This window comes from Triturus cristatus, chromosome 10 (genome assembly GCF_964204655.1).
Source record: "Triturus cristatus chromosome 10, aTriCri1.1, whole genome shotgun sequence".
NCBI classification, from domain to species: domain Eukaryota; kingdom Metazoa; phylum Chordata; class Amphibia; order Caudata; family Salamandridae; genus Triturus; species Triturus cristatus.
This window is the reverse complement of record NC_140593.1, coordinates 827087042-827159130: the sequence shown is the minus strand read 5'-3', so window position 1 is coordinate 827159130 and position 72089 is coordinate 827087042.

Below are 72089 nucleotides of genomic sequence, written 5' to 3'. Positions count from 1 at the left end.
CAAAAAATTAAACTTTAAAAAATTTCCATTTCTGACCATCTGGAGAAATTTCGACAGGTCACGGGTCATCGTTTTTCGTCAGAAAATTGATTTTTGGGACTGTAGAAAAATTGATTCAAAATGTCATTTGGAATGTGCCTCATGTTGAAGAACTACTTTTTAAAGCCAGAATGTGACCAAAATTGCCATTATTACAGACTTTTTCTCCTATTCAGAAGCTTCTATTTCGACCAATTTAAGGCATTAAAGTGACTCTAAACACACTTGTTTTTGTTCCAAAAGTGATACCTTACATGGAATAGTCATTTGCAGTCAAAAAATTAAACATTAAAAAATTTCCATTTCTGACCATCTGGAGAAATTTCGACAGGTCACGGGTCATCGTTTTTCATCAGAAAATTGATTTTTGGGACTGTAGAAAAATTGATTCAAAATGTCATTTGGAATGTGCCTCATGTTGTAGCACTACTTTTTAAAGCCCCAACGTGACCAAAATTGCCATTATTACAGACTTTTTCTCCTATTCAGAAGCTTCTATTTCGACCAATTTAAGGCATTAAAGTGACTCTAAACACACTTGTTTTTGTTCCAAAAGTGATACTTTACATGGAATAGTCATTTGCAGTCAAAAAAGTTAAACATAAAAAAATTTCCATTTCTGACCATCTGGAGTAATTTCGACAGGTCCCGGGTCATCGATTTTCATCAGAAAATTGATTTTTTGGACTGTAGAAAAATTGATTCAAAATGTCATTTGGAATGTGCCTCATGTTGAAGAACTACTTTTTAAAGCCCCAATGTGACCAAAATTGCCATTATTACAGACTTTTTCTCCTATTCAGAAGCTTCTATTTCGACCAATTTAAGGCATTAAAGTGACTCTAAACACACTTGTTTTTGTTCCAAAAGTGATAATTTACATGGAATAGTCATTTGCAGTCAAAAACTTAAACATAAAAAAATTTCCATTTCTGACCATCTGGAGAAATTTCGACAGGTCCCGGGTCTTCCTTTTTCATCAGAAAATTGATTTTTTGGACTGTAGAAAAATTGATTCAAAATGTCATTTGGAATGTGCCTCATGTTGAAGAACTACTTTTTAAAGCCCCAATGTGACCAAAATTGCCATTATTACAGACTTTTTCTCCTATTCAGAAGCTTCTATTTCGACCAATTTAAGGCATTAAAGTGACTCTAAACACACTTGTTTTTGTTCCAAAAGTGATAATTTACATGGAATAGTCATTTGCAGTCAAAAACTTAAACATAAAAAAATTTCCATTTCTGACCATCTGGAGAAATTTCGACAGGTCCCGGGTCATCGTTTTTCATCAGCAAATTGATTTTTTGGACTGTAGAAAAATTGATTCAAAATGTCATTTGGATTGTGCCTCATGTTGAATAACTACTTTTTAAAGCCTCAATGTGACCAAAATTGCCTTATTACAGACATTTTCTCCTATTCAGAAGCTGCTATTTCGGCCTATTTTAGGCATTAAAGTGACTCTAAACACACTTGTTTTTGTTCCAAAAGTGATAATCTACATGGAATAGTCATTTGCAGTCAAAAAAATGAAACATTAAAAAGTTTCCATTTCGGACCGTCTGGAGAAATTTCGACAGGTCACGGTTCATCGTTTTTCATCAGAAAATTGATTTTTTGGACTGTAGAAAAATTGATTCAAAATGTCATTTGGAATGTGCCTCATGTTGAAGAACTACTTTTTAAAGCCTCAATGTGACCAAAATTGCCATTATTACAGACTTTTTCTCCTATTCAGAAGCTTCTATTTCGACCAATTTCAGGCATTACAGTGACTCTAAACACACTTGTTTTTGTTCCAAAAGTGATAATTTACATGGAATAGTCATTTGCAGTCAAAAAATTAAACATTAAAAAATTTCCATTTCTGACCATCTGGAGAAATTTCGACAGGTCCCGGGTCATCGTTTTTCATCAGAAAATTGATTTTTTGTACTGTAGAAAAATTGATTCAAAATGTCATTTGGAATGTGCCTCATGTTGAAGAACTACTTTTTAAAGCCCCACTGTGACCAAAATTGCCATTATTACAGACTTTTTCTCCTATTCAGAAACTTCTATTTCGACCAATTTCAGGCATTAAAGTGACTCTAAACACACTTGTTTTTGTTCCAAAAGTGATCATTTACATGGAATAGTCATTTGCAGTCAAAAAATTAAACTTTAAAAAATTTCCATTTCTGACCATCTGGAGAAATTTCGACAGGTCACGGGTCATCGTTTTTCGTCAGAAAATTGATTTTTGGGACTGTAGAAAAATTGATTCAAAATGTCATTTGGAATGTGCCTCATGTTGAAGAACTACTTTTTAAAGCCAGAATGTGACCAAAATTGCCATTATTACAGACTTTTTCTCCTATTCAGAAGCTTCTATTTCGACCAATTTAAGGCATTAAAGTGACTCTAAACACACTTGTTTTTGTTCCAAAAGTGATACTTTACATGGAATAGTCATTTGCAGTCAAAAAATTAAACATAAAAAAATTTCCATTTCTGACCATCTGGAGAAATTTCGACAGGTCCCGGGTCATCGTTTTTTATCAGAAAATTAATTTTTTGGACTGTAGAAAAATTTATTCAAAATGTCATTTGGAATGTGCCTCATGTTTAAGAACTACTTTTTAAAGCCCCAATGTGACCAAAATTGCCATTATTACAGACTTTTTCTCCTATTCAGAAGATTCTATTTCGACCAATTTCAGGCATTAAGGTGACTCTAAACACACTTGTTTGTGTTCCAAAAGTGATACTTTACATGGAATAGTCATTTGCAGTCAAAAAATTAAACATAAAAAAAATTCCATTTCTGACCATCTGGAGAAATTTCGACAGGTCCCGGGTCATCATTTTTCATCAGAAAATTGATTTTTTGGACTGTAGAAAAATTGATTCAAAATGTCATTTGGAGTGTGCCTCATGTTGAATAACTCTTTTTAAAGCCTCAATGTGACCAAAATTGCCTTATTACAGACATTTTCTCCTATTCAGAAGCTTCTATTTCGGCCTATTTCAGGCATTAAAGTGACTCTAAACACACTTGTTTTTGTTCCAAAAGTGATACTTTACATGGAATAGTCATTTGCAGTCAAAAAATTAAACATTAAAAAATTTCCATTTCTGACCATCTGGAGAAATTTCGACAGGTCACGGGTCATCGTTTTTCATCAGAAAATTGATTTTTTGGACTGTAGAAAAATTGATTCAAAATGTCATTTGGAATGTGCCTCATGTTGAAGAACTACTTTTTAAAGCCCCAATGTGACCAAAATTGCCATTATTACAGACTTTTTCTCCTATTCAGAAGCTTCTATTTCGACCAATTTCAGGCATTAAAGTGACTCTAAACACACTTGTTTTTGTTGCAAAAGTGATAATTTACATGGAATAGTCATTTGCAGTCAAAAAATTAAACATTAAAAAATGTCCATTTCTGACCATCTGGAGAAATTTCGACAGGTCACGGGTCATCGTTTTTCATCAGAAAATTGATTTTTTGGACTGAAGAAAAATTGATTCAAAATGTCATTTGGAATGTGCCTCATGTTGAAGAACTACTTTTTAAAGCCCCAATGTGACCAAAATTGCCATTATTACAGACTTTTTCTCCTATTCAGAAGCTTCTATTTCGACCAATTTAAGGCATTAAAGTGACTCTAAACACACTTGTTTTTGTTCCAAAAGTGATAATTTACATGGAATAGTTATTTGCAGTCAAAAAATTCAACTTAAAAAAAATTCCATTTCTGACCATCTGGAGAAATTTCCACAGGTCACGGGTAATCGTTTTTCAACAGAAAATTGATTTTTTGGACTGTAGAAAAATTTATTCAAAATGTCTTTTTAAATGTGCCTCATGTTGAATAACTACTTTTTAAAGCCTCAATGTGACCAAAATTACCATTATTACAGACTTTTTCTCCTATTCAGAAGCTTCTATTTCGACAATTTCAGGCATTAAAGTTACTCTAAACACACTTGTTTTTGTTCCAAAAGTGATAATTTACATGAAATAGTCATTTGCAGTCAAACAATTAAACTTTAAAAAATTTCCATTTCTGACCATCTGGAGAAATTTCGTCAGGTCACGGGTCATCGTTTTTCATCAGAAAATTGATTTTTTGGACTGTAGAAAAATTGATTCAAAATGTCATTTGGAATGTGCCTCATGTTGAAGAACTATTATTTAAAGCCTCAATGTGACCAAAATTGCCATTATTACAGACTTTTTCTCCTATTCAGAAGCTTCTATTTCGGCCTATTTCAGGCATTAATATGACTCTAAACACACTTGTTTTTGTTCCAAAAGTGATAATTTACATGGAATAGTCATTTGCAGTCAAAAAATTAAACATTAAAAAATTTCCATTTCTGACCATCTGGAGAAATGTCGACAGGTCACGGGTCATCGTTTTTCATCAGAAAATTGATTTTTTGGACTGTAGAAAAATTGATTCAAAATGTCATTTGGAATGTGCCTCATGTTGAAGAACTACTTTTTAAAGCCCCAATGTGACCAAAATTGCCATTATTACAGACTTTTTCTACTATTCAGAAGCTTCTATTTCGACCAATTTAAGGCATTAAAGTGACTCTAAACACACTTGTTTTGTTCCAAAAGTGACACTTTACATGGAATAGTCATTTGCAGTCAAAAAATTAAACATAAACAAATTTCCATTTCTGACCATCTGGAGAAATTTCGACAGGTCCCGGGTCATCGTTTTTCATCAGAAAATTGATTATTTGGACTGTAGAAAAATTGATTCAAAATGTCATTTGGATTGTGCCTCATGTTGAATAACTCCTTTTAAAGCCTCAATGTGACCAAAATTGCCTTATTACAGACATTTTCTCCTATTCAGAAGCTTCTATTTCGGCCTATTTCAGGCATTAAAGTGACTCTAAACACACTTGTTTTTGTTCCAAAAGTGATAATTTACATGGAATAGTCATTTGCAATCAAAAAATTCAACATTAAAAAATTTCCATTTCTGACCATCTGGAGAAATTTCGACAGGTCACGGGTCATCGTTTTTCATCAGAAAATTGATTTTTTGGACGGAGAAAAATTGATTCAAAATGTCATTTGGAGTGTGCCTCATGTTGAATAACTCTTTTTAAAGCCTCAATGTGACCAAAATTGCCTTATTACAGACATTTTCTCCTATTCAGAAGCTTCTTTTTCGGCCTATTTCAGGCATTAAAGTGACTCTAAACACACTTGTTTTTGTTCCAAAAGTGATAATTTACATGGAATAGTCATTTGCAGTCAAAAAATTAAACATTAAAAAATTTCCATTTTTGACCATCTGGAGAAATTTCGACAGGTCACGGGTCATCGTTTTTCATCAGAAAATAGATTTTTTGGACTGTAGAAAAATGTATTCAAAATGTCATTTGGAATGTGCCTCATGTTGAAGAACTACTTTTTAAAGCCCCAATGTGACCAAAATTGCCATTATTACAGACTTTTTCTCCTATTCAGAAGCTTCTATTTCGACCAATTTCAGGCATTAAAGTGACTCTAAACACACTTGTTTTTGTTCCAAAAGTGATACTTTACATGGAATAGTCATTTGCAGTCAAAAAATTAAACATTAAAAAATTTCCATTTCCGACCATCTGGAGAAATTTCGACAGGTCACGGGTCATCGTTTTTCGTCAGAAAATTGATTTTTTGGACTGTGGAAAAATTGATTCAAAATGTCATTTGGAATGTGCCTCATGTTGAAGAACTATTTTTTAAAGCCTCAATATGACCAAAATTGCCAATATTACAGACTTTTTCTCCTATTCAGAAGCTTCTATTTCGACCAATTTAAGGCATTACAGTGACTCTAAACACACTTGTTTTTGTTGCAAAAGTGATAATTTACATGGAATAGTCATTTTTCAGTCAAAAAATTAAACATTAAAAAATGTTTATTTCTGACCATCTGGAGAAATTTCGACAGGTCACGGGTCATCGTTTTTCATCAGAAAATTAATTTTTTGGACTGTAGAAAAATTGATTCAAAATGTCATTTGGAATGTGCCTCATGTTGAAGAACTACTTTTTAAAGCCCCAATGTGACCAAAATTGCCATTATTACAGACTTTTTCTCCTATTCAGAAGCTTCTATTTCGACCAATTTAAGGCATTAAAGTGACTCTAAACACACTTGTTTTTGTTCCAAAAGTGATAATTTACATGGAATAGTTATTTGCAGTCAAAAAATTAAACTTAAAAAAAATTCCATTTCTGACCATCTGGAGAAATTTCCACAGGTCACGGGTCATCGTTTTTCAACAGAAAATTGATTTTTTGGACTGTAGAAAAATGTATTCAAAATGTCTTTTTAAATGTGCCTCATGTTGAATAACTACTTTTTAAAGCCTCAATGTGACCAAAATTACCATTATTACAGACTTTTTCTCCTATTCAGAAGCTTCTATTTCGACCAATTTCAGGCATTAAAGTTACTCTAAACACACTTGTTTTTGTTCCAAAAGTGATAATTTACATGGAATAGTCATTTGCAGTCAAAAAATTAAACTTTAAAAAATTTCCATTTCTGACCATCTGGAGAAATTTCGTCAGGTCACGGGTCATCGTTTTTCATCAGAAAATTGATTTTTTGGACTGTAGAAAAATTGATTCAAAATGTCATTTGGAATGTGCCTCATGTTGAAGAACTATTATTTAAAGCCTCAATGTGACCAAAATTGCCATTATTACAGACTTTTTCTGCTATTCAGAAGCTTCTATTTCGACCAATTTAAGGCATTACAGTGACTCTAAACACACTTGTTTTTGTTCCAAAAGTGATAATTTACATGGAACAGTCATTTGCAGTCAAAAAATTAAACATAAAAAAATTTCCATTTCTGACCATCTGGAGAAATTTCGACAGGTCACGGGTCATCGTTTTTCATCAGAAAATTAATTTTTTGGACTGTAGAAAAATTGATTCAAAATGTCATTTGGAATGTGCCTCATGTTGACGAACTACTTTTTAAAGCCCCAATGTGACCAAAATTGCCATTATTACAGACTTTTTCTCCTATTCAGAAGCTTCTATTTCGGCCTATTTCAGGCATTAATATGACTCTAAACACACTTGTTTTTGTTCCAAAAGTGATAATTTACATGGAATAGTCATTTGCAGTCAAAAAATTAAACATTAAAAAATTTCCATTTCTGACCATCTGGAGAAATTTCGACAGGTCACGGGTCATCGTTTTTCATCAGAAAATTGATTTTTTGGACTGTAGAAAAATTGATTCAAAATGTCATTTGGAATGTGCCTCATGTTGAAGAACTACTTTTTAAAGCCCCAATGTGACCAAAATTGCCATTATTACAGACTTTTTCTACTATTCAGAAGCTTCTATTTCGACCAATTTAAGGCATTAAAGTGACTCTAAACACACTTGTTTTGTTCCAAAAGTGACACTTTACATGGAATAGTCATTTGCAGTCAAAAAATTAAACATAAACAAATTTCCATTTCTGACCATCTGGAGAAATTTCGACAGGTCCCGGGTCATCGTTTTTCATCAGAAAATTGATTATTTGGACTGTAGAAAAATTGATTCAAAATGTCATTTGTTTTGTGCCTCATGTTGAATAACTCCTTTTAAAGCCTCAATGTGACCAAAATTGCCTTATTACAGACATTTTCTCCTATTCAGAAGGTTCTATTTCGGCCTATTTCAGGCATTAAAGTAACTCTAAACACACTTGTTTTTGTTCCAAAAGTGATAATTTACATGGAATAGTCATTTGCAATCAAAAAATTCAACATTAAAAAATTTCCATTTCTGACCATCTGGAGAAACTTCGACAGGTCACGGGTCATCGTTTTTCATCAGAAAATTTATTTTTTGGACGGAGAAAAATTGATTCAAAATGTCATTTGGAATGTGCCTCATGTTGAATAACTACTTTTTAAAGCCTCAATGTGAAATTGCCATTATTACAGACTTTTTCTCCTATTCAGAAGCTTCTATTTCGACCAATTTCAGGCATTAAAGTGACTCTAAACACACTTGTTTTTGTTCCAAAAGTGATAATTTACATGGAATAGTCATTTGCAGTCAAAAAATTAAACATTAAAAAATTTCCATTTCTGATCATCTGGAGAAATTTCGACAGGTCACGGGTCATCGTTTTTCATCAGAAAATTGATTTTTTGGACTGTAGAAAATTTGATTCAAAATGTCATTTGGATTGTGCCTCATTTTGAATAACTACTTTTTAAAGCCTCAATGTGACCAAAATTGCCTTATTACAGACATTTTCTCCTATTCAGAAGCTTCTATTTCGACCAATTTTAGGCATTAAAGTGACTCTAAACACACTTGTTTTTGTTCCAAAAGTGATAATCTACATGGAATAGTCATTTGCAGTCAAAAAAATGAAACATTAAAAAGTTTCCATTTCGGACCATCTGGAGAAATTTCGACAGGTCACGGGTCATCGTTTTTCATCAGAAAATTGATTTTTTGGACTGTAGAAAAATTGATTCAAAATGTCATTTGGAATGTGCCTCATGTTGAAGAACTACTTTTTAAAGCCTCAATGTGACCAAAATTGCCTTATTACAGACTTTTTCTCCTATTCAGAAGCTTCTATTTCGACCAATTTAAGGCATTACAGTGACTCTAAACACACTTGTTTTTGTTCCAAAAGTGATAATTTACATGGAACAGTCATTTGCAGTCAAAAAATTAAACATAAAAAAATTTCCATTTCTGACCATCTGGAGAAATTTTGACAGGTCACGGGTCATCGTTTTTCATCAGAAAATTGATTTTTTGGACTGAAGAAAAATTGATTCAAAATGTCATTTGGAATGTGCCTCATGTTGAAGAACTACTTTTTAAAGCCCCAATGTGACCAAAATTGCCATTATTATAGACTTTTTCTCCTATTCAGAAGCTTCTATTTCGACTAATTTCAGGCATTAAAGTGACTCTAAACACACTTGTTTTTGTTCCAAAAATGATAATTTACATGGAATAGTCATTTGCAGTCAAAAAATTAAACATTAAAAAATTTCCATTTCTGACCATCTGGAGAAATTTCGACAGGTCACGGGTCATCGTTTTTCATCAGAAAATTGATTTTTTGGACTGTAGAAAAATTGATTCAAAATGTCATTTGGATTGTGCCTCATTTTGAATAACTACTTTTTGAAGCCTCAATGTGACCAAAATTGCCTTATTACAGACATTTTCTCCTATTCAGAAGCTTCTATTTCGGCCTATTTTAGGCATTAAAGTGACTCTAAACACACTTGTTTTTGTTCCAAAAGTGATAATCTACATGGAATAGTCATTTGCAGTCAAAAAAATGAAACATTAAAAAGTTTCCATTTCGGACCATCTGGAGAAATTTCGACAGGTCACGGGTCATCGTTTTTCATCAGAAAATTGATTTTTTGGACTGTAGAAAAATTGATTCAAAATGTCATTTGGAATGTGCCTCATGTTGAAGAACTACTTTTTAAAGCCTCAATGTGACCAAAATTGCCTTATTACAGACTTTTTCTCCTATTCAGAAGCTTCTATTTCGACCAATTTAAGGCATTACAGTGACTCTAAACACACTTGTTTTTGTTCCAAAAGTGATAATTTACATGGAACAGTCATTTGCAGTCAAAAAATTAAACATAAAAAAATTTCCATTTCTGACCATCTGGAGAAATTTCGACAGGTCACGGGTCATCGTTTTTCATCAGAAAATTGATTTTTTGGACTGTAGAAAAATTGATTCAAAATGTCATTTGGAGTGTGCCTCATGTTGAATAACTCTTTTTAAAGCCTCAATGTGACCAAAATTGCCTTATTACAGACATTTTCTCCTATTCAGAAGCTTCTATTTCGGCCTATTTCAGGCATTAAAGTGACTCTAAACACACTTGTTTTTGTTCCAAAAGTGATAATTTACATGGAATAGTCATTTGCAGTCAAAAAATTAAACATTAAAAAATTTCCATTTCTGACCATCTGGAGAAATTTCGACAGGTCACGGGTCATCGTTTTTCATCAGAAAATTGATTTTTTGGACTGTTGAAAAATTGATTCAAAATGTCATTTGGAATGTGCCTCATGTTGGAGAACTACTTTTTAAAGCCTCAATGTGACCAAAATTGCCATTATTACAGACTTTTTCTCCTATTCAGAAGCTTCTATTTCGACCAATTTCAGGCATTAAAGTGACTCTAAACACACTTGTTTTTGTTCCAAAAGTGATAATTTACATGGAATAGTCATTTGCAGTCGAAAAATTAAACATTAAAAAATTTCCATTTCTGACCATCTGGAGAAATTTCGACAGGTCACGGGTCATCGTTTTTCATCAGAAAATTGATTTTTTGGACTGTTGAAAAATTGATTCAAAACGTCATTTGGAATGTGCCTCATGTTGAAGAACTACTTTTTAAAGCCTCAATGTGACCAAAATTGCCATTATTACAGACTTTTTCTCCTATTCAGAAGCTTCTATTTTGACCAATTTCAGGCATTAACCCCTTGTGTGCCCATGACGAGCTGGACTCGTCATGGGCCGCGGTTGCGCTGTGCCCATGACGAGTCCAGCTCGTCATGAACCCCGCCCGCTAATGCAACGGCCGGCACAGGGCGGGGAAAGGGCGTGGCACACAAGGGGTTAAAGTGACTCTAAACACACTTGTTTTTGTTCCAAAAGTGATAATTTACATGGAATAGTCATTTGCAGTCGAAAAATTAAACATTAAAAAATTTCCATTTCTGACCATCTGGAGAAATTTCGACAGGTCCCGGGTCATCATTTTTCATCAGAAAATGGATTTTTTGGACTGTAGAAAAATTGATTCAAAATGTCATTTGGAGTGTGCCTCATGTTGAATAACTCTTTTTAAAGCCTCAATGTGACCAAAATTGCCTTATTACAGACATTTTCTCCTATTCAGAAGCTTCTATTTCGGCCTATTTCAGGCATTAAAGTGACTCTAAACACACTTGTTTTTGTTCCAAAAGTGATAATTTACATGGAATAGTCATTTGCAGTCAAAAAATTAAACATTAAAAAATTACCATTTCTGACCATCTGGAGAAATTTCGACAGGTCACGGGTCATCGTTTTTCATCAGAAAATTGATTTTTTGGACTGTAGAAAAATTGATTCAAAATGTCATTTGGAATGTGCCTCATGTTGAATAACTCTTTTTAAAGCCTCAATGTGACCAAAATTGCCTTATTACAGACATTTTCTCCTATTCAGAAGCTTCTATTTCGGCCTATTTCAGGCATTAAAGTGACTCTAAACACAGTTGTTTTTGTTACAAAAGTGATAATTTACATGGAATAGTCATTTGCAATCAAAAAATTCAACATTAAAAAATTTCCATTTCTGACCATCTGGAGAAATTTCGACAGGTCAAAGGTCATCGTTTTTCATCAGAAAATTGATTTTTTGGACGGAGAAAAATTGATTCAAAATGTCATTTGGAATGTGCCTCATGTTGAATAACTACTTTTTAAAGCCTCAATGTGAAATTGCCATTATTACAGACTTTTTCTCCTATTCAGAAGCATCTATTTCGACCAATTTCAGGCATTAAATTGACTCTAAACACACTTGTTTTTGTTCCAAAAGTGATAATTTACATGGAATAGTCATTTGCAGTCAAAAAATTAAACATTAAAAAATTTCCATTTCTGACCATCTGGAGAAATTTCGACAGGTCACGGGTCATCGATTTTCATCAGAAAATCGATTTTTTGGACTGTAGAAAAATTGATTCAAAATGTCATTTGGATTGTGCCTCATTTTGAATAACTACTTTTTAAAGCCTCAATGTGACCAAAATTGCCTTATTACAGACATTTTCTCCTATTCAGAAGCTTCTATTTCGGCCTATTTTAGGCATTAAAGTGACTCTAAACACACTTGTTTTTGTTCCAAAAGTGATAATCTACATGGAATAGTCATTTGCAGTCAAAAAAATGAAACATTAAAAAGTTTCCATTTCGGACCATCTGGAGAAATTTCGACAGGTCACGGGTCATCGTTTTTCATCAGAAAATTGATTTTTTGGACTGTAGAAAAATTGATTCAAAATGTCATTTGGAATGTGCCTCATGTTGTAGCACTACTTTTTAAAGCCCCAACGTGACCAAAATTGCCATTATTACAGACTTTTTCCCCTATTCAGAAGCTTCTATTTCGACCAATTTCAGGCATTAAAGTGACTCTAAACACACTTGTTTTTGTTCCAAAAGTGATACTTTACATGGAATAGTCATTTGCAGTCAAAAAATTAAACATTAAAAAATTTCCATTTCTGACCATCTGGAGAAATTTCGACAGGTCACAGGTCATCGTTTTTCATCAGAAAATTGATTTTTGGGACTGTAGAAAAATTGATTCAAAATGTCATTTGGAATGTGCCTCATGTTGTAGCACTACTTTTTAAAGCCCCAACGTGACCAAAATTGCCATTATTACAGACTTTTTCTCCTATTCAGAAGCTTCTATTTCGACCAATTTAAGGCATTAAACTGACTCTAAACACACTTGTTTTTGTTCCAAAAGTGATACTTTACATGGAATAGTCATTTGCAGTCAAAAAAGTTAAACATAAAAAAAATTCCATTTCTGACCATCTGGAGAAATTTCGACAGGTCCCGGGTCATCGTTTTTCATCAGAAAATTGATTTTTTGGACTGTAGAAAATTGATTCAAAATGTCATTTGGAATGTGCCTCATGTTGAAGAACTACTTTTTAAAGCCCCAATGTGACCAAAATTGCCATTATTACAGACTTTTTCTCCTATTCAGAAGCTTCTATTTCGACCAATTTAAGGCATTAAAGTGACTCTAAACACACTTGTTTTTGTTCCAAAAGTGATAATTTACATGGAATAGTCATTTGTAGTCAAAAACTTAAACATAAAAAAATTTCCATTTCTGACCATCTGGAGAAATTTCGACAGGTCCCGGGTCATCGTTTTTCATCAGAAAATTGATTTTTTGGACTGTAGAAAAATTGATTCAAAATGTCATTTGGAATGTGCCTCATGTTGAAGAACTACTTTTTAAAGCCCCAATGTGACCAAAATTGCCATTATTACAGACTTTTTCTCCTATTCAGAAGCTTCTATTTTGACCAATTTAAGGCATTAAAGTGACTCTAAACACACTTGTTTTTGTTCCAAAAGTGATAATTTACATGGAATAGTCATTTGCAGTCAAAAACTTAAACATAAAAAAATTTCCATTTCTGACCATCTGGAGAAATTTCGACAGGTCCCGGGTCATCGTTTTTCATCAGCAAATTGATTTTTTGGACTGTAGAAAAATTGATTCAAAATGTCATTTGGATTGTGCCTCATGTTGAATAACTACTTTTTAAAGCCTCAATGTGACCAAAATTGCCTTATTACAGACATTTTCTCCTATTCAGAAGCTGCTATTTCGGCCTATTTTAGGCATTAAAGTGACCCTAACACACTTGTTTTTGTTCCAAAAGTGATAATCTACATAGAATAGTCATTTGCAGTCAAAAAAATGAAACATTAAAAAGTTTCCATTTCGGACCGTCTGGAGAAATTTCGACAGGTCACGGGTCATCGTTTTTCATCAGAAAATTGATTTTTTGGACTGTAGAAAAATTGATTCAAAATGTCATTTGGAATGTGCCTCATGTTGAAGAACTACTTTTTAAAGCCTCAATGTGACCAAAATTGCCATTATTACAGACTTTTTCTCCTATTCAGAAGCTTCTATTTCGACCAATTTCAGGCATTAAAGTGACTCTAAACACACTTGTTTTTGTTCCAAAAGTGATACTTTACATGGAATAGTCATTTGCAGTCAAAAAATTAAACATAAAAAAATTTCCATTTCTGACCATCTGGAGAAATTTTGACAGGTCCCGGGTCATCGTTTTTCATCAGAAAATGGATTTTTTGGACTGTAGAAAAATTGATTCAAAATGTCATTTGGAGTGTGCCTCATGTTGAATAACTCTTTTTAAAGCCTCAATGTGACCAAAATTGCCTTATTACAGACATTTTCTCCTATTCAAAAGCTTCTATTTCGACCAATTTAAGGCATTAAAGTGACTCTAAACACACTTGTTTTTGTTCCAAAAGTGATACTTTACATGGAATAGTCATTTGCAGTCAAAAAATTAAACATTAAAAAATTTCCATTTCTGACCATCTGGAGAAATTTCGACAGGTCACGGGTCATCGTTTTTCGTCAGAAAATTGATTTTTTGGACTGTAGAAAAATTGATTCAAAATGTCATTTGGAATGTGCCTCATGTTGAAGAACTATTTTTTAAAGCCTCAATGTGACCAAAAGTGCCATTATTACAGACTTTTTCTCCTATTCAGAAGCTTCTATTTCGACCAATTTAAGGCATTAAAGTGACTCTAAACACACTTGTTTTTGTTCCAAAAGTGATACTTTACATGGAATAGTCATTTGCAGACAAAAAATTAAACATAAAAAAATTTCCATTTCTGACCATCTGGAGAAATTTCGACAGGTCCCGGGTCATCGTTTTTCATCAGAAAATTAATTTTTTGGACTGTAGAAAAATTGATTCAAAATGTCATTTGGAATGTGCCTCATGTTGAAGAACTACTTTTTAAAGCCCCAATGTGACCAAAATTGCCATTATTACAGACTTTTTCTCCTATTCAGAAGCTTCTATTTCGACCAATTTCAGGCATTAAGGTGACTCTAAACACACTTGTTTGTGTTCCAAAAGTGATACTTTACATGGAATAGTCATTTGCAGTCAAAAAATTAAACATAAAAAAATTTCCATTTCTGACCATCTGGAGAAATTTCGACAGGTCCCGGGTCATGATTTTTCATCAGAAAATGGATTTTTTGGACTGTAGAAAAATTGATTCAAAATGTCATTTGGAGTGTGCCTCATGTTGAATAACTCTTTTTAAAGCCTCAATGTGACCAAAATTGCCTTATTACAGACATTTTCTCCTATTCAGAAGCTTCTATTTCGGCCTATTTCAGGCATTAAGTGACTCTAAACACACTTGTTTTTGTTCCAAAAGTGATAATTTACATGGAATAGTCATTTGCAGTCAAAAAATTAAACATTAAAAAATTTCCATTTCTGACCATCTGGAGAAATTTCGACAGGTCACGGGTCATCGTTTATCATCAGAAAATTGATTTTTTGGACTGTAGAAAAATTGATTCAAAATGTCATTTGGAATGTGCCTCATGTTGAAGAACTACTTTTTAAAGCCCCAATGTGACCAAAATTGCCATTATTACAGACTTTTTCTCCTATTCAGAAGCTTCTATTTCGACCAATTTAAGGCATTACAGTGACTCTAAACACACTTGTTTTTGTTGCAAAAGTGATAATTTACATGGAATAGTCATTTGCAGTCAAAAAATTAAACATTAAAAAATGTCCATTTCTGACCATCTGGAGAAATTTCGACAGGTCACGGGTCATCGTTTTTCATCAGAAAATTGATTTTTTGGACTGTAGAAAAATTGATTCAAAATGTCATTTGGAATGTGCCTCATTTTGAAGAACTACTTTTTAAAGCCCCAATGTGACCAAAATTGCCATTATTACAGACTTTTTCTCCTATTCAGAAGCTTCTATTTCGACCAATTTCAGGCATTAAAGTTACTCTAAACACACTTGTTTTTGTTCCAAAAGTGATAATTTACATGAAATAGTCATTTGCAGTCAAACAATTAAACTTTAAAAAATTTCCATTTCTGACCATCTGGAGAAATTTCGTCAGGTCACGGGTCATCGTTTTTCATCAGAAAATTGATTTTTTGGACTGTAGAAAAATTGATTCAAAATGTCATTTGGAATGTGCCTCATGTTGAAGAACTATTATTTAAAGCCTCAATGTGACCAAAATTGCCATTATTACAGACTTTTTCTCCTATTCAGAAGCTTCTATTTCGACCAATTTAAGGCATTACAGTGACTCTAAACACACTTGTTTTTGTTCCAAAAGTGATAATTTACATGGAACAGTCATTTGCAGTCAAAAAATTAAACATAAAAAAATGTCCATTTCTGACCATCTGGAGAAATTTCGACAGGTCACGGGTCATCGTTTTTCATCAGAAAATTAATTTTTTGGACTGTAGAAAAAATGATTCAAAATGTCATTTGGAATGTGCCTCATGTTGAAGAACTACTTTTTAAAGCCCCAATGTGACCAAAATTGCCATTATTACAGACTTTTTCTCCTATTCAGAAGCTTCTATTTCGACCAATTTCAGGCATTAAGGTGACTCTAAACACACTTGTTTGTGTTCCAAAAGTGATACTTTACATGGAATAGTCATTTGCAGTCAAAAAATTAAACATAAAAAAATTTCCATTTCTGACCATCTGGAGAAATTTCGACAGGTCCGGGGTCATCATTTTTCATCAGAAAATGGATTTTTTGGACTGTAGAAAAATTGATTCAAAATGTCATTTGGAGTGTGCCTCATGTTGAATAACTCTTTTTAAAGCCTCAATGTGACCAAAATTGCCTTATTACAGACATTTTCTCCTATTCAGAAGCTTCTTTTTCGGCCTATTTCAGGCATTAAAGTGACTCTAAACACACTTGTTTTTGTTCCAAAAGTGATAATTTACATGGAATAGTCATTTGCAGTCAAAAAATTAAACATTAAAAAATTTCCATTTCTGACCATCTGGAGAAATTTCGACAGGTCACGGGTCATCGTTTTTCATCAGAAAATTGATTTTTTGGACTGTAGAAAAATTGATTCAAAATGTCATTTGGAATGTGCCTCATGTTGAAGAACTACTTTTTAAAGCCCCAATGTGACCAAAATTGCCATTATTACAGACTTTTTCTCCTATTCATAAGCTTCTATTTCGACCAATTTCAGGCATTAAAGTGACTCTAAACACACTTGTTTTGTTCCAAAAGTGATACTTTACATGGAATAGTCATTTGCAGTCAAAAAATTAAACATTAAAAAATTTCAATTTCCGACCATCTGGAGAAATTTCGACAGGTCACGGGTCATCGTTTTTCGTCAGAAAATTGATTTTTTGGACTGTAGAAAAATTGATTCAAAATGTCATTTGGAATGTGCCTCATGTTGAAGAACTATTTTGTAAAGCCTCAATATGACCAAAATTGCCATTATTACAGACTTTTTCTCCTATTCAGAAGCTTCTATTTCGACCAATTTAAGGCATTACAGTGACTCTAAACACACTTGTTTTTGTTGCAAAAGTGATAATTTACATGGAATAGTCATTTGTAGTCAAAAAATTAAACATTAAAAAATGTCCATTTCTGACCATCTGGAGAAATTTCGACAGGTCACGGGTCATCGTTTTTCATCAGAAAATTAATTTTTTGGACTGTAGAAAAAATGATTCAAAATGTCATTTGGAATGTGCCTCATGTTGAAGAACTACTTTTTAAAGCCCCAATGTGACCAAAATTGCCATTATTACAGACTTTTTCTCCTATTCAGAAGCTTCTATTTCGACCAATTTCAGGCATTAAGGTGACTCTAAACACACTTGTTTGTGTTCCAAAAGTGATACTTTACATGGAATAGTCATTTGCAGTCAAAAAATTAAACATAAAAAAATTTCCATTTCTGACCACCTGGAGAAATTTCGACAGGTCCGGGGTCATCATTTTTCATCAGAAAATGGATTTTTTGGACTGTAGAAAAATTGATTCAAAATGTCATTTGGAGTGTGCCTCATGTTGAATAACTCTTTTTAAAGCCTCAATGTGACCAAAATTGCCTTATTACAGACATTTTCTCCTATTCAGAAGCTTCTTTTTCGGCCTATTTCAGGCATTAAAGTGACTCTAAACACACTTGTTTTTGTTCCAAAAGTGATAATTTACATGGAATAGTCATTTGCAGTCAAAAAATTAAACATTAAAAAATTTCCATTTCTGACCATCTGGAGAAATTTCGACAGGTCACTGGTAATCGTTTTTCATCAGAAAATTGATTTTTTGGACTGTAGAAAAATTGATTCAAAATGTCATTTGGAATGTGCCTCATGTTGAAGAACTACTTTTTAAAGCCCCAATGTGACCAAAATTGCCATTATTACAGACTTTTTCTCCTATTCAGAAGCTTCTATTTCGACCAATTTCAGGCATTAAAGTGACTCTAAACACACTTGTTTTTGTTCCAAAAGTGATACTTTACATGGAATAGTTAGTTGCAGTCAAAAAATTAAACTTAAAAAAAATTCCATTTCTGACCATCTGGAGAAATTTCCACAGGTCACGGGTCATCGTTTTTCAACAGAAAATTGATTTTTTGGACTGTAGAAAAATGTATTCAAAATGTCTTTTTAAATGTGCCTCATGTTGAATAACTACTTTTTAAAGCCTCAATGTGACCAAAATTACCATTATTACAGACTTTTTCTCCTATTCAGAAGCTTCTATTTCGACCAATTTCAGGCATTAAAGTTACTCTAAACACACTTGTTTTTGTTCCAAAAGTGATAATTTACATGGAATAGTCATTTGCAATCAAAAAATTCAACATTAAAAAATTTCCATTTCTGACCATCTGGAGAAATTTCGACAGGTCAAAGGTCATCGTTTTTCATCAGAAAATTGATTTTTTGGACGGAGAAAAATTGATTCAAAATGTCATTTGGAATGTGCCTCATGTTGAATAACTACTTTTTAAAGCCTCAATGTGAAATTGCCATTATTACAGACTTTTTCTCCTATTCAGAAGCATCTATTTCGACCAATTTCAGGCATTAAATTGACTCTAAACACACTTGTTTTTGTTCCAAAAGTGATAATTTACATGGAATAGTCATTTGCAGTCAAAAAATTAAACATTAAAAAATTTCCATTTCTGACCATCTGGAGAAATTTCGACAGGTCACGGGTCATCGTTTTTCATCAGAAAATCGATTTTTTGGACTGTAGAAAAATTGATTCAAAATGTCATTTGGATTGTGCCTCATTTTGAATAACTACTTTTTAAAGCCTCAATGTGACCAAAATTGCCTTATTACAGACATTTTCTCCTATTCAGAAGCTTCTATTTCGGCCTATTTTAGGCATTAAAGTGACTCTAAACACACTTGTTTTTGTTCCAAAAGTGATAATCTACATGGAATAGTCATTTGCAGTCAAAAACATGAAACATTAAAAAGTTTCCATTTCGGACCATCTGGAGAAATTTCGACAGGTCACGGGTCATCGTTTTTCATCAGAAAATTGATTTTTTGGACTGTAGAAAAATTGATTCAAAATGTCATTTGGAATGTGCCTCATGTTGTAGCACTACTTTTTAAAGCCCCAACGTGACCAAAATTGCCATTATTACAGACTTTTTCTCCTATTCAGAAGCTTCTATTTCGACCAATTTCAGGCATTAAAGTGACTCTAAACACACTTGTTTTTGTTCCAAAAGTGATACTTTACATGGAATAGTCATTTGCAGTCAAAAAATTAAACATTAAAAAATTTCCATTTCTGACCATCTGGAGAAATTTCGACAGGTCACAGGTCATCGTTTTTCATCAGAAAATTGATTTTTGGGACTGTAGAAAAATTGATTCAAAATGTCATTTGGAATGTGCCTCATGTTGTAGCACTACTTTTTAAAGCCCCAACGTGACCAAAATTGCCATTATTACAGACTTTTTCTCCTATTCAGAAGCTTCTATTTCGACCAATTTAAGGCATTAAAGTGACTCTAAACACACTTGTTTTTGTTCCAAAAGTGATACTTTACATGGAATAGTCATTTGCAGTCAAAAAAGTTAAACATAAAAAAAATTCCATTTCTGACCATCTGGAGAAATTTAGACAGGTCCCGGGTCATCGTTTTTCATCAGAAAATTGATTTTTTGGACTGTAGAAAAATTGATTCAAAATGTCATTTGGAATGTGCCTCATGTTGAAGAACTACTTTTTAAAGCCCCAATGTGACCAAAATTGCCATTATTACAGACTTTTTCTCCTATTCAGAAGCTTCTATTTCGACCAATTTAAGGCATTAAAGTGACTCTAAACACACTTGTTTTTGTTCCAAAAGTGATAATTTACATGGAATAGTCATTTGTAGTCAAAAACTTAAACATAAAAAAATTTCCATTTCTGACCATCTGGAGAAATTTCGACAGGTCCCGGGTCATCGTTTTTCATCAGAAAATTGATTTTTTGGACTGTAGAAAAATTGATTCAAAATGTCATTTGGAATGTGCCTCATGTTGAAGAACTACTTTTTAAAGCCCCAATGTGACCAAAATTGCCATTATTACAGACTTTTTCTCCTATTCAGAAGCTTCTATTTTGACCAATTTAAGGCATTAAAGTGACTCTAAACACACTTGTTTTTGTTCCAAAAGTGATAATTTACATGGAATAGTCATTTGCAGTCAAAAACTTAAACATAAAAAAATTTCCATTTCTGACCATCTGGAGAAATTTCGACAGGTCCCGGGTCATCGTTTTTCATCAGCAAATTGATTTTTTGGACTGTAGAAAAATTGATTCAAAATGTCATTTGGATTGTGCCTCATGTTGAATAACTACTTTTTAAAGCCTCAATGTGACCAAAATTGCCTTATTACAGACATTTTCTCCTATTCAGAAGCTGCTATTTCGGCCTATTTTAGGCATTAAAGTGACCCTAACACACTTGTTTTTGTTCCAAAAGTGATAATCTACATAGAATAGTCATTTGCAGTCAAAAAAATGAAACATTAAAAAGTTTCCATTTCGGACCGTCTGGAGAAATTTCGACAGGTCACGGGTCATCGTTTTTCATCAGAAAATTGATTTTTTGGACTGTAGAAAAATTGATTCAAAATGTCATTTGGAATGTGCCTCATGTTGAAGAACTACTTTTTAAAGCCTCAATGTGACCAAAATTGCCATTATTACAGACTTTTTCTCCTATTCAGAAGCTTCTATTTCGACCAATTTCAGGCATTAAAGTGACTCTAAACACACTTGTTTTTGTTCCAAAAGTGATACTTTACATGGAATAGTCATTTGCAGTCAAAAAATTAAACATAAAAAATTTTCCATTTCTGACCATCTGGAGAAATTTTGACAGGTCCCGGGTCATCGTTTTTCATCAGAAAATGGATTTTTTGGACTGTAGAAAAATTGATTCAAAATGTCATTTGGAGTGTGCCTCATGTTGAATAACTCTTTTTAAAGCCTCAATGTGACCAAAATTGCCTTATTACAGACATTTTCTCCTATTCAAAAGCTTCTATTTCGACCAATTTAAGGCATTAAAGTGACTCTAAACACACTTGTTTTTGTTCCAAAAGTGATACTTTACATGGAATAGTCATTTGCAGTCAAAAAATTAAACATTAAAAAATTTCCATTTCTGACCATCTGGAGAAATTTCGACAGGTCACGGTTCATCGTTTATCATCAGAAAATTGATTTTTTGGACTGTAGAAAAATTGATTCAAAATGTCATTTGGAATGTGCCTCATGTTGAAGAACTACTTTTTAAAGCCCCAATGTGACCAAAATTGCCATTATTACAGACTTTTTCTCCTATTCAGAAGCTTCTATTTCGACCAATTTCAGGCATTAAAGTGACTCTAAACACACTTGTTTTTGTTCCAAAAGTGATACTTTACATGGAATAGTCATTTGCAGTCAAAAAATTAAACATTAAAAAATTTCCATTTCTGACCATCTGGAGAAATTTCGACAGGTCACGGGTCATCGTTTTTCGTCAGAAAATTGATTTTTTTGGACTGTAGAAAAATTGATTCAAAATGTCATTTGGAATGTGCCTCATGTTGAAGAACTATTTTTTAAAGCCTCAATGTGACCAAAAGTGCCATTATTACAGACTTTTTCTCCTATTCAGAAGCTTCTATTTCGACCAATTTAAGGCATTAAAGTGACTCTAAACACACTTGTTTTTGTTCCAAAAGTGATACTTTACATGGAATAGTCATTTGCAGACAAAAAATTAAACATAAAAAAATTTCCATTTCTGACCATCTGGAGAAATTTCGACAGGTCCCGGGTCATCGTTTTTCATCAGAAAATTAATTTTTTGGACTGTAGAAAAATTGATTCAAAATGTCATTTGGAATGTGCCTCATGTTGAAGAACTACTTTTTAAAGCCCCAATGTGACCAAAATTGCCATTATTACAGACTTTTTCTCCTATTCAGAAGCTTCTATTTCGACCAATTTCAGGCATTAAGGTGACTCTAAACACACTTGTTTGTGTTCCAAAAGTGATACTTTACATGGAATAGTCATTTGCAGTCAAAAAATTAAACATAAAAAAATTTCCATTTCTGACCATCTGGAGAAATTTCGACAGGTCCCGGGTCATCATTTTTCATCAGAAAATGGATTTTTTGGACTGTAGAAAAATTGATTCAAAATGTCATTTGGAGTGTGCCTCATGTTGAATAACTCTTTTTAAAGCCTCAATGTGACCAAAATTGCCTTATTACAGACATTTTCTCCTATTCAGAAGCTTCTATTTCGGCCTATTTCAGGCATTAAGTGACTCTAAACACACTTGTTTTTGTTCCAAAAGTGATAATTTACATGGAATAGTCATTTGCAGTCAAAAAATTAAACATTAAAAAATTTCCATTTCTGACCATCTGGAGAAATTTCGACAGGTCACGGGTCATCGTTTATCATCAGAAAATTGATTTTTTGGACTGTAGAAAAATTGATTCAAAATGTCATTTGGAATGTGCCTCATGTTGAAGAACTACTTTTTAAAGCCCCAATGTGACCAAAATTGCCATTATTACAGACTTTTTCTCCTATTCAGAAGCTTCTATTTCGACCAATTTCAGGCATTAAAGTGACTCTAAACACACTTGTTTTTGTTCCAAAAGTGATACTTTACATGGAATAGTCATTTGCAGTCAAAAAATTAAACATTAAAAAATTTCCATTTCCGACCATCTGGAGAAATTTCGACAGGTCACGGGTCATCGTTTTTCGTCAGAAAATTGATTTTTTGGACTGTAGAAAAATTGATTCAAAATGTCATTTGGAATGTGCCTCATGTTGAAGAACTATTTTTTAAAGCCTCAATGTGACCAAAATTGCCATTATTACAGACTTTTTCTCCTATTCAGAAGCTTCTATTTCGACCAATTTAAGGCATTACAGTGACTCTAAACACACTTGTTTTTGTTGCAAAAGTGATAATTTACATGGAATAGTCATTTGCAGTCAAAAAATTAAACGTTAAAAAATGTCCATTTCTGACCATCTGGAGAAATTTCGACAGGTCACGGGTCATCGTTTTTCATCAGAAAATTGATTTTTTGGACTGTAGAAAAATTGATTCAAAATGTCATTTGGAATGTGCCTCATGTTGAAGAACTACTTTTTAAAGCCCCAATGTGACCAAAATTGCCATTATTACAGACTTTTTCTCCTATTCAGAAGCTTCTATTTCGACCAATTTCAGGCATTAAAGTTACTCTAAACACACTTGTTTTTGTTCCAAAAGTGATAATTTACATGAAATAGTCATTTGCAGTCAAACAATTAAACTTTAAAAAATTTCCATTTCTGACCATCTGGAGAAATTTCGTCAGGTCACGGGTCATCGTTTTTCATCAGAAAATTGATTTTTTGGACTGTAGAAAAATTGATTCAAAATGTCATTTGGAATGTGCCTCATGTTGAAGAACTATTATTTAAAGCCTCAATGTGACCAAAATTGCCATTATTACAGACTTTTTCTCCTATTCAGAAGCTTCTATTTCGACCAATTTAAGGCATTACAGTGACTCTAAACACACTTGTTTTTGTTCCAAAAGTGATAATTTACATGGAACAGTCATTTGCAGTCAAAAAATTAAACATAAAAAAATGTCCATTTCTGACCATCTGGAGAAATTTCGACAGGTCACGGGTCATCGTTTTTCATCAGAAAATTAATTTTTTGGACTGTAGAAAAAATGATTCAAAATGTCATTTGGAATGTGCCTCATGTTGAAGAACTACTTTTTAAAGCCCCAATGTGACCAAAATTGCCATTATTACAGACTTTTTCTCCTATTCAGAAGCTTCTATTTCGACCAATTTCAGGCATTAAGGTGACTCTAAACACACTTGTTTGTGTTCCAAAAGTGATACTTTACATGGAATAGTCATTTGCAGTCAAAAAATTAAACATAAAAAAATTTCCATTTCTGACCATCTGGAGAAATTTCGACAGGTCCGGGGTCATCATTTTTCATCAGAAAATGGATTTTTTGGACTGTAGAAAAATTGATTCAAAATGTCATTTGGAGTGTGCCTCATGTTGAATAACTCTTTTTAAAGCCTCAATGTGACCAAAATTGCCTTATTACAGACATTTTCTCCTATTCAGAAGCTTCTTTTTCGGCCTATTTCAGGCATTAAAGTGACTCTAAACACACTTGTTTTTGTTCCAAAAGTGATAATTTACATGGAATAGTCATTTGCAGTCAAAAAATTAAACATTAAAAAATTTCCATTTCTGACCATCTGGAGAAATTTCGACAGGTCACGGGTCATCGTTTTTCATCAGAAAATTGATTTTTTGGACTGTAGAAAAATTGATTCAAAATGTCATTTGGAATGTGCCTCATGTTGAAGAACTACTTTTTAAAGCCCCAATGTGACCAAAATTGCCATTATTACAGACTTTTTCTCCTATTCATAAGCTTCTATTTCGACCAATTTCAGGCATTAAAGTGACTCTAAACACACTTGTTTTTGTTCCAAAAGTGATACTTTACATGGAATAGTCATTTGCAGTCAAAAAATTAAACATTAAAAAATTTCCATTTCCGACCATCTGGAGAAATTTCGACAGGTCACGGGTCATCGTTTTTCGTCAGAAAATTGATTTTTTGGACTGTAGAAAAATTGATTCAAAATGTCATTTGGAATGTGCCTCATGTTGAAGAACTATTTTGTAAAGCCTCAATATGACCAAAATTGCCATTATTACAGACTTTTTCTCCTATTCAGAAGCTTCTATTTCGACCAATTTAAGGCATTACAGTGACTCTAAACACACTTGTTTTTGTTGCAAAAGTGATAATTTACATGGAATAGTCATTTGTAGTCAAAAAATTAAACATTAAAAAATGTCCATTTCTGACCATCTGGAGAAATTTCGACAGGTCACGGGTCATCGTTTTTCATCAGAAAATTAATTTTTTGGACTGTAGAAAAAATGATTCAAAATGTCATTTGGAATGTGCCTCATGTTGAAGAACTACTTTTTAAAGCCCCAATGTGACCAAAATTGCCATTATTACAGACTTTTTCTCCTATTCAGAAGCTTCTATTTCGACCAATTTCAGGCATTAAGGTGACTCTAAACACACTTGTTTGTGTTCCAAAAGTGATACTTTACATGGAATAGTCATTTGCAGTCAAAAAATTAAACATAAAAAAATTTCCATTTCTGACCACCTGGAGAAATTTCGACAGGTCCGGGGTCATCATTTTTCATCAGAAAATGGATTTTTTGGACTGTAGAAAAATTGATTCAAAATGTCATTTGGAGTGTGCCTCATGTTGAATAACTCTTTTTAAAGCCTCAATGTGACCAAAATTGCCTTATTACAGACATTTTCTCCTATTCAGAAGCTTCTTTTTCGGCCTATTTCAGGCATTAAAGTGACTCTAAACACACTTGTTTTTGTTCCAAAAGTGATGATTTACATGGAATAGTCATTTGCAGTCAAAAAATTAAACATTAAAAAATTTCCATTTCTGACCATCTGGAGAAATTTCGACAGGTCACTGGTAATCGTTTTTCATCAGAAAATTGATTTTTTGGACTGTAGAAAAATTGATTCAAAATGTCATTTGGAATGTGCCTCATGTTGAAGAACTACTTTTTAAAGCCCCAATGTGACCAAAATTGCCATTATTACAGACTTTTTCTCCTATTCAGAAGCTTCTATTTCGACCAATTTCAGGCATTAAAGTGACTCTAAACACACTTGTTTTTGTTCCAAAAGTGATACTTTACATGGAATAGTTAGTTGCAGTCAAAAAATTAAACTTAAAAAAAATTCCATTTCTGACCATCTGGAGAAATTTCCACAGGTCACGGGTCATCGTTTTTCAACAGAAAATTGATTTTTTGGACTGTAGAAAAATGTATTCAAAATGTCTTTTTAAATGTGCCTCATGTTGAATAACTACTTTTTAAAGCCTCAATGTGACCAAAATTACCATTATTACAGACTTTTTCTCCTATTCAGAAGCTTCTATTTCGACCAATTTCAGGCATTAAAGTTACTCTAAACACACTTGTTTTTGTTCCAAAAGTGATAATTTACATGGAATAGTCATTTGCAGTCAAAAAATTAAACTTTAAAAAATTTCCATTTCTGACCATCTGGAGAAATTTCGTCAGGTCACGGGTCATCGTTTTTCATCAGAAAATTGATTTTTTGGACTGTAGAAAAATTGATTCAAAATGTCATTTGGAATGTGCCTCATGTTGAAGAACTATTATTTAAAGCCTCAATGTGACCAAAATTGCCATTATTACAGACTTTTTCTGCTATTCAGAAGCTTCTATTTCGACCAATTTAAGGCATTACAGTGACTCTAAACACACTTGTTTTTGTTCCAAAAGTGATAATTTACATGGAACAGTCATTTGCAGTCAAAAAATTAAACATAAAAAAATTTCCATTTCTGACCATCTGGAGAAATTTCGACAGGTCACGGGTCATCGTTTTTCATCAGAAAATTAATTTTTTGGACTGTAGAAAAATTGATTCAAAATGTCATTTGGAATGTGCCTCATGTTGACGAACTACTTTTTAAAGCCCCAATGTGACCAAAATTGCCATTATTACAGACTTTTTCTCCTATTTAGAAGCTTCTATTTCGGCCTATTTCAGGCATTATTATGACTCTAAACACACTTGTTTTTGTTCCAAAAGTGATAATTTACATGGAATAGTCATTTGCAGTCAAAAAATTAAACATTAAAAAATTTCCATTTCTGACCATCTGGAGAAATTTCGACAGGTCACGGGTCATCGTTTTTCATCAGAAAATTGATTTTTTGGACTGTAGAAAAATTGATTCAAAATGTCATTTGGAATGTGCCTCATGTTGAAGAACTATTTTTTAAAGCCTCAATGTGACCAAAATTGCCATTATTACAGACTTTTTCTCCTATTCAGAAGCTTCTATTTCGACCAATTTAAGGCATTACAGTGACTCTAAACACACTTGTTTTTGTTGCAAAAGTGATAATTTACATGGAATAGTCATTTGCAGTCAAAAAATTAAACGTTAAAAAATGTCCATTTCTGACCATCTGGAGAAATTTCGACAGGTCACGGGTCATCGTTTTTCATCAGAAAATTGATTTTTTGGACTGTAGAAAAATTGATTCAAAATGTCATTTGGAATGTGCCTCATGTTGAAGAACTACTTTTTAAAGCCCCAATGTGACCAAAATTGCCATTATTACAGACTTTTTCTCCTATTCAGAAGCTTCTATTTCGACCAATTTCAGGCATTAAAGTTACTCTAAACACACTTGTTTTTGTTCCAAAAGTGATAATTTACATGAAATAGTCATTTGCAGTCAAACAATTAAACTTTAAAAAATTTCCATTTCTGACCATCTGGAGAAATTTCGTCAGGTCACGGGTCATCGTTTTTCATCAGAAAATTGATTTTTTGGACTGTAGAAAAATTGATTCAAAATGTCATTTGGAATGTGCCTCATGTTGAAGAACTATTATTTAAAGCCTCAATGTGACCAAAATTGCCATTATTACAGACTTTTTCTCCTATTCAGAAGCTTCTATTTCGACCAATTTAAGGCATTACAGTGACTCTAAACACACTTGTTTTTGTTCCAAAAGTGATAATTTACATGGAACAGTCATTTGCAGTCAAAAAATTAAACATAAAAAAATGTCCATTTCTGACCATCTGGAGAAATTTCGACAGGTCACGGGTCATCGTTTTTCATCAGAAAATTAATTTTTTGGACTGTAGAAAAAATGATTCAAAATGTCATTTGGAATGTGCCTCATGTTGAAGAACTACTTTTTAAAGCCCCAATGTGACCAAAATTGCCATTATTACAGACTTTTTCTCCTATTCAGAAGCTTCTATTTCGACCAATTTCAGGCATTAAGGTGACTCTAAACACACTTGTTTGTGTTCCAAAAGTGATACTTTACATGGAATAGTCATTTGCAGTCAAAAAATTAAACATAAAAAAATTTCCATTTCTGACCATCTGGAGAAATTTCGACAGGTCCGGGGTCATCATTTTTCATCAGAAAATGGATTTTTTGGACTGTAGAAAAATTGATTCAAAATGTCATTTGGAGTGTGCCTCATGTTGAATAACTCTTTTTAAAGCCTCAATGTGACCAAAATTGCCTTATTACAGACATTTTCTCCTATTCAGAAGCTTCTTTTTCGGCCTATTTCAGGCATTAAAGTGACTCTAAACACACTTGTTTTTGTTCCAAAAGTGATAATTTACATGGAATAGTCATTTGCAGTCAAAAAATTAAACATTAAAAAATTTCCATTTCTGACCATCTGGAGAAATTTCGACAGGTCACGGGTCATCGTTTTTCATCAGAAAATTGATTTTTTGGACTGTAGAAAAATTGATTCAAAATGTCATTTGGAATGTGCCTCATGTTGAAGAACTACTTTTTAAAGCCCCAATGTGACCAAAATTGCCATTATTACAGACTTTTTCTCCTATTCATAAGCTTCTATTTCGACCAATTTCAGGCATTAAAGTGACTCTAAACACACTTGTTTTTGTTCCAAAAGTGATACTTTACATGGAATAGTCATTTGCAGTCAAAAAATTAAACATTAAAAAATTTCCATTTCCGACCATCTGGAGAAATTTCGACAGGTCACGGGTCATCGTTTTTCGTCAGAAAATTGATTTTTTGGACTGTAGAAAAATTGATTCAAAATGTCATTTGGAATGTGCCTCATGTTGAAGAACTATTTTGTAAAGCCTCAATATGACCAAAATTGCCATTATTACAGACTTTTTCTCCTATTCAGAAGCTTCTATTTCGACCAATTTAAGGCATTACAGTGACTCTAAACACACTTGTTTTTGTTGCAAAAGTGATAATTTACATGGAATAGTCATTTGTAGTCAAAAAATTAAACATTAAAAAATGTCCATTTCTGACCATCTGGAGAAATTTCGACAGGTCACGGGTCATCGTTTTTCATCAGAAAATTAATTTTTTGGACTGTAGAAAAAATGATTCAAAATGTCATTTGGAATGTGCCTCATGTTGAAGAACTACTTTTTAAAGCCCCAATGTGACCAAAATTGCCATTATTACAGACTTTTTCTCCTATTCAGAAGCTTCTATTTCGACCAATTTCAGGCATTAAGGTGACTCTAAACACACTTGTTTGTGTTCCAAAAGTGATACTTTACATGGAATAGTCATTTGCAGTCAAAAAATTAAACATAAAAAAATTTCCATTTCTGACCACCTGGAGAAATTTCGACAGGTCCGGGGTCATCATTTTTCATCAGAAAATGGATTTTTTGGACTGTAGAAAAATTGATTCAAAATGTCATTTGGAGTGTGCCTCATGTTGAATAACTCTTTTTAAAGCCTCAATGTGACCAAAATTGCCTTATTACAGACATTTTCTCCTATTCAGAAGCTTCTTTTTCGGCCTATTTCAGGCATTAAAGTGACTCTAAACACACTTGTTTTTGTTCCAAAAGTGATGATTTACATGGAATAGTCATTTGCAGTCAAAAAATTAAACATTAAAAAATTTCCATTTCTGACCATCTGGAGAAATTTCGACAGGTCACTGGTAATCGTTTTTCATCAGAAAATTGATTTTTTGGACTGTAGAAAAATTGATTCAAAATGTCATTTGGAATGTGCCTCATGTTGAAGAACTACTTTTTAAAGCCCCAATGTGACCAAAATTGCCATTATTACAGACTTTTTCTCCTATTCAGAAGCTTCTATTTCGACCAATTTCAGGCATTAAAGTGACTCTAAACACACTTGTTTTTGTTCCAAAAGTGATACTTTACATGGAATAGTTAGTTGCAGTCAAAAAATTAAACTTAAAAAAAATTCCATTTCTGACCATCTGGAGAAATTTCCACAGGTCACGGGTCATCGTTTTTCAACAGAAAATTGATTTTTTGGACTGTAGAAAAATGTATTCAAAATGTCTTTTTAAATGTGCCTCATGTTGAATAACTACTTTTTAAAGCCTCAATGTGACCAAAATTACCATTATTACAGACTTTTTCTCCTATTCAGAAGCTTCTATTTCGACCAATTTCAGGCATTAAAGTTACTCTAAACACACTTGTTTTTGTTCCAAAAGTGATAATTTACATGGAATAGTCATTTGCAGTCAAAAAATTAAACTTTAAAAAATTTCCATTTCTGACCATCTGGAGAAATTTCGTCAGGTCACGGGTCATCGTTTTTCATCAGAAAATTGATTTTTTGGACTGTAGAAAAATTGATTCAAAATGTCATTTGGAATGTGCCTCATGTTGAAGAACTATTATTTAAAGCCTCAATGTGACCAAAATTGCCATTATTACAGACTTTTTCTGCTATTCAGAAGCTTCTATTTCGACCAATTTAAGGCATTACAGTGACTCTAAACACACTTGTTTTTGTTCCAAAAGTGATAATTTACATGGAACAGTCATTTGCAGTCAAAAAATTAAACATAAAAAAATTTCCATTTCTGACCATCTGGAGAAATTTCGACAGGTCACGGGTCATCGTTTTTCATCAGAAAATTAATTTTTTGGACTGTAGAAAAATTGATTCAAAATGTCATTTGGAATGTGCCTCATGTTGACGAACTACTTTTTAAAGCCCCAATGTGACCAAAATTGCCATTATTACAGACTTTTTCTCCTATTTAGAAGCTTCTATTTCGGCCTATTTCAGGCATTATTATGACTCTAAACACACTTGTTTTTGTTCCAAAAGTGATAATTTACATGGAATAGTCATTTGCAGTCAAAAAATTAAACATTAAAAAATTTCCATTTCTGACCATCTGGAGAAATTTCGACAGGTCACGGGTCATCGTTTTTCATCTGAAAATTGATTTTTTGGACTGTAGAAAAATTGATTCAAAATGTCATTTGGAATGTGCCTCATGTTGAAGAACTACTTTTTAAAGCCCCAATGTGACCAAAATTGCCATTATTACAGACTTTTTCTCCTATTCAGAAGCTTCTATTTCGACCAATTTAAGGCATTAAAGTGACTCTAAACACACTTGTTTTTGTTCCAAAAGTGACACTTTACATGGAATAGTCATTTGCAGTCAAAAAATTAAACATAAACAAATTTCCATTTCTGACCATCTGGAGAAATTTCGACAGGTCCCGGGTCATCGTTTTTCATCAGAAAATGGATTATTTGGACGGAGAAAAATTGATTCAAAATGTCATTTGGAATGTGCCTCATGTTGAATAACTACTTTTTAAAGCCTCAATGTGAAATTGCCATTATCACAGACTTTTTCTCCTATTCAGAAGCTTCTATTTCGACCAATTTCAGGCATTAAAGTGACTCTAAACACACTTGTTTTTGTTCCAAAAGTGATAATTTACATGGAATAGTCATTTGCAGTCAAAAAATTAAACATTAAAAAATTTCCATTTCTGATCATCTGGAGAAATTTCGACAGGTCACGGGTCATCGTTTTTCATCAGAAAATTGATTTTTTGGACTGTAGAAAATTTGATTCAAAATGTCATTTGGATTGTGCCTCATTTTGAATAACTACTTTTTAAAGCCTCAATGTGACCAAAATTGCCTTATTACAGACATTTTCTCCTATTCAGGCGCTTCTATTTCGACCAATTTTAGGCATTAAAGTGACTCTAAACACACTTGTTTTTGTTCCAAAAGTGATAATCTACATTGAATAGTCATTTGCAGTCAAAAAAATGAAGCATTAAAAAGTTTCCATTTCGGACCATCTGGAGAAATTTCGACAGGTCACGGGTCATCGTTTTTCATCAGAAAATTGATTTTTTGGACTGTAGAAAAATTGATTCAAAATGTCATTTGGAATGTGCCTCATGTTGAAGAACTACTTTTTAAAACCTCAATGTGACCAAAATTGCCTTATTACAGACTTTTTCTCCTATTCAGAAGCTTCTATTTCGACCAATTTAAGGCATTACAGTGACTCTAAACACACTTGTTTTTGTTCCAAAAGTGATAATTTACATGGAACAGTCATTTGCAGTCAAAAAATTAAACATAAAAAAATTTCCATTTCTGACCATCTGGAGAAATTTTGACAGGTCACGGGTCATCGTTTTTCATCATAAAATTGATTTTTTGGACTGAAGAAAAATTGATTCAAAATGTCATTTGGAATGTGCCTCATGTTGAAGAACTACTTTTTAAAGCCCCAATGTGACCAAAATTGCCATTATTATAGACTTTTTCTCCTATTCAGAAGCTTCTATTTCGACCAATTTCAGGCATTAAAGTGACTCTAAACACACTTGTTTTTGTTCCAAAAATGATAATTTACATGGAATAGTCATTTGCAGTCAAAAAATTAAACATTAAAAAATTTCCATTTCTGACCATCTGGAGAAATTTCGACAGGTCACGGGTCATCGTTTTTCATCAGAAAATTGATTTTTTGGACTGTAGAAAAATTGATTCAAAATGTCATTTGGATTGTGCCTCATTTTGAATAACTACTTTTTAAAGCCTCAATGTGACCAAAATTGCCTTATTACAGACATTTTCTCCTATTCAGAAGCTTCTATTTCGGCCTATTTTAGGCATTAAAGTGACTCTAAACACACTTGTTTTTGTTCCAAAAGTGATAATCTACATGGAATAGTCATTTGCAGTCAAAAAAATGAAATATTAAAAAGTTTCCATTTCGGACCATCTGGAGAAATTTCGACAGGTCACGGGTCATCGTTTTTCATCAGAAAATTGATTTTTTGGACTGTAGAAAAATTGATTCAAAATGTCATTTGGAATGTGCCTCATGTTGAAGAACTACTTTTTAAAGCCTCAATGTGACCAAAATTGCCTTATTACAGACTTTTTCTCCTATTCAGAAGCTTCTATTTCGACCAATTTAAGGCATTACAGTGACTCTAAACACACTTGTTTTTGTTCCAAAAGTGATAATTTACATGGAACAGTCATTTGCAGTCAAAAAATTAAACATAAAAAAATTTCCATTTCTGACCATCTGGAGAAATTTCGACAGGTCACGGGTCATCGTTTTTCATCAGAAAATTGATTTTTTGGACTGTAGAAAAATTGATTCAAAATGTCATTTGGAGTGTGCCTCATGTTGAATAACTCTTTTTAAAGCCTCAATGTGACCAAAATTGCCTTATTACAGACATTTTCTCCTATTCAGAAGCTTCTATTTCGGCCTATTTCAGGCATTAAAGTGACTCTAAACACACTTGTTTTTGTTCCAAAAGTGATAATTTACATGGAATAGTCATTTGCAGTCAAAAAATTAAACATTAAAAAATTTCCATTTCTGACCATCTGGAGAAATTTCGACAGGTCACGGGTCATCGTTTTTCATCAGAAAATTGATTTTTTGGACTGTTGAAAAATTGATTCAAAATGTCATTTGGAATGTGCCTCATGTTGGAGAAATACTTTTTAAAGCCTCAATGTGACCAAAATTGCCATTATTACAGACTTTTTCTCCTATTCAGAAGCTTCTATTTCGACCAATTTCAGGCATTAAAGTGACTCTAAACACACTTGTTTTTGTTCCAAAAGTGATAATTTACATGGAATAGTCATTTGCAGTCGAAAAATTAAACATTAAAAAATTTCCATTTCTGACCATCTGGAGAAATTTCGACAGGTCACGGGTCATCGTTTTTCATCAGAAAATTGATTTTTTGGACTGTTGAAAAATTGATTCAAAACGTCATTTGGAATGTGCCTCATGTTGATGAACTACTTTTTAAAGCCTCAATGTGACCAAAATTGCCATTATTACAGACTTTTTCTCCTATTCAGAAGCTTCTATTTTGACCAATTTCAGGCATTAAAGTGACTCTAAACACACTTGTTTTTGTTCCAAAAGTGATAATTTACATGGAATAGTCATTTGCAGTCGAAAAATTAAACATTAAAAAATTTCCATTTCTGACCATCTGGAGAAATTTCGACAGGTCCCGGGTCATCATTTTTCATCAGAAAATGGATTTTTTTGGACTGTAGAAAAATTGATTCAAAATGTCATTTGGAGTGTGCCTCATGTTGAATAACTCTTTTTAAAGCCTCAATGTGACCAAAATTGCCTTATTACAGACATTTTCTCCTATTCAGAAGCTTCTATTTCGGCCTATTTCAGGCATTAAAGTGACTCTAAACACACTTGTTTTTGTTCCAAAAGTGATAATTTACATGGAATAGTCATTTGCAGTCAAAAAATTAAACATTAAAAAATTTCCATTTCTGACCATCTGGAGAAATTTCGACAGGTCACGGGTCATCGTTTTTCATCAGAAAATTGATTTTTTGGACTGTAGAAAAATTGATTCAAAATGTCATTTGGAGTGTGCCTCATGTTGAATAACTCTTTTTAAAGCCTCAATGTGACCAAAATTGCCTTATTACAGACATTTTCTCCTATTCAAAAGCTTCTATTTCGGCCTATTTTAGGCATTAAAGTGACTCTAAACATACTTGTTTTTGTTCCAAAAGTGATAATCTACATGGAATAGTCATTTGCAGTCAAAAAAATGAAACATTAAAAAGTTTCCATTTCGGACCATCTGGAGAAATTTCGACAGGTCACGGGTCATCGTTTTTCATCAGAAAATTGATTTTTTGGACTGTAGAAAAATTGATTCAAAATGTCATTTGGAATGTGCCTCATGTTGAAGAACTACTTTTTAAAGCCTCAATGTGACCAAAATTGCCTTATTACAGACTTTTTCTCCTATTCAGAAGCTTCTATTTCAACCAATTTAAGGCATTACAGTGACTCTAAACACACTTGTTTTTGTTCCAAAAGTGATAATTTACATGGAACAGTCATTTGCAGTCAAAAAATTAAACATAAAAAAATTTCCATTTCTGATCATCTGGAGAAATTTCGACAGGTCACGGATCATCGTTTTTCATCAGAAAATTGATTTTTTGGACTGAAGAAAAATTGATTCAAAATGTCATTTGGAATGTGCCTCATGTTGAAGAACTACTTTTTAAAGCCCCAATGTGACCAAAATTGCCATTATTACAGACTTTTTCTCCTATTCAGAAGCTTCTATTTCGACCAATTTCAGGCATTAAAGTGACTCTAAACACACTTGTTTTTGTTCCAAAAGTGATACTTTACATGGAATAGTCATTTGCAGTCAAAAAATTAAACATTAAAAAATTTCCATTTCTGACCATCTGGAGAAATTTCGACAGGTCACGGGTCATCGTTTTTCATCAGAAAATTGATTTTTGGGACTGTAGAAAAATTGATTCAAAATGTCATTTGGAATGTGCCTCATGTTGTAGCACTACTTTTTAAAGCCCCAGCGTGACCAAAATTGCCATTATTACAGACTTTTTCTCCTATTCAGAAGCTTCTATTTCGACCAATTTAAGGCATTAAAGTGACTCTAAACACACTTGTTTTTGTTCCAAAAGTGATACTTTACATGGAATAGTCATTTGCAGTCAAAAAAGTTAAACATAAAAAAAATTCCATTTCTGACCATCTGGAGAAATTTCGACAGGTCCCGGGTCATCGTTTTTCATCAGAAAATTGATTTTTTGGACTGTAGAAAAATTGATTCAAAATGTCATTTGGAATGTGCCTCATGTTGAAGAACTACTTTTTAAAGCCCCAATGTGACCAAAATTGCCATTATTACAGACTTTTTCTCCTATTCAGAAGCTTCTATTTCGACCAATTTAAGGCATTAAAGTGACTCTAAACACACTTGTTTTTGTTCCAAAAGTGATAATTTACATGGAATAGTCATTTGTAGTCAAAAACTTAAACATAAAAAAATTTCCATTTCTGACCATCTGGAGAAATTTCGACAGGTCCCGGGTCATCGTTTTTCATCAGAAAATTGATTTTTTGGACTGTAGAAAAATTGATTCAAAATGTCATTTGGAATGTGCCTCATGTTGAAGAACTACTTTTTAAAGCCCCAATGTGACCAAAATTGCCATTATTACAGACTTTTTCTCCTATTCAGAAGCTTCTATTTCGACCAATTTAAGGCATTAAAGTGACTCTAAACACACTTGTTTTTGTTCCAAAAGTGATAATTTACATGGAATAGTCATTTGCAGTCAAAAACTTAAACATAAAAATTTTTCCATTTCTGACCATCTGGAGAAATTTCGACAGGTCCCGGGTCATCGTTTTTCATCAGCAAATTGATTTTTTGGACTGTAGAAAAATTGATTCAAAATGTCATTTGGATTGTGCCTCATGTTGAATAACTACTTTTTAAAGCCTCAATGTGACCAAAATTGCCTTATTACAGACATTTTCTCCTATTCAGAAGCTGCTATTTCGGCCTATTTTAGGCATTAAAGTGACCCTAAACACACTTGTTTTTGTTCCAAAAGTGATAATCTACATAGAATAGTCATTTGCAGTCAAAAAAATGAAACATTAAAAAGTTTCCATTTCGGACCGTCTGGAGAAATTTCGACAGGTCACGGGTCATCGTTTTTCATCAGAAAATTGATTTTTTGGACTGTAGAAAAATTGATTCAAAATGTCATTTGGAATGTGCCTCATGTTGAAGAACTACTTTTTAAAGCCTCAATGTGACCAAAATTGCCATTATTACATACTTTTTCTCCTATTCAGAAGCTTCTATTTCGACCAATTTCAGGCATTACAGTGACTCTAAACACACTTGTTTTTGTTCCAAAAGTGATACTTTACATGGAATAGTCATTTGCAGTCAAAAAATTAAACATAAAAAAATTTCCATTTCTGACCATCTGGAGAAATTTCGACAGGTCCCGGGTCATCGTTTTTCATCAGAAAATGGATTTTTTGGACTGTAGAAAAATTGATTCAAAATGTCATTTGGAGTGTGCCTCATGTTGAATAACTCTTTTTAAAGCCTCAATGTGACCAAAATTGCCTTATTACAGACATTTTCTCCTATTCAAAAGCTTCTATTTCGGCCTATTTCAGGCATTAAAGTGACTCTAAACACACTTGTTTTTGTTCCAAAAGTGATAATTTACATGGAATAGTCATTTGCAGTCAAAAAATTAAACATTAAAAAATTTCCATTTCTGACCATCTGGAGAAATTTCGACAGGTCACGGGTCATCGTTTTGTCATCAGAAAATTGATTTTTTGGACTGTAGAAAAATTGATTCAAAATGTCATTTGGAATGTGCCTCATGTTGAAGAACTACTTTTTAAAGCCCCACTGTGACCAAAATTGCCATTATTACAGACTTTTTCTCCTATTCAGAAGATTCTATTTCGACCAATTTCAGGCATTAAAGTGACTTTAAACACACTTGTTTTTGTTCCAAAAGTGATAATTTACATGGAATAGTCATTTGCAGTCAAAAAATTAAACTTTAAAAAATTTCCATTTCTGACCATCTGGAGAAATTTCGACAGGTCACGGGTCATCGTTTTTCGTCAGAAAATTGATTTTTGGGACTGTAGAAAAATTGATTCAAAATGTCATTTGGAATGTGCCTCATGTTGAAGAACTACTTTTTAAAGCCCCAATGTGACCAAAATTGCCATTATTACAGACTTTTTCTCCTATTCAGAAGCTTCTATTTCGACCAATTTAAGGCATTAAAGTGACTCTAAACACACTTGTTTTTGTTCCAAAAGTGATACTTTACATGGAATAGTCATTTGCAGTCAAAAAATTAAACATAAAAAAATTTCCATTTCTGACCATCTGGAGAAATTTCGACAGGTCCCGGGTCATCGTTTTTCATCAGAAAATTAATTTTTTGGACTGTAGAAAAATTGATTCAAAATGTCATTTGGAATGTGCCTCATGTTGAAGAACTACTTTTTAAAGCCCCAATGTGACCAAAATTGCCATTATTACAGACTTTTTCTCCTATTCAGAAGCTTCTATTTCGACCAATTTCAGGCATTAAGGTGACTCTAAACACACTTGTTTGTGTTCCAAAAGTGATACTTTACATGGAATAGTCATTTGCAGTCAAAAAATTAAACATAAAAAAATTTCCATTTCTGACCATCTGGAGAAATTTCGACAGGTCCCGGGTCATCATTTTTCATCAGAAAATGGATTTTTTGGACTGTAGAAAAATTGATTCAAAATGTCATTTGGAGTGTGCCTCATGTTGAATAACTCTTTTTAAAGCCTCAATGTGACCAAAATTGCCTTATTACAGACATTTTCTCCTATTCAGAAGCTTCTATTTCGGCCTATTTCAGGCATTAAAGTGACTCTAAACACACTTGTTTTTGTTCCAAAAGTGATAATTTACATGGAATAGTCATTTGCAGTCAAAAAATTAAACATTAAAAAATTTCCATTTCTGACCATCTGGAGAAATTTCGACAGGTCACGGGTCATTGTTTATCATCAGAAAATTAATTTTTTGGACTGTAGAAAAATTGATTCAAAATGTCATTTGGAATGTGCCTCATGTTGAAGAACTACTTTTTAAAGCCCCAATGTGACCAAAATTGCCATTATTACAGACTTTTTCTCCTATTCAGAAGCTTCTATTTCGACCAATTTCAGGCATTAAGGTGACTCTAAACACACTTGTTTGTGTTCCAAAAGTGATACTTTACATGGAATAGTCATTTGCAGTCAAAAAATTAAACATAAAAAAATTTCCATTTCTGACCATCTGGAGAAATTTCGACAGGTCCCGGGTCATCATTTTTCATCAGAAAATGGATTTTTTGGACTGTAGAAAAATTGATTCAAAATGTCATTTGGAGTGTGCCTCATGTTGAATAACTCTTTTTAAAGCCTCAATGTGACCAAAATTGCCTTATTACAGACATTTTCTCCTATTCAGAAGCTTCTATTTCGGCCTATTTCAGGCATTAAAGTGACTCTAAACACACTTGTTTTTGTTCCAAAAGTGATAATTTACATGGAATAGTCATTTGCAGTCAAAAAATTAAACATTAAAAAATTTCCATTTCTGACCATCTGGAGAAATTTCGACAGGTCACGGGTCATTGTTTATCATCAGAAAATTGATTTTTTGGACTGTAGAAAAATTGATTCAAAATGTCATTTGGAATGTGCCTCATGTTGAAGAACTACTTTTTAAAGCCCCAATGTGACCAAAATTGCCATTATTACAGACTTTTTCTCCTATTCAGAAGCTTCTATTTCGACCAATTTCAGGCATTAAAGTGACTCTAAACACACCTGTTTTTGTTCCAAAAGTGATACTTTACATGGAATAGTCATTTGCAGTCAAAAAATTAAACATTAAAAAATTTCCATTTCTGACTATCTGGAGAAATTTCGACAGGTCACGGGTCATCGTTTTTCGTCAGAAAATTGATTTTTTGGACTGTAGAAAAATTGATTCAAAATGTCATTTGGAATGTGCCTCATGTTGAAGAACTATTTTTTAAAGCCTCAATGTGACCAAAATTGCCATTATTACAGACTTTTTCTCCTATTCAGAAGCTTCTATTTCGACCAATTTCAGGCATTAAAGTGACTCTAAACACACTTGTTTTTGTTCCAAAAGTGATACTTTACATGGAATAGTCATTTGCAGTCAAAAAATTAAACATTAAAAAATTTCCATTTCTGACCATCTGGAGAAATTTCGACAGGTCACGGGTCATCGTTTTTCATCAGAAAATTGATTTTTGGGACTGTAGAAAAATTGATTCAAAATGTCATTTGGAATGTGCCTCATGTTGTAGCACTACTTTTTAAAGCCCCAGCGTGACCAAAATTGCCATTATTACAGACTTTTTCTCCTATTCAGAAGCTTCTATTTCGACCAATTTAAGGCATTAAAGTGACTCTAAACACACTTGTTTTTGTTCCAAAAGTGATACTTTACATGGAATAGTCATTTGCAGTCAAAAAAGTTAAACATAAAAAAAATTCCATTTCTGACCATCTGGAGAAATTTCGACAGGTCCCGGGTCATCGTTTTTCATCAGAAAATTGATTTTTTGGACTGTAGAAAAATTGATTCAAAATGTCATTTGGAATGTGCCTCATGTTGAAGAACTACTTTTTAAAGCCCCAATGTGACCAAAATTGCCATTATTACAGACTTTTTCTCCTATTCAGAAGCTTCTATTTCGACCAATTTAAGGCATTAAAGTGACTCTAAACACACTTGTTTTTGTTCCAAAAGTGATAATTTACATGGAATAGTCATTTGTAGTCAAAAACTTAAACATAAAAAAATTTCCATTTCTGACCATCTGGAGAAATTTCGACAGGTCCCGGGTCATCGTTTTTCATCAGAAAATTGATTTTTTGGACTGTAGAAAAATTGATTCAAAATGTCATTTGGAATGTGCCTCATGTTGAAGAACTACTTTTTAAAGCCCCAATGTGACCAAAATTGCCATTATTACAGACTTTTTCTCCTATTCAGAAGCTTCTATTTCGACCAATTTAAGGCATTAAAGTGACTCTAAACACACTTGTTTTTGTTCCAAAAGTGATAATTTACATGGAATAGTCATTTGCAGTCAAAAACTTAAACATAAAAAATTTTCCATTTCTGACCATCTGGAGAAATTTCGACAGGTCCCGGGTCATCGTTTTTCATCAGCAAATTGATTTTTTGGACTGTAGAAAAATTGATTCAAAATGTCATTTGGATTGTGCCTCATGTTGAATAACTACTTTTTAAAGCCTCAATGTGACCAAAATTGCCTTATTACAGACATTTTCTCCTATTCAGAAGCTGCTATTTCGGCCTATTTTAGGCATTAAAGTGACCCTAAACACACTTGTTTTTGTTCCAAAAGTGATAATCTACATAGAATAGTCATTTGCAGTCAAAAAAATGAAACATTAAAAAGTTTCCATTTCGGACCGTCTGGAGAAATTTCGACAGGTCACGGGTCATCGTTTTTCATCAGAAAATTGATTTTTTGGACTGTAGAAAAATTGATTCAAAATGTCATTTGGAATGTGCCTCATGTTGAAGAACTACTTTTTAAAGCCTCAATGTGACCAAAATTGCCATTATTACATACTTTTTCTCCTATTCAGAAGCTTCTATTTCGACCAATTTCAGGCATTACAGTGACTCTAAACACACTTGTTTTTGTTCCAAAAGTGATACTTTACATGGAATAGTCATTTGCAGTCAAAAAATTAAACATAAAAAAATTTCCATTTCTGACCATCTGGAGAAATTTCGACAGGTCCCGGGTCATCGTTTTTCATCAGAAAATGGATTTTTTGGACTGTAGAAAAATTGATTCAAAATGTCATTTGGAGTGTGCCTCATGTTGAATAACTCTTTTTAAAGCCTCAATGTGACCAAAATTGCCTTATTACAGACATTTTCTCCTATTCAAAAGCTTCTATTTCGGCCTATTTCAGGCATTAAAGTGACTCTAAACACACTTGTTTTTGTTCCAAAAGTGATAATTTACATGGAATAGTCATTTGCAGTCAAAAAATTAAACATTAAAAAATTTCCATTTCTGACCATCTGGAGAAATTTCGACAGGTCACGGGTCATCGTTTTGTCATCAGAAAATTGATTTTTTGGACTGTAGAAAAATTGATTCAAAATGTCATTTGGAATGTGCCTCATGTTGAAGAACTACTTTTTAAAGCCCCACTGTGACCAAAATTGCCATTATTACAGACTTTTTCTCCTATTCAGAAGATTCTATTTCGACCAATTTCAGGCATTAAAGTGACTTTAAACACACTTGTTTTTGTTCCAAAAGTGATAATTTACATGGAATAGTCATTTGCAGTCAAAAAATTAAACTTTAAAAAATTTCCATTTCTGACCATCTGGAGAAATTTCGACAGGTCACGGGTCATCGTTTTTCGTCAGAAAATTGATTTTTGGGACTGTAGAAAAATTGATTCAAAATGTCATTTGGAATGTGCCTCATGTTGAAGAACTACTTTTTAAAGCCCCAATGTGACCAAAATTGCCATTATTACAGACTTTTTCTCCTATTCAGAAGCTTCTATTTCGACCAATTTAAGGCATTAAAGTGACTCTAAACACACTTGTTTTTGTTCCAAAAGTGATACTTTACATGGAATAGTCATTTGCAGTCAAAAAATTAAACATAAAAAAATTTCCATTTCTGACCATCTGGAGAAATTTCGACAGGTCCCGGGTCATCGTTTTTCATCAGAAAATTAATTTTTTGGACTGTAGAAAAATTGATTCAAAATGTCATTTGGAATGTGCCTCATGTTGAAGAACTACTTTTTAAAGCCCCAATGTGACCAAAATTGCCATTATTACAGACTTTTTCTCCTATTCAGAAGCTTCTATTTCGACCAATTTCAGGCATTAAGGTGACTCTAAACACACTTGTTTGTGTTCCAAAAGTGATACTTTACATGGAATAGTCATTTGCAGTCAAAAAATTAAACATAAAAAAATTTCCATTTCTGACCATCTGGAGAAATTTCGACAGGTCCCGGGTCATCATTTTTCATCAGAAAATGGATTTTTTGGACTGTAGAAAAATTGATTCAAAATGTCATTTGGAGTGTGCCTCATGTTGAATAACTCTTTTTAAAGCCTCAATGTGACCAAAATTGCCTTATTACAGACATTTTCTCCTATTCAGAAGCTTCTATTTCGGCCTATTTCAGGCATTAAAGTGACTCTAAACACACTTGTTTTTGTTCCAAAAGTGATAATTTACATGGAATAGTCATTTGCAGTCAAAAAATTAAACATTAAAAAATTTCCATTTCTGACCATCTGGAGAAATTTCGACAGGTCACGGGTCATTGTTTATCATCAGAAAATTGATTTTTTGGACTGTAGAAAAATTGATTCAAAATGTCATTTGGAATGTGCCTCATGTTGAAGAACTACTTTTTAAAGCCCCAATGTGACCAAAATTGCCATTATTACAGACTTTTTCTCCTATTCAGAAGCTTCTATTTCGACCAATTTCAGGCATTAAAGTGACTCTAAACACACTTGTTTTTGTTCCAAAAGTGATACTTTACATGGAATAGTCATTTGCAGTCAAAAAATTAAACATTAAAAAATTTCCATTTCTGACTATCTGGAGAAATTTCGACAGGTCACGGGTCATCGTTTTTCGTCAGAAAATTGATTTTTTGGACTGTAGAAAAATTGATTCAAAATGTCATTTGGAATGTGCCTCATGTTGAAGAACTATTTTTTAAAGCCTCAATGTGACCAAAATTGCCATTATTACAGACTTTTTCTCCTATTCAGAAGCTTCTATTTCGACCAATTTAAGGCATTAAAGTGACTCTAAACACACTTGTTTTTGTTCCAAAAGTGATACTTTACATGGAATAGTCATTTGCAGTCAAAAAATTAAACATAAAAAAATTTCCATTTCTGACCATCTGGAGAAATTTCGACAGGTCCCGGGTCATCGTTTTTCATCAGAAAATTAATTTTTTGGACTGTAGAAAAATTGATTCAAAATGTCATTTGGAATGTGCCTCATGTTGAAGAACTACTTTTTAAAGCCCCAATGTGACCAAAATTGCCATTATTACAGACTTTTTCTCCTATTCAGAAGCTTCTATTTCGACCAATTTCAGGCATTAAGGTGACTCTAAACACACTTGTTTGTGTTCCAAAAGTGATACTTTACATGGAATAGTCATTTGCAGTCAAAAAATTAAACATAAAAAAATTTCCATTTCTGACCATCTGGAGAAATTTCGACAGGTCCCGGGTCATCATTTTTCATCAGAAAATGGATTTTTTGGACTGTAGAAAAATTGATTCAAAATGTCATTTGAGTGTGCCTTGTTAGACCTGGCATCATTGGCATGAGTCTCTCCTCCATTTTTTCTGTTTGCCTCCTCTGTTTACGATGTTTTTGCTGGATTATTGCTTTGGGCACTGTGCCACTGCTGATCAGTGCCACAGTGCAAGTGCTCCCTATGCTAAATTGTTACGTTGATTGGTGTTACCATGATTGGCTTGGTTGACTTACTGTTCAGACCCTAGTCTAGTGCACTGCGCGTGCCAAGGGCGTGTAAGTTAACTGCTGCTGGTGGGCTTGCAGCACTGGTTGTGCCACCCACAGAAGCAGCGTGCAAAATGTGTCTCAGGCCTGCCACCGCGGCGCCTGCGTGCAGTCCCTGACTGCCATGTCGACTTGGTAAGGAAACCTACTTACCAGTCTCTAAACCTTCCCTTTGCCACATTTCAGGCACCTCTATGGTAGGCCCTAGGGCAGGGTGCATTGTTGGTAAAAGGTAGGTCATGCCCTGATGTGTGTGGCATGACCTAATAGTGAATTACAGCCATTTTCGTTTTTCACTATTGAAGGGCTACCTGCCTCCAATAGGCCAGACTGGGCAGACTGATTATTAACTCCATTATAATCTATCTGACTCAGGGAGCATGGTAGCAAGTCGAGTTTAGTATCCCTGAACTCAGAATTTAATAACACACCCTTTAGGCTGGATGGTTTTTAAATTCTATGTTTGAAAATAGCACTTTTAGAAAGTGGCTATTTTCTTGTCCAACTATCTACCGGTCTCTGCTGGTTTGGTGTGTGTGTCAGGGGCTGGGTGGCTCCAGAGGTCTGAGTGAGTCAGTGTGGGGTGAATGGGGCGTTTACACGTAGAGTGAGGGAAGAGTAGCCTGCCCTGCCTGACACAATACTGGCTCCGCCTCCTGCTGGGCGACTGATAGCCCTGCTCCTGCCAGTGACAATACTGGCTCCGCCTCCTGCTGGGCAGCTGAGGACTCTGCCCTGCTCAGTGAATAGGCCAGGTGCCTCTGCCTGGCAACACCCACAACAAACCTGAGATGGTGGGAATCGCCCTGCTTGGACAAAGGGAAAAAGGGGTATAAGAGAAGGACCCCTGAACCAAGAACTCAGATCACTTCTGACAAGGAAACCTGTACCAAGGACAAGAAGCCTGCTGATCTAAGGACTTGCCTCCCCTTTCTGCCAGAGTGCTGTTTTGCTGTGGAGGAACCTGAAAGCTGCTTCTTTATTTTTGCCAAGGAACAAGGAGAGAGGAACTTGGTGTGTACTCTCTGACCACTTGCTAGAAAATCTCCAAGGACTGGAAGAGTGCCAGTCTCCTGCTGAAGTCACAGGGCCAAAGGACTTCACCATTTGCTGAATTGCTGGAAAGTGTTGTTTCCAGTACACAAGGGAAAATCTGCAGTCTCGACGCCAGCAGCAACGCCAGTGAGCAGTGGGTATCGGCCCCGGCTCCAAGTGACCCCGTCTCGACGCCGGTATCGCCGCCAGTGAGGAGTGAGTATCGGCTCTACCTCCAAGCGACCCCGTCCCGACGCCGCTGCTGATCGCATCGACTCGACGCCCTTCTCGACGCCGTGAGCGCTGCTCCGGCCCGACATCCCTCGACGCCGCTGCGGATTGACCCGACTCCGAGGCACGATCGACGCCGACCTCGACGCCGACATCTCGACGCCGTGGATCATCGTTTTCTTCGTTTTCTCAAGGTACTGTACTTGTGGGGTCTGTTGCGACTCCAGGCTCGACGTAGCGCTCCTCGCGGTCGACGCCGAACCTTGGGAATCTTGTAGACTCGACGTCGTGTGACTCCTGTGGGGGTTACATTGTTGCCAAAGAACTGTGCTCAGAAGAATACTTTGCTAAAGAACTATTTGCCAAGAAGAAACCTTACTTGAACTATTATTTTTTCCTTCCAAAGAGTACTTATTAAGACTGTGGTATATTTTTGTCGTTATTTGGTCTTGTGCTAAGCCTTATATAAAAATACTATTTTTATAATAACTTCTGTGTCGTGTCCATCTGTAGTGTATTCACTTTATTACTGTATGTGGTCATAAATGCTTAACACACTGCCTCTGAGATAAGCCTGTCTGCTCTGCCAAGCTACCAAGGGGGTAGCAGGGGTTATCTGAGTGTGTAATCCCCTTGCCCTGACTAGAGTTGGTTGGTCCCTATTTGTCAGAAGTGTATACCTCTGCCAACTAGAGACCGCCGGTTCTAACATTGGTGGTCAGCGGTGAGGATTTGAACTTTGCATTTATGACTCATGTGCAGTGATTAGTGTACGCTACATAGTGAAAGCAGACCATAACGCAGCCACATTCTGTTTTGGTAGGATTGCCTATTTTTGTTCTCCGCTTTCCTGGATCTGATTTTTTTTAAACACTGCCAGTTTTGACCATGGAGAATGCCAGAGCTGCTACACCTGTGGAGATTGTTGTGGGGGAATTTGATAAGGAGAAGATAGATTCCTACGTGCTAAAGGATCTAAAAGGATTTTGCAAGCAGTTTAAAGTTCCTACCACAGGTCTCACAAGGAAAGACGACTTCCTCAAAGTGCTGAAGGCCTGGTTAGAGGCCAGAAATCCCTCTGATCCGGTGGTGGTACCGGAAGAGGAAGAAGAAGAGGAAGAGGAAGAGCCCACAGGTGGGCCAGTGTCATCTCCAGGCAGTAGTGCGTCCTCTAGGAGCCTTTCCCCCGAAGAATTAGAAGACAGGGAGAAGGAGAGGGGGTACAAGTTAGAAATGGCAAAACTTAAATTAGGAGGGCAGTTGGAATTAGAGAATGCAAGAAGCAAGAGAGAAGCTGAAATGGAGAGCAAAAGATTAGATTTTGAGAGAGAGAAATTAGCGTTTGAACGTGAGAAGATGGTGAGGGAGATGGAGCTTAAAACTAAGAGTTTAGAGTTGAATCCCTCTGGTGGCAGCACTCCATCTGTGCCTGCAGAAAGTAGGTTTTATTTTCCTAAAGATGTGATCAAGGATTACAGTAAGAATGAAGATATTAGACAATGGTTTAAAGCATATGAGTTAGCATTGTTGGCCCACCGGGTCCCTGAGAAGGATTGGGGAACGGGGTTGTGGAGCCGCTTTACAAACGAGGGGAGAGATACCTTGTTGAGCCTTCCTGCTGAGGATAGGATGTCTTATACTCATATGAAAGATGCTTTAATGCTGAGATATGGCTTAACTCCAGAAAAGTACAGACAAACCTTTAGAGAATGTAAGAAGTTGCCTGGTACTACGTGGGTTGAATATGTGTCTTTTTTCTGCAGAACCATGGATGGTTGGATAAAGGGTAGCAAGGTTGATAGTTATGATGCTCTTTATGATTTGTTTGCTTGGGAGCACTTGTCTAATAACTGTTTTCCAGAGCTACGCCAGCACCTTGTTGACAGCAAGCTATCTAACCCTAGAAAACTTGCTGAGGAGGCGGACCGCTGGGTCAGTACCAGGGTCCACAAGGGTCCAGTGGGAGACTCAGCCAAAGGTGGGCAGGGTCCCCAGCAGAAGAGTGGGGGGGACAGGGGTAAACAGAGGGAGTTTCAGAAAGGGCCCCAAAGTAGTCCCCAAGGGAACCAAGGGAAGGGTTCCCAGCCTCCCCCTGTAAAGAAGCCAGAGGCCCCGACAGGTAAACCTGTTCACAGGGGCCCCATGACCTGCTATGCCTGTAAGCAGGTGGGACACCGTTATTATGATCCCCAGTGTCCCATGAAGGATTCGAATGCACCGCCGCGTGCACCCCCTCGTCAGGTAGCGAGTGTAGCCCTGGGAGGGGAGGAGATGGGTGCCCCCGGTGGGTGGGGTCCCGCAGAAATGTCCCTGGTCTCTTTAGGAGACGTGGAAATGGTCCCTCCAACCCCTCTGCCTAGTAACACTAAGAAATATAGGCAGTGGGTGACCATTAATGGCCATAGGGTGGAAGCTCTCAGAGACACCGGAGCGAGTGTGACAGCTGTCAAGTGTCACTTGGTGTCCAGAGAGCAGGTGGTCCCTCATGCATTCTACCCCGTTGTAGCTGCTGACAACTCACAGAGTAAGTGTGAGGTAGCTCAAGTTCCTTTTGAGTGGGGGGGGGTCTCAGGTACTCTTCAGGTTGCTGTGAGGCCCGCCATGCCTGTTGATTGTCTCTTGGGCAATGATTTGGAGGACTCCCCTTGGGCTAAGGTGGAGAGAAAAGCGCATCTGGAAATGTTGGGTCTGCCTGAGTGGGTGTGTGCGACCACCCGGTCCATGTCAGTCAGTAAGGGTGTTGATGGGGGCCCGGAGCCTGAAAGTATGGCCCAGGTCCCAACCGTGAAGAGAAGAGGCAGGGGGCGCGGGAAACCGTCCCCCATCGTTCCCGCGGTCCAGGAGGGAGCAGACCCTGAGGGGGATGCCCTGGAACCGACAGGAGAACAAGTGGCCGAACTGGGAGACCTGCCCGAGCTGACCCATTGGCAGCAGGATGGTGGTCCCTCCAGGGAGGAATTTTGTGCTGAACAGAAAGTGTGCCCTTCTCTTGTGGGTATGAGGCAACAGGCCTCAGCCCAAACGACAGGTGATCAGTCAGGATCACATTGGGTCTACTGGGAGAACGACCTCCTGTATAGCGAGCCTAAGGCTGCTGAACCTGGGTCAGCCCGTGTGCTGGTGGTACCCCAGCGCTTCAGAGCCTTCCTACTGGGGTTGGCTCATGACGTTCCGTTAGCTGGACATCTGGGGCAGGACAAGACCTATGACAGGCTTGTCACCCATTTTTATTGGCCTCAGATGAGAAGGGATTCAGATATCCATTGTAGGACCTGTCAAACTTGCCAGGCAAGTGGGAAAAGTGGGCGGAAGCAGAAGGCTCCCCTCCAACCTTTTCCCGTCGTCAGTACCCCCTTTGAGCGAGTGGGAATTGACATTGTGGGGCCACTGGACCCCAAGACAGCCATGGGCAACAGGTTTATCCTGGTCTTGGTGGACCATGCCACCCGGTACCCGGAAGCCATCCCTCTCCGAACAGTGACGGCCCCCGTGGTGGGACGGGCACTGATGGGTGTTTTCTCCCGCATGGGGTTCCCCAGAGAGGTGGTGTCAGACCGGGGCACCAACTTCATTTCGAATTATATGAAGTCTCTGTGGAAGGAGTGTGGGGTAACCTACAAGTTTACCACTCCTTACCACCCTCAAGGTAATGGGCTGGTTGAGAGATTCAACCGGACCCTAAAAGGCATGATCATGGGTCTTGAAGAACCAATGAGGCGTAAATGGGACGTCCTCTTGCCATGCCTGCTGTTTGCTTACCGTGAGGTGCCACAGAAGTCTCTAGGGTTCAGCCCCTTTGAGCTTTTGTATGGTCACCCGGTAAGAGGACCTTTGAGTCTGGTCAAAGAAGGCTGGGAGCAATCTCCCAGGAAACCTCCCCAGGATGTATATAGTTACATGCTGGCCTTTAGGAACCAGACTCGGCGCTTCAGAGATCTTGCTCAGGCAAATCTGGAGGCCAGCCAGGAAGAGATGAAGCGGTGGTACGATCAGAATGCCACTCTGGTTGAGCTTCAACCTGGTCAGAAAGTTTGGGTCATGGCCCCTGTGGAACCTTGTGCGCTCAAGGACAGGTGGACTGGACCGTTTGAGGTTGTGGAGAAGAAGAGCGATGTCACCTACTTGGTGGACTTGAAATCTCCCAGGAACCCCTTAAGGGTCCTGCATGTCAACCGGTTAAAGCCCCACTTAGAAAGGTCCGAAGTGGGCATGCTCCTTGCCACAGATGCTGGGATGGAGGAGGAGAGTGAGCCTCTTCCTGACCTCCTGTGTGCAAAAGAAAAAGATGGGTCAGTGGATGGTGTTGTCCTCTCTGACACACTGACCCCTGAGCAGCAGCAAGATTGTCGCCATCTGTTGGTACAATTCCCTGATCTGTTCTCCTTAATCCCTGGTGTCACTCAGTGGTGTGTCCATGATGTGGACACCGGGGACAGCACTCCTGTGAGGCACAAGGCCTACAGGGTGACTGACAAGGTCAGAGCATACATCAAGGAGGAGGTCTCCAAGATGTTTGCCTTAGGGGTGGTTGAGTCCTCTAGCAGTCCTTGGGCCAGCCCAGTGGTCTTGGTCCCAAAGGCTGCAGCGCCTGGTGCTTCACCAGAACTTCGATTCTGTGTGGATTACCGAGGACTCAATTCGGTCACCAAGACTGACGCGCACCCCATCCCCAGAGCGGATGAGCTCATCGATCGGTTGGGGGCTGCCCGGTACCTTAGTACGTTTGATCTAACGTCTGGGTACTGGCAGATCGCCTTGACTGATGGGGCAAAAGAGAGGTCTGCATTCTCCACACCAGATGGGCACTACCAGTTCCGTGTGATGCCCTTTGGGATGAAGAATGCCCCTGCCACATTCCAGAGGTTGGTTAACCAGGTATTGGCCGGGCTGGAAGATTTCAGCGCCGCCTACCTGGACGATATAGCAGTGTTCAGCGCCAGCTGGGAGGAACACTTGCGCCACCTCCAGGAAGTGTTGTTGGCCCTGCGCAGAGCAGGCCTCACAATCAAGGCTAGTAAGTGCCAGATTGGGCAGGGTTCAGTGGTGTACTTGGGGCACCAAGTAGGGAGCGGCAAGGTGGCCCCCCTGCAACCCAAGATAGATACCATCCTGGCTTGGGAACCGCCCAAAACCCAGACTCAGGTGAGAGCCTTCTTGGGTCTCACGGGTTACTACAGGAGGTTTGTCAAGGGGTATGGCAACATTGTGCACCCCTTGACCTCGCTGACTTCCAGGAAGCAGCCGAGACTTGTGATCTGGACTGACGCCTGTCAGAAAGCCTTTGACACCCTGAAAACTGCAATGTGTACAGCACCGGTCCTCCAGGCACCCGACTTTTCAAAAGAATTCATTGTCCAGACGGACGCTTCAGAGCATGGTGTGGGGGCTGTTCTAGCACAGATGAATGAGGAGGGCCGAGACTTACCCGTAGCCTTCATCAGCCGGAGGTTACTTCCCAGGGAACAAAGGTGGAGTGCGATAGAGCGTGAGGCATTTGCTGTGGTCTGGGCGCTGAAGAAGCTAAGACCCTACTTGTTTGGGTCTCACTTCCGGGTTCAGACGGACCACAGGCCCCTCAGATGGTTAATGCAGATGAGGGGTGAGAACCCAAAGCTGTTGAGGTGGTCCATTTCCCTACAGGGGATGGACTTTACGGTGGAACACCGCCCTGGTACAGATCACGCCAATGCTGATGGTCTGTCCAGATTTTTCCGCCTTAGTGATGAGGACTCCCTGGGTGAAGGGTAGTTCTCCCCACATTTCAGCTGGAGGGGACACGTGTTAGACCTGGCATCATTGGCATGAGTCTCTCCTCCATTTTTTCTGTTTGCCTCCTCTGTTTACGATGTTTTTGCTGGATTATTGCTTTGGGCACTGTGCCACTGCTGATCAGTGCCACAGTGCAAGTGCTCCCTATGCTAAATTGTTACGTTGATTGGTGTTACCATGATTGGCTTGGTTGACTTACTGTTCAGACCCTAGTCTAGTGCACTGCGCGTGCCAAGGGCGTGTAAGTTAACTGCTGCTGGTGGGCTTGCAGCACTGGTTGTGCCACCCACAGAAGCAGCGTGCAAAATGTGTCTCAGGCCTGCCACCGCGGCGCCTGCGTGCAGTCCCTGACTGCCATGTCGACTTGGTAAGGAAACCTACTTACCAGTCTCTAAACCTTCCCTTTGCCACATTTCAGGCACCTCTATGGTAGGCCCTAGGGCAGGGTGCATTGTTGGTAAAAGGTAGGTCATGCCCTGATGTGTGTGGCATGACCTAATAGTGAATTACAGCCATTTTCGTTTTTCACTATTGAAGGGCTACCTGCCTCCAATAGGCCAGACTGGGCAGACTGATTATTAACTCCATTATAATCTATCTGACTCAGGGAGCATGGTAGCAAGTCGAGTTTAGTATCCCTGAACTCAGAATTTAATAACACACCCTTTAGGCTGGATGGTTTTTAAATTCTATGTTTGAAAATAGCACTTTTAGAAAGTGGCTATTTTCTTGTCCAACTATCTACCGGTCTCTGCTGGTTTGGTGTGTGTGTCAGGGGCTGGGTGGCTCCAGAGGTCTGAGTGAGTCAGTGTGGGGTGAATGGGGCGTTTACACGTAGAGTGAGGGAAGAGTAGCCTGCCCTGCCTGACACAATACTGGCTCCGCCTCCTGCTGGGCGACTGATAGCCCTGCTCCTGCCAGTGACAATACTGGCTCCGCCTCCTGCTGGGCGGCTGAGGACTCTGCCCTGCTCAGTGAATAGGCCAGGTGCCTCTGCCTGGCAACACCCACAACAAACCTGAGATGGTGGGAATCGCCCTGCTTGGACAAAGGGAAAAAGGGGTATAAGAGAAGGACCCCTGAACCAAGAACTCAGATCACTTCTGACAAGGAAACCTGTACCAAGGACAAGAAGCCTGCTGATCTAAGGACTTGCCTCCCCTTTCTGCCAGAGTGCTGTTTTGCTGTGGAGGAACCTGAAAGCTGCTTCTTTATTTTTGCCAAGGAACAAGGAGAGAGGAACTTGGTGTGTACTCTCTGACCACTTGCTAGAAAATCTCCAAGGACTGGAAGAGTGCCAGTCTCCTGCTGAAGTCACAGGGCCAAAGGACTTCACCATTTGCTGAATTGCTGGAAAGTGTTGTTTCCAGTACACAAGGGAAAATCTGCAGTCTCGACGCCAGCAGCAACGCCAGTGAGCAGTGGGTATCGGCCCCGGCTCCAAGTGACCCCGTCTCGACGCCGGTATCGCCGCCAGTGAGGAGTGAGTATCGGCTCTACCTCCAAGCGACCCCGTCCCGACGCCGCTGCTGATCGCATCGACTCGACGCCCTTCTCGACGCCGTGAGCGCTGCTCCGGCCCGACATCCCTCGACGCCGCTGCGGATTGACCCGACTCCGAGGCACGATCGACGCCGACCTCGACGCCGACATCTCGACGCCGTGGATCATCGTTTTCTTCGTTTTCTCAAGGTACTGTACTTGTGGGGTCTGTTGCGACTCCAGGCTCGACGTAGCGCTCCTCGCGGTCGACGCCGAACCTTGGGAATCTTGTAGACTCGACGTCGTGTGACTCCTGTGGGGGTTACATTGTTGCCAAAGAACTGTGCTCAGAAGAATACTTTGCTAAAGAACTATTTGCCAAGAAGAAACCTTACTTGAACTATTATTTTTTCCTTCCAAAGAGTACTTATTAAGACTGTGGTATATTTTTGTCGTTATTTGGTCTTGTGCTAAGCCTTATATAAAAATACTATTTTTATAATAACTTCTGTGTCGTGTCCATCTGTAGTGTATTCACTTTATTACTGTATGTGGTCATAAATTCTTAACACACTGCCTCTGAGATAAGCCTGTCTGCTCTGCCAAGCTACCAAGGGGGTAGCAGGGGTTATCTGAGTGTGTAATCCCCTTGCCCTGACTAGAGTTGGTTGGTCCCTATTTGTCAGAAGTGTATACCTCTGCCAACTAGAGACCGCCGGTTCTAACATGCCTCATGTTGAATAACTCTTTTTAAAGCCTCAATGTGACCAAAATTGCCTTATTACAGACATTTTCTCCTATTCAGAAGCTTCTATTTCGGCCTATTTCAGGCATTAAAGTGACTCTAAACACACTTGTTTTTGTTCCAAAAGTGATAATTTACATGGAATAGTCATTTGCAGTCAAAAAATTAAACATTAAAAAATTTCCATTTCTGACCATCTGGAGAAATTTCGACAGGTCACGGGTCATCGTTTATCATCAGAAAATTGATTTTTTGGACTGTAGAAAAATTGATTCAAAATGTCATTTGGAATGTGCCTCATGTTGAAGAACTACTTTTTAAAGCCCCAATGTGACCAAAATTGCCATTATTACAGACTTTTTCTCCTATTCAGAAGCTTCTATTTCGACCAATTTCAGGCATTAAAGTGACTCTAAACACACTTGTTTTTGTTCCAAAAGTGATACTTTACATGGAATAGTCATTTGCAGTCAAAAAATTAAACATTAAAAAATTTCCATTTCTGACCATCTGGAGAAATTTCGACAGGTCACGGGTCATCGTTTTTCGTCAGAAAATTGATTTTTTGGACTGTAGAAAAATTGATTCAAAATGTCATTTGGAATGTGCCTCATGTTGAAGAACTACTTTTTAAAGCCCCAATGTGACCAAAATTGCCATTATTACAGACTTTTTCTCCTATACAGAAGCTTCTATTTCGACCAATTTAAGGCATTAAAGTGACTCTAAACACACTTGTTTTTGTTCCAAAAGTGATACTTTACATGGAATAGTCATTTGCAGTCGAAAAATTAAACATTAAAAAATTTCCATTTCTGACCATCTGGAGAAATTTCGACAGGTCACGGGTCATCGTTTTTCATCAGAAAATTGATTTTTTGGACTGTAGAAAAATTGATTCAAAATGTCATTTGGAATGTGCCTCATGTTGAAGAACTACTTTTTAAAGCCCCAATGTGACCAAAATTGCCATTATTACAGACTTTTTCTCCTATTCAGAAGCTTCTATTTCGACCAATTTAAGGCATTAAAGTGACTCTAAACACACTTGTTTTTGTTCCAAAAGTGATAATTTACATGGAATAGTTCTTTGCAGTCAAAAAATTAAACTTAAAAAAAATTCCATTTCTGACCATCTGTAGAAATTTCGTCAGGTCACGGGTCATCGTTTTTCATCAGAAAATTGATTTTTTGGACTGTAGAAAAATTGATTCAAAATGTCATTTGGAATGTGCCTCATGTTGAAGAACTATTATTTAAAGCCTCAATGTGACCAAAATTGCCATTATTACAGACTTTTTCTCCTATTCAGAAGCTTCTATTTCGACCAATTTAAGGCATTACAGTGACTCTAAACACACTTGTTTTTGTTCCAAAAGTGATAATTTACATGGAATAGTAATTTGCAGTCAAAAAATTCAACTTTAAAAAATTTCCATTTCTGACCATCTGGAGAAATTTCGACAGGTCACGGGTCATCGTTTTTCATCAGAAAATTAATTTTTTGGACTGTAGAAAAATTGTTTCAAAATGTCATTTGGAATGTGCCTCATGTTGAAGAACTACTTTTTAAAGCCCCAATGTGACCAAAATTGCCATTATTACAGACTTTTTCTCCTATTCAGAAGCTTCTATTTCGACCAATTTCAGGCATTAAAGTGACTCTAAACACACTTGTTTTTGTTCCAAAAGTGATACTTTACATGGAATAGTCATTTGCAGTCAAAAAATTAAACATTAAAAAATTTCCATTTCTGACCATCTGGAGAAATTTCGACAGGTCACGGGTCATCGTTTTTCGTCAGAAAATTGATTTTTGGGACTGTAGAAAAATTGATTCAAAATGTCATTTGGAATGTGCCTCATGTTGAAGAACTACTTTTTAAAGCCCCAATGTGACCAAAATTGCCATTATTACAGACTTTTTCTCCTATTCAGAAGCTTCTATTTCGACCAATTTAAGGCATTAAAGTGACTCTAAACACACTTGTTTTTGTTCCAAAAGTGATACTTTACATGGAATAGTCATTTGCAGTCAAAAAAGTTAAACATAACAAAATTTCCATTTCTGACCATCTGGAGAAATTTCGACAGGTCCCGGGTCATCGTTTTTCATCAGAAAATTGATTTTTTGGACTGTAGAAAAATTGATTCAAAATGTCATTTGGAATGTGCCTCATGTTGAAGAACTACTTTTTAAAGCCCCAATGTGACCAAAATTGCCATTATTACAGACTTTTTCTCCTATTCAGAAGCTTCTATTTCGACCAATTTAAGGCATTAAGGTGACTCTAAACACACTTGTTTGTGTTCCAAAAGTGATACTTTACATGGAATAGTCATTTGCAGTCAAAAAATTAAACATTAAAAAATTTCCATTTCTGACCATCTGGAGAAATTTCGACAGGTCACGGGTCATCGTTTTTCATCAGAAAATTGATTTTTTGGACTGAAGAAAAATTGATTCAAAATGTCATTTGGAATGTGCCTCATGTTGAAGAACTACTTTTTAAAGCACCAATGTGACCAAAATTGCCATTATTACAGACTTTTTCTCCTATTCAGAAGCTTCTATTTCGACCAATTTCAGGCATTAAAGTGACTCTAAACACACTTGTTTTTGTTCCAAAAGTGATACTTTACATGGAATAGTCATTTGCAGTCAAAAAATTAAACATTAAAAAATTTCCATTTCTGACCATCTGGAGAAATTTCGACAGGTCACGGGTCATCGTTTTTCATCAGAAAATTGATTTTTGGGACTGTAGAAAAATTGATTCAAAATGTCATTTGGAATGTGCCTCATGTTGTAGCACTACTTTTTAAAGCCCCAACGTGACCAAAATTGCCATTATTACAGACTTTTTCTCCTATTCAGAAGCTTCTATTTCGACCAATTTAAGGCATTAAAGTGACTCTAAACACACTTGTTTTTGTTCCAAAAGCGATACTTTACATGGAATAGTCATTTGCAGTCAAAAAAGTTAAACATAAAAAAATTTCCATTTCTGACCATCTGGAGAAATTTCGACAGGTCCCGGGTCATCGTTTTTCATCAGAAAATTGATTTTTTGGACTGTAGAAAAATTGATTCAAAATGTCATTTGGAATGTGCCTCATGTTGAAGAACTACTTTTTAAAGCCCCAATGTGACCAAAATTGCCATTATTACAGACTTTTTCTCCTATTCAGAAGCTTCTATTTCGACCAATTTAAGGCATTAAAGTGACTCTAAACACACTTGTTTTTGTTCCAAAAGTGATAATTTACATGGAACAGTCATTTGCAGTCAAAAACTTAAACATAAAAAAATTTCCATTTCTGACCATCTGGAGAAATTTCGACAGGTCCCGGGTCATCGTTTTTCATCAGCAAATTGATTTTTTGGACTGTAGAAAAATTGATTCAAAATGTCATTTGGATTGTGCCTCATGTTGAATAACTACTTTTTAAAGCCTCAATGTGACCAAAATTGCCTTATTACAGACATTTTCTCCTATTCAGAAGCTGCTATTTCGGCCTATTTTAGGCATTAAAGTGACTCTAAACACACTTGTTTTTGTTCCAAAAGTGATAATCTACATGGAATAGTCATTTGCAGTCAAAAAAATGAAACATTAAAAAGTTTCCATTTCGGACCGTCTGGAGAAATTTCGACAGGTCACGGGTCATCGTTTTTCATCAGAAAATTGATTTTTTGGACTGTAGAAAAATTGACTCCAAATGTCATTTGGAATGTGCCTCACGTTGAATAACTACTTTTTAAAGCCTCAATGTGACCAAAATTACCATTATTACAGACTTTTTCTCCTATTCAGAAGCTTCTATTTCGACCAATTTCAGGCAATAAAGTGACTCTAAACACACTTGTTTTTGTTCCAAAAGTGATAATTTACATGGAATAGTCATTTGCAGTCAAAAAATTAAACTTTAAAAAATTTCCATTTCTGACCATCTGGAGAAATTTCGACAGGTCACGGGTCATCGTTTTTCGTCAGAAAATGGATTTTTTGGACTGTAGAAAAATTGATTCAAAATGTCATTTGGAGTGTGCCTCATGTTGAATAACTCTTTTTGAAGCCTCAATGTGACCAAAATTGCCTTATTACAGACATTTTCTCCTATTCAGAAGCTTCTATTTCGGCCTATTTCAGGCATTAAAGTGACTCTAAACACACTTGTTTTTGTTCCAAAAGTGATAATTTACATGGAATAGTCATTTGCAGTCAAAAAATTAAACATTAAAAAATTTCCATTTCTGACCATCTGGAGAAATTTCGACAGGTCACGGGTCATCGTTTTTCATCAGAAAATTGATTTTTTGGACTGTAGAAAAATTGATTCAAAATGTCATTTGGAATGTGCCTCATATTGAAGAACTACTTTTTAAAGCCCCACTGTGACCAAAATTGCCATTATTACAGACTTTTTCTCCTATTCAGAAGCTTCTATTTTGACCAATTTCAGGCATTAAAGTGACTCTAAACACACTTGTTTTTGTTCCAAAAGTGATAATTTACATGGAATAGTCATTTGCAGTCAAAAAATTAAACTTTAAAAAATTTCCATTTCTGACCATCTGGAGAAATTTCGACAGGTCACGGGTCATCGTTTTTCGTCAGAAAATTGATTTTTGGGACTGTAGAAAAATTGATTCAAAATGTCATTTGGAATGTGCCTCATGTTGAAGAACTACTTTTTAAAGCCCCAATGTGACCAAAATTGCCATTATTACAGACTTTTTCTCCTATTCAGAAGCTTCTATTTCGACCAATTTAAGGCATTAAAGTGACTCTAAACACACTTGTTTTTGTTCCAAAAGTGATACTTTACATGGAATAGTCATTTGCATTCAAAAAATTTAACATAAAAAAATTTCCATTTCTGACCATCTGGAGAAATTTCGACAGGTCCCGGGTCATCGTTTTTCATCAGAAAATTAATTTTTTGGACTGTAGAAAAATTGATTCAAAATGTCATTTGGAATGTGCCTCATGTTGAAGAACTACTTTTTAAAGCCCCAATGTGACCAAAATTGCCATTATTACAGACTTTTTCTCCTATTCAGAAGCTTCTATTTCGACCAATTTAAGGCATTAAGGTGACTCTAAACACACTTGTTTGTGTTCCAAAAGTGATAATTTACATGGAATAGTAATTTGCAGTCAAAAAATTCAACTTTAAAAAATTTCCATTTCTGACCATCTGGAGAAATTTCGACAGGTCACGGGTCATCGTTTTTCATCAGAAAATTAATTTTTTGGACTGTAGAAAAATTGATTCAAAATGTCATTTGGAATGTGCCTCATGTTGAAGAACTACTTTTTAAAGCCCCAATGTGGCCAAAATTGCCATTATTACAGACTTTTTCTCCTATTCAGAAGCTTCTATTTCGACCAATTTCAGGCATTAAAGTGACTCTAAACACACTTGTTTTTGTTCCAAAAGTGATACTTTACATGGAATAGTCATTTGCAGTCAAAAAATTAAACATTAAAAAATTTCCATTTCTGACCATCTGGAGAAATTTCGACAGGTCACGGGTCATCGTTTTTCATCAGAAAATTGATTTTTGGGACTGTAGAAAAATTGATTCAAAATGTCATTTGGAATGTGCCTCATGTTGTAGCACTACTTTTTAAAGCCCCAACGTGACCAAAATTGCCATTATTACAGACTTTTTCTCCTATTCAGAAGCTTCTATTTCGACCAATTTAAGGCATTAAAGTGACTCTAAACACACTTGTTTTTGTTCCAAAAGTGATACTTTACATGGAATAGTCATTTGCAGTCAAAAAAGTTAAACATAACAAAATTTCCATTTCTGACCATCTGGAGAAATTTCGACAGGTCCCGGGTCATCGTTTTTCATCAGAAAATTGATTTTTTGGACTGTAGAAAAATTGATTCAAAATGTCATTTGGAATGTGCCTCATGTTGAAGAACTACTTTTTAAAGCCCCAATGTGACCAAAATTGCCATTATTACAGACTTTTTCTCCTATTCAGAAGCTTCTATTTCGACCAATTTAAGGCATTAAAGTGACTCTAAACACACTTGTTTTTGTTCCAAAAGTGATAATTTACATGGAATAGTCATTTGCAGTCAAAAACTTAAACATAAAAAAATTTCCATTTCTGACCATCTGGAGAAATTTCGACAGGTCCCGGGTCATCGTTTTTCATCAGAAAATTGATTTTTTGGACTGTAGAAAAATTGATTCAAAATGTCATTTGGAATGTGCCTCATGTTGAAGAACTACTTTTTAAAGCCCCAATGTGACCAAAATTGCCATTATTACAGACTTTTTCTCCTATTCAGAAGCTTCTATTTCGACCAATTTCAGGCATTAAAGTGACTCTACACACACTTGTTTTTGTTCCAAAAGTGATAATTTACATGGAATAGTCCTTTGCAGTCAAAAAATTAAACTTTAAAAAATTTCCATTTCTGACCATCTGGAGAAATTTCGACAGGTCACGGGTCATCGTTTTTCGTCAGAAAATTGATTTTTGGGACTGTAGAAAAATTGATTCAAAATGTCATTTGGAATGTGCCTCATGTTGAAGAACTACTTTTTAAAGCCCCAATGTGACCAAAATTGCCATTATTACAGACTTTTTCTCCTATTCAGAAGCTTCTATTTCGACCAATTTAAGGCATTAAAGTGACTCTAAACACACTTGTTTTTGTTCCAAAAGTGATACTTTACATGGAATAGTCATTTGCAGTCAAAAAATTAAACATAAAAAAATTTCCATTTCTGACCATCTGGAGAAATTTCGACAGGTCCCGGGTCATCATTTTTCATCAGAAAAATAATTTTTTGGACTGTAGAAAAATTGATTCAAAATGTCATTTGGAATGTGCCTCATGTTGAAGAACTACTTTTTAAAGCCCCAATGTGACCAAAATTGCCATTATTACAGACTTTTTCTCCTATTCAGAAGCTTCTATTTCGACCAATTTAAGGCATTAAGGTGACTCTAAACACACTTGTTTGTGTTCCAAAAGTGATACTTTACATGGAATAGTCATTTGCAGTCAAAAAATTAAACATTAAAAAATTTCCATTTCTGACCATCTGGAGAAATTTCGACAGGTCACGGGTCATCGTTTTTCATCAGAAAATTGATTTTTTGGACTGAAGAAAAATTGATTCAAAATGTCATTTGGAATGTGCCTCATGTTGAAGAACTACTTTTTAAAGCACCAATGTGACCAAAATTGCCATTATTACAGACTTTTTCTCCTATTCAGAAGCTTCTATTTCGACCAATTTCAGGCATTAAAGTGACTCTAAACACACTTGTTTTTGTTCCAAAAGTGATACTTTACATGGAATAGTCATTTGCAGTCAAAAAATTAAACATTAAAAAATTTCCATTTCTGACCATCTGGAGAAATTTCGACAGGTCACGGGTCATCGTTTTTCATCAGAAAATTGATTTTTGGGACTGTAGAAAAATTGATTCAAAATGTCATTTGGAATGTGCCTCATGTTGTAGCACTACTTTTTAAAGCCCCAACGTGACCAAAATTGCCATTATTACAGACTTTTTCTCCTATTCAGAAGCTTCTATTTCGACCAATTTAAGGCATTAAAGTGACTCTAAACACACTTGTTTTTGTTCCAAAAGCGATACTTTACATGGAATAGTCATTTGCAGTCAAAAAAGTTAAACATAAAAAAATTTCCATTTCTGACCATCTGGAGAAATTTCGACAGGTCCCGGGTCATCGTTTTTCATCAGAAAATTGATTTTTTGGACTGTAGAAAAATTGATTCAAAATGTCATTTGGAATGTGCCTCATGTTGAAGAACTACTTTTTAAAGCCCCAATGTGACCAAAATTGCCATTATTACAGACTTTTTCTCCTATTCAGAAGCTTCTATTTCGACCAATTTAAGGCATTAAAGTGACTCTAAACACACTTGTTTTTGTTCCAAAAGTGATAATTTACATGGAACAGTCATTTGCAGTCAAAAACTTAAACATAAAAAAATTTCCATTTCTGACCATCTGGAGAAATTTCGACAGGTCCCGGGTCATCGTTTTTCATCAGCAAATTGATTTTTTGGACTGTAGAAAAATTGATTCAAAATGTCATTTGGATTGTGCCTCATGTTGAATAACTACTTTTTAAAGCCTCAATGTGACCAAAATTGCCTTATTACAGACATTTTCTCCTATTCAGAAGCTGCTATTTCGGCCTATTTTAGGCATTAAAGTGACTCTAAACACACTTGTTTTTGTTCCAAAAGTGATAATCTACATGGAATAGTCATTTGCAGTCAAAAAAATGAAACATTAAAAAGTTTCCATTTCGGACCGTCTGGAGAAATTTCGACAGGTCACGGGTCATCGTTTTTCATCAGAAAATTGATTTTTTGGACTGTAGAAAAATTGACTCCAAATGTCATTTGGAATGTGCCTCACGTTGAATAACTACTTTTTAAAGCCTCAATGTGACCAAAATTACCATTATTACAGACTTTTTCTCCTATTCAGAAGCTTCTATTTCGACCAATTTCAGGCAATAAAGTGACTCTAAACACACTTGTTTTTGTTCCAAAAGTGATAATTTACATGGAATAGTCATTTGCAGTCAAAAAATTAAACTTTAAAAAATTTCCATTTCTGACCATCTGGAGAAATTTCGACAGGTCACGGGTCATCGTTTTTCGTCAGAAAATGGATTTTTTGGACTGTAGAAAAATTGATTCAAAATGTCATTTGGAATGTGCCTCATGTTGAAGAACTACTTTTTAAAGCCCCAATGTGACCAAAATTGCCATTATTACAGACTTTTTCTCCTATTCAGAAGCTTCTATTTCGACCAATTTAAGGCATTAAAGTGACTCTAAACACACTTGTTTTTGTTCCAAAAGTGATACTTTACATGGAATAGTCATTTGCAGTCAAAAAATTAAACATAAAAAAATTTCCATTTCTGACCATCTGGAGAAATTTCGACAGGTCCCGGGTCATCGTTTTTCATCAGAAAATTAATTTTTTGGACTGTAGAAAAATTGATTCAAAATGTCATTTGGAATGTGCCTCATGTTGAAGAACTACTTTTTAAAGCCCCAATGTGACCAAAATTGCCATTATTACAGACTTTTTCTCCTATTCAGAAGCTTCTATTTCGACCAATTTAAGGCATTAAGGTGACTCTAAACACACTTGTTTGTGTTCCAAAAGTGATACTTTACATGGAATAGTCATTTGCAGTCAAAAAATTAAACATTAAAAAATTTCCATTTCTGACCATCTGGAGAAATTTCGACAGGTCACGGGTCATCGTTTTTCATCAGAAAATTGATTTTTTGGACTGAAGAAAAATTGATTCAAAATGTCATTTGGAATGTGCCTCATGTTGAAGAACTACTTTTTAAAGCCCCAATGTGACCAAAATTGCCATTATTACAGACTTTTTCTCCTATTCAGAAGCTTCTATTTCGACCAATTTCAGGCATTAAAGTGACTCTAAACACAATTGTTTTTGTTCCAAAAGTGATACTTTACATGGAATAGTCATTTGCAGTCAAAAAATTAAACATTAAAAAATTTCCATTTCTGACCATCTGGAGAAATTTCGACAGGTCACGGGTCATCGTTTTTCATCAGAAAATTGATTTTTGGGACTGTAGAAAAATTGATTCAAAATGTCATTTGGAATGTGCCTCATGTTGTAGCACTACTTTTTAAAGCCCCAACGTGACCAAAATTGCCATTATTACAGACTTTTTCTCCTATTCAGAAGCTTCTATTTCGACCAATTTAAGGCATTAAAGTGACTCTAAACACACTTGTTTTTGTTCCAAAAGCGATACTTTACATGGAATAGTCATTTGCAGTCAAAAAAGTTAAACATAAAAAAATTTCCATTTCTGACCATCTGGAGAAATTTCGACAGGTCCCGGGTCATCGTTTTTCATCAGAAAATTGATTTTTTGGACTGTAGAAAAATTGATTCAAAATGTCATTTGGAATGTGCCTCATGTTGAAGAACTACTTTTTAAAGCCCCAATGTGACCAAAATTGCCATTATTACAGACTTTTTCTCCTATTCAGAAGCTTCTATTTCGACCAATTTAAGGCATTAAAGTGACTCTAAACACACTTGTTTTTGTTCCAAAAGTGATAATTTACATGGAACAGTCATTTGCGGTCAAAAACTTAAACATAAAAAAATTTCCATTTCTGACCATCTGGAGAAATTTCGACAGGTCCCGGGTCATCGTTTTTCATCAGCAAATTGATTTTTTGGACTGTAGAAAAATTGATTCAAAATGTCATTTGGATTGTGCCTCATGTTGAATAACTACTTTTTAAAGCCTCAATGTGACCAAAATTGCCTTATTACAGACATTTTCTCCTATTCAGAAGCTGCTATTTCGGCCTATTTTAGGCATTAAAGTGACTCTAAACACACTTGTTTTTGTTCCAAAAGTGATAATCTACATGGAATAGTCATTTGCAGTCAAAAAAATGAAACATTAAAAAGTTTCCATTTCGGACCGTCTGGAGAAATTTCGACAGGTCACGGGTCATCGTTTTTCATCAGAAAATTGATTTTTTGGACTGTAGAAAAATTGACTCCAAATGTCATTTGGAATGTGCCTCACGTTGAATAACTACTTTTTAAAGCCTCAATGTGACCAAAATTACCATTATTACAGACTTTTTCTCCTATTCAGAAGCTTCTATTTCGACCAATTTCAGGCAATAAAGTGACTCTAAACACACTTGTTTTTGTTCCAAAAGTGATAATTTACATGGAATAGTCATTTGCAGTCAAAAAATTAAACTTTAAAAAATTTCCATTTCTGACCATCTGGAGAAATTTCGACAGGTCACGGGTCATCGTTTTTCGTCAGAAAATGGATTTTTTGGACTGTAGAAAAATTGATTCAAAATGTCATTTGGAGTGTGCCTCATGTTGAAGAACTACTTTTTAAAGCCCCAATGTGACCAAAATTGCCATTATTACAGACTTTTTCTCCTATTCAGAAGCTTCTATTTCGACCAATTTCAGGCATTAAGGTGACTCTAAACACACTTGTGTGTGTTCCAAAAGTGATACTTTACATGGAATAGTCATTTGCAGTCAAAAAATTAAACATAAAAAAATTTCCATTTCTGACCATCTGGAGAAATTTCGACAGGTCCCGGGTCATCATTTTTCATCAGAAAATGGACTTTTTTGGACTGTAGAAAAATTGATTCAAAATGTCATTTGGAGTGTGCCTCATGTTGAATAACTCTTTTTAAAGCCTCAATGTGACCAAAATTGCCTTATTACAGACATTTTCTCCTATTCAGAAGCTTCTATTTCGGCCTATTTCAGGCATTAAAGTGACTCTAAACACACTTGTTTTTGTTCCAAAAGTGATAATTTACATGGAATAGTCATTTGCAGTCAAAAAATTAAACATTAAAAAATTTCCATTTCTGACCATCTGGAGAAATTTCGACAGGTCACGGGTCATCGTTTTTCATCAGAAAATTGATTTTTTGGACTGAAGAAAAATTGATTCAAAATGTCATTTGGAATGTGCCTCATGTTGAAGAACTACTTTTTAAAGCCCCAATGTGGCCAAAATTGCCATTATTACAGACTTTTTCTCCTATTCAGAAGTTTCTATTTCGACCAATTTCAGGCATTAAAGTGACTCTAAACACACTTGTTTTTGTTCCAAAAGTGATACTTTACATGGAATAGTCATTTGCAGTCAAAAAATTAAACATTAAAAAATTTCCATTTCTGACCATCTGGAGAAATTTCGACAGGTCACGGGTCATCGTTTTTCATCAGAAAATTGATTTTTGGGACTGTAGAAAAATTGATTCAAAATGTCATTTGGAATGTGCCTCATGTTGTAGCACTACTTTTTAAAGCCCCAACGTGACCAAAATTGCCATTATTACAGACTTTTTCTCCTATTCAGAAGCTTCTATTTCGACCAATTTAAGGCATTAAAGTGACTCTAAACACACTTGTTTTTGTTCCAAAAGTGATACTTTACATGGAATAGTCATTTGCAGTCAAAAAAGTTAAACATAACAAAATTTCAATTTCTGACCATCTGGAGAAATTTCGACAGGTCCCGGGTCATCGTTTTTCATCAGAAAATTGATTTTTTGGACTGTAGAAAAATTGATTCAAAATGTCATTTGGAATGTGCCTCATGTTGAAGAACTACTTTTTAAAGCCCCAATGTGACCAAAATTGCCATTATTACAGACTTTTTCTCCTATTCAGAAGCTTCTATTTCGACCAATTTAAGGCATTAAAGTGACTCTAAACACACTTGTTTTTGTTCCAAAAGTGATAATTTACATGGAATAGTCATTTGCAGTCAAAAACTTAAACATAAAAAAATTTCCATTTCTGACCATCTGGAGAAATTTCGACAGGTCCCGGGTCATCGTTTTTCATCAGAAAATTGATTTTTTGGACTGTAGAAAAATTGATTCAAAATGTCATTTGGAATGTGCCTCATGTTGAAGAACTACTTTTTAAAGCCCCAATGTGACCAAAATTGCCATTATTACAGACTTTTTCTCCTATTCAGAAGCTTCTATTTCGACCAATTTCAGGCATTAAAGTGACTCTACACACACTTGTTTTTGTTCCAAAAGTGATAATTTACATGGAATAGTCATTTGCAGTCAAAAAATTAAACTTTAAAAAATTTCCATTTCTGACCATCTGGAGAAATTTCGACAGGTCACGGGTCATCGTTTTTCGTCAGAAAATTGATTTTTGGGACTGTAGAAAAATGGATTCAAAATGTCATTTGGAATGTGCCTCATGTTGAAGAACTACTTTTTAAAGCCCCAATGTGACCAAAATTGCCATTATTACAGACTTTTTCTCCTATTCAGAAGCTTCTATTTCGACCAATTTAAGGCATTAAAGTGACTCTAAACACACTTGTTTTTGTTCCAAAAGCGATACTTTACATGGAATAGTCATTTGCAGTCAAAAAAGTTAAACATAAAAAAATTTCCATTTCTGACCATCTGGAGAAATTTCGACAGGTCCCGGGTCATCGTTTTTCATCAGAAAAATAATTTTTTGGACTGTAGAAAAATTGATTCAAAATGTCATTTGGAATGTGCCTCATGTTGAAGAACTACTTTTTAAAGCCCCAATGTGACCAAAATTGCCATTATTACAGACTTTTTCTCCTATTCAGAAGCTTCTATTTCGACCAATTTAAGGCATTAAGGTGACTCTAAACACACTTGTTTGTGTTCCAAAAGTGATACTTTACATGGAATAGTCATTTGCAGTCAAAAAATTAAACATTAAAAAATTTCCATTTCTGACCATCTGGAGAAATTTCGACAGGTCACGGGTCATCGTTTTTCATCAGAAAATTGATTTTTTGGACTGAAGAAAAATTGATTCAAAATGTCATTTGGAATGTGCCTCATGTTGAAGAACTACTTTTTAAAGCCCCAATGTGACCAAAATTGCCATTATTACAGACTTTTTCTCCTATTCAGAAGCTTCTATTTCGACCAATTTCAGGCATTAAAGTGACTCTAAACACACTTGTTTTTGTTCCAAAAGTGATACTTTACATGGAATAGTCATTTGCAGTCAAAAAATTAAACATTAAAAAATTTCCATTTCTGACCATCTGGAGAAATTTCGACAGGTCACGGGTCATCGTTTTTCATCAGAAAATTGATTTTTGGGACTGTAGAAAAATTGATTCAAAATGTCATTTGGAATGTGCCTCATGTTGTAGCACTACTTTTTAAAGCCCCAACGTGACCAAAATTGCCATTATTACAGACTTTTTCTCCTATTCAGAAGCTTCTATTTCGACCAATTTAAGGCATTAAAGTGACTCTAAACACACTTGTTTTTGTTCCAAAAGCGATACTTTACATGGAATAGTCATTTGCAGTCAAAAAAGTTAAACATAAAAAAATTTCCATTTCTGACCATCTGGAGAAATTTCGACAGGTCCCGGGTCATCGTTTTTCATCAGAAAATTGATTTTTTGGACTGTAGAAAAATTGATTCAAAATGTCATTTGGAATGTGCCTCATGTTGAAGAACTACTTTTTAAAGCCCCAATGTGACCAAAATTGCCATTATTACAGACTTTTTCTCCTATTCAGAAGCTTCTATTTCGACCAATTTCAGGCAATAAAGTGACTCTAAACACACTTGTTTTTGTTCCAAAAGTGATAATCTACATGGAATAGTCATTTGCAGTCAAAAAAATGAAACATTAAAAAGTTTCCATTTCGGACCGTCTGGAGAAATTTCGACAGGTCACGGGTCATCGTTTTTCATCAGAAAATTGATTTTTTGGACTGTAGAAAAATTGACTCCAAATGTCATTTGGAATGTGCCTCACGTTGAATAACTACTTTTTAAAGCCTCAATGTGACCAAAATTACCATTATTACAGACTTTTTCTCCTATTCAGAAGCTTCTATTTCGACCAATTTCAGGCAATAAAGTGACTCTAAACACACTTGTTTTTGTTCCAAAAGTGATAATTTACATGGAATAGTCATTTGCAGTCAAAAAATTAAACTTTAAAAAATTTCCATTTCTGACCATCTGGAGAAATTTCGACAGGTCACGGGTCATCGTTTTTCGTCAGAAAATGGATTTTTTGGACTGTAGAAAAATTGATTCAAAATGTCATTTGGAGTGTGCCTCATGTTGAATAACTCTTTTTAAAGCCTCAATGTGACCAAAATTGCCTTATTACAGACATTTTCTCCTATTCAGAAGCTTCTATTTCGGCCTATTTCAGGCATTAAAGTGACTCTAAACACACTTGTTTTTGTTCCAAAAGTGATAATTTACATGGAATAGTCATTTGCAGTCAAAAAATTAAACATTAAAAAATTTCCATTTCTGACCATCTGGAGAAATTTCGACAGGTCACGGGTCATCGTTTTTCATCAGAAAATTGATTTTTTGGACTGTAGAAAAATTGATTCAAAATGTCATTTGGAATGTGCCTCATATTGAAGAACTACTTTTTAAAGCCCCACTGTGACCAAAATTGCCATTATTACAGACTTTTTCTCCTATTCAGAAGCTTCTATTTTGACCAATTTCAGGCATTAAAGTGACTCTAAACACACTTGTTTTTGTTCCAAAAGTGATAATTTACATGGAATAGTCATTTGCAGTCAAAAAATTAAACTTTAAAAAATTTCCATTTCTGACCATCTGGAGAAATTTCGACAGGTCACGGGTCATCGTTTTTCGTCAGAAAATTGATTTTTGGGACTGTAGAAAAATTGATTCAAAATGTCATTTGGAATGTGCCTCATGTTGAATAACTACTTTTTAAAGCCCCAATGTGACCAAAATTGCCATTATTACAGACTTTTTCTCCTATTCAGAAGCTTCTATTTCGACCAATTTAAGGCATTAAAGTGACTCTAAACACACTTGTTTTTGTTCCAAAAGTGATACTTTACATGGAATAGTTATTTGCAGTCAAAAAATTAAACATAAAAAAATTTCCATTTCTGACCATCTGGAGAAATTTCGACAGGTCCCGGGTCATCGTTTTTCATCAGAAAATTAATTTTTTGGACTGTAGAAAAATTGATTCAAAATGTCATTTGGAATGTGCCTCATGTTGAAGAACTACTTTTTAAAGCCCCAATGTGACCAAAATTGCCATTATTACAGACTTTTTCTCCTATTCAGAAGCTTCTATTTCGACCAATTTAAGGCATTAAGGTGACTCTAAACACACTTGTTTGTGTTCCAAAAGTGATAATTTACATGGAATAGTAATTTGCAGTCAAAAAATTCAACTTTAAAAAATTTCCATTTCTGACCATCTGGAGAAATTTCGACAGGTCACGGGTCATCGTTTTTCATCAGAAAATTAATTTTTTGGACTGTAGAAAAATTGATTCAAAATGTCATTTGGAATGTGCCTCATGTTGAAGAACTACTTTTTAAAGCCCCAATGTGGCCAAAATTGCCATTATTACAGACTTTTTCTCCTATTCAGAAGCTTCTATTTCGACCAATTTCAGGCATTAAAGTGACTCTAAACACACTTGTTTTTGTTCCAAAAGTGATACTTTACATGGAATAGTCATTTGCAGTCAAAAAATTAAACATTAAAAAATTTCCATTTCTGACCATCTGGAGAAATTTCGACAGGTCACGGGTCATCGTTTTTCATCAGAAAATTGATTTTTGGGACTGTAGAAAAATTGATTCAAAATGTCATTTGGAATGTGCCTCATGTTGTAGCACTACTTTTTAAAGCCCCAACGTGACCAAAATTGCCATTATTACAGACTTTTTCTCCTATTCAGAAGCTTCTATTTCGACCAATTTAAGGCATTAAAGTGACTCTAAACACACTTGTTTTTGTTCCAAAAGTGATACTTTACATGGAATAGTCATTTGCAGTCAAAAAAGTTAAACATAACAAAATTTCCATTTCTGACCATCTGGAGAAATTTCGACAGGTCCCGGGTCATCGTTTTTCATCAGAAAATTGATTTTTTGGACTGTAGAAAAATTGATTCAAAATGTCATTTGGAATGTGCCTCATGTTGAAGAACTACTTTTTAAAGCCCCAATGTGACCAAAATTGCCATTATTACAGACTTTTTCTCCTATTCAGAAGCTTCTATTTCGACCAATTTAAGGCATTAAAGTGACTCTAAACACACTTGTTTTTGTTCCAAAAGTGATAATTTACATGGAATAGTCATTTGCAGTCAAAAACTTAAACATAAAAAAATTTCCATTTCTGACCATCTGGAGAAATTTCGACAGGTCCCGGGTCATCGTTTTTCATCAGAAAATTGATTTTTTGGACTGTAGAAAAATTGATTCAAAATGTCATTTGGAATGTGCCTCATGTTGAAGAACTACTTTTTAAAGCCCCAATGTGACCAAAATTGCCATTATTACAGACTTTTTCTCCTATTCAGAAGCTTCTATTTCGACCAATTTCAGGCATTAAAGTGACTCTACACACACTTGTTTTTGTTCCAAAAGTGATAATTTACATGGAATAGTCCTTTGCAGTCAAAAAATTAAACTTTAAAAAATTTCCATTTCTGACCATCTGGAGAAATTTCGACAGGTCACGGGTCATCGTTTTTCGTCAGAAAATTGATTTTTGGGACTGTAGAAAAATTGATTCAAAATGTCATTTGGAATGTGCCTCATGTTGAAGAACTACTTTTTAAAGCCCCAATGTGACCAAAATTGCCATTATTACAGACTTTTTCTCCTATTCAGAAGCTTCTATTTCGACCAATTTAAGGCATTAAAGTGACTCTAAACACACTTGTTTTTGTTCCAAAAGTGATACTTTACATGGAATAGTCATTTGCAGTCAAAAAATTAAACATAAAAAAATTTCCATTTCTGACCATCTGGAGAAATTTCGACAGGTCCCGGGTCATCATTTTTCATCAGAAAAATAATTTTTTGGACTGTAGAAAAATTGATTCAAAATGTCATTTGGAATGTGCCTCATGTTGAAGAACTACTTTTTAAAGCCCCAATGTGACCAAAATTGCCATTATTACAGACTTTTTCTCCTATTCAGAAGCTTCTATTTCGACCAATTTAAGGCATTAAGGTGACTCTAAACACACTTGTTTGTGTTCCAAAAGTGATACTTTACATGGAATAGTCATTTGCAGTCAAAAAATTAAACATTAAAAAATTTCCATTTCTGACCATCTGGAGAAATTTCGACAGGTCACGGGTCATCGTTTTTCATCAGAAAATTGATTTTTTGGACTGAAGAAAAATTGATTCAAAATGTCATTTGGAATGTGCCTCATGTTGAAGAACTACTTTTTAAAGCACCAATGTGACCAAAATTGCCATTATTACAGACTTTTTCTCCTATTCAGAAGCTTCTATTTCGACCAATTTCAGGCATTAAAGTGACTCTAAACACACTTGTTTTTGTTCCAAAAGTGATACTTTACATGGAATAGTCATTTGCAGTCAAAAAATTAAACATTAAAAAATTTCCATTTCTGACCATCTGGAGAAATTTCGACAGGTCACGGGTCATCGTTTTTCATCAGAAAATTGATTTTTGGGACTGTAGAAAAATTGATTCAAAATGTCATTTGGAATGTGCCTCATGTTGTAGCACTACTTTTTAAAGCCCCAACGTGACCAAAATTGCCATTATTACAGACTTTTTCTCCTATTCAGAAGCTTCTATTTCGACCAATTTAAGGCATTAAAGTGACTCTAAACACACTTGTTTTTGTTCCAAAAGCGATACTTTACATGGAATAGTCATTTGCAGTCAAAAAAGTTAAACATAAAAAAATTTCCATTTCTGACCATCTGGAGAAATTTCGACAGGTCCCGGGTCATCGTTTTTCATCAGAAAATTGATTTTTTGGACTGTAGAAAAATTGATTCAAAATGTCATTTGGAATGTGCCTCATGTTGAAGAACTACTTTTTAAATCCCCAATGTGACCAAAATTGCCATTATTACAGACTTTTTCTCCTATTCAGAAGCTTCTATTTCGACCAATTTAAGGCATTAAAGTGACTCTAA